The following is a 71,581-nucleotide window of genomic DNA, read 5'->3' as shown; positions in this document are numbered from 1 at the left end:
ACGTCCTGAACACGACAAGACCACAGAAGAGTTTTTATTAAAGAGGACAGAAATGTGAAACACACGTGGGTGAGGAGAGAAGAGAAGAGGAGAGAGACCTGTGCAAAATGGCGCTGGCTTTTTAAAGAGTGAGCCACGCATGCGTACAGGACCGAATGTGGCTACTCCACGCATGCGCGTAGATTACATGACCGCGCACTTTATGCAACCATGTAAAGCCACGGAGTCCTAGCCACGCGAGATGTTCTGACCTGGAAATGGCTATTTTGAACTGGAAATAATTAGGTGGTCTGCCAGGCAAGCCCAACCGTGTGGACATGTTGTGATTTCCTATCACTCAGACTCCCCCTCCTCTCTCTGTTCTGTTTTCTCTTCCCCCCACCATCTTTCTCTCTCTTCCCTCTGCACACGTGTCTCCCCCAGGCCTGGTTCTTCTGCCCACCCCTCCCCCTTCCTCCTAATAAAGCTCTGATACTGCGCTTTGTCATGTCCATGACCTTTCCACCAAGTAGACAGCACCGCTTATCAGTCTTACAGTGTCACTGTGGGGGCAGGCTTTGGGGTTCTTTTGCTCAAGCTTTCCTAGGTGTGATTATTAGTTGACTTCTTGTTGCCTTTAAGATGTAGCATTCTCAGCTCCAGCACCATGTCTGCCTGCACAAGGCCATGCTCCCCATCATGATCATAATGAACTGAACCTCTGAAACTGTAAGACTGCCACCCCAATTAAATGTTTTCTTTATATAAGAGTTGTCATGGTTACAGTGTCTCTTCACAGCAATAAAAAAAACCCAAACTAAAACAATGATCCTCCCTCCAACAAGGTCAGCCTCTCTTAATTGAACCAAACTCCCAATTTTGCCTTCTTGGGTGTGGATCACTTGCTCAGGCTGAATTTTGCCACTGGGCATATTTTGGCTCCAAATTCTAGAGTCCAGATCTTCAGCTGTTCTTCCTGCAACCTGCTCTAACCACTCTCCTAGCCGATTGAGTAAGTGTCCTTTGGGCTCCTGAAGCCCACCAAGCCTGTCTGGGCATCTCTCCATACTAAGACACTTTCCTCTCCCTCTACTGAAACCCTGCCTTTTCCCCAAAGCCTCTTCCAATCCAGTCGTTTTCTCTACCTGCTCTAAGTACTCCCTTCTCCTTGTCTGCTGGGTGTTACCCTACAGTCACAAGGACAAAGGACGCCTTTCCTCTGTGATTTTTGAACATTTCTCTTTAACAAATCTCAGTCTGTTTGGGGATGCCCTGGATTGAGATTCTTGTGACCACACTTACCCTTACTGTGTTTCCCTTGCCTAAGTCTCTATCCCTGCGCCCCCCCCCCACTCCGAACCCTCTCAGATACCCCTGCCTCTGGCTATTCTCTCCCTCATATCTACACAATAAAACTTCTCCTCTACCATACATGGAGCAGTCATGCTTCCTTTCTTTTTTTTTTTTTTCTTTTTTCCATTTACAGAAGAGGGCAATAAATGACTATTAAGAGATCTGCCGGGGCTGGAGAGATGGCTCAGAGGTTAAAAGCATTGACTGCTCTTCCAGAGGTCCTGAGTTCAATTCCCAGCACCCAGATGGTGGTTCACAACCATCTGTAATGAGATCTGGAGCCCTCTTTTGTATACATAATAAATAAATAAATCTTAAAAAAAAAAGAGAGAGAGATCTACTGATGGCCCAAGATAAATTGGATCTGGATTTGCAACATTATAGACACTCCACAATCATTGAATGATAGGCAAGCTGCATTCCCCACCCCTACATGATACCTCTTTAATGGGCAAAGAACAAATGAATGAAAATATCTGCCAACAAAATTGAAAACTATATTATGTGAAAAAGTTCCATTTTCTCCTATCTCAATGTTTGAATTATATTATTACTCATTTTGTTCACAGCATATAAATCATTGCTTTTTTTAAATTTGTTTTTTTTTTTAAAGATTTGTTTACTTATTTTATGTACAGTGTTCTACCTGCATATATCCCTTCAGGCCAGAAGAGGGCACCGGATCTCATTACAGATGGTTGTGAGCCACCATGTGGTTGCTGGGAATTGAACTCAGGACCTCTGGAAGAGCAGTCAATGCTTTTAACCTCTGAGCCATCTCTCCAGCCACTTGTTTTTGTTTTTTGGTGTTTTTTTTTTTTTTTTGAGCTGAGGATCGAACCCAGGGCCTTGTGCTTGCTAGGCAATCAATCGCTCTACCACTGAGCTAAATCCCCAACCCTTGTTTGTTTGTTTAAACATTTATTTCTTTATTTTGTACACAGGGTTCTGCCTGCCTGCAGGCCAGAAGAAGATAACAGATCTCATTACAGATGGTTGTGAGCCACCATGTGGTTGCTGGGAATTGAACTCAGGACCTCTGGAAGAGCAGCCAGGGCTCTTAACCTCTGAGCCATCTTTCCAACCCAAGTATTGCATTCCTTTGGGGCTGATATGCTAGAATTATTTCTGATAGGCTAAAATCATTTTCTCAAACCACTTTCCCCCTACCCCACAAGACAGGGTTTCTTTGTAAAACAGCCCTTCCTGTCCTACCTCTGCCTTTTGAGTGCTGGGATTAAAGGCTTGCGCCATCAAGCCTGGCTTTCCAAAACCACTTTTTGTTGTTGTTGTTGTTTTGAGACAGGGTTTCTCTGTAGCTTGGAGCCTGTCCTGGACTAGTTCCTTAGACCAGGCTGGCCTCGAACTCACAGAGCTCCACCTGCTTCTGCCTCCCGAGTGCTGGGATTACAGGCATGCGCCAACACCGTCTGGTTTTACGAAGACGAGGTTTCTCTGTGTATCTTTGGAGCCTGTCCAGAAACTCACTGTGTAGACCAACTGGCCTCGAACTCACAGAGATCCTCCTGCCCTGCCTCCTGAGTGCTGGGATTAAAGGCGTGCACCACCGCCGCTGGGCTATTAAGTATTTATTTAACGAGGCTTCTGGGCTTTGTCTTTTTACATGCCTCCCTACTCTGTCCTCGCACACGGTTATAAAGCCGATCACATGCTAAGAACCCAGGGAATTGGAATTTGCAGATCCTTTGCTGCCTGGAACCAACTAGGTTGGGAAGGTTGCAGGCCGGCCGCATATTCTGCGCACGCGCGGGCACCAATCCCGCTGCGTGGTCAGCCCTAGGGGGCGGGGCCTCGCCGCACTTCCGGGCCTCTGCGGCGAAGTGCTGCGTTTTGGCGTCCTTGGCCGCATCTGGAGGGTGTCAGCGGCCACACCAAAGTCGCCCCATGTTGCTGTTGGCTTTGGGCGGCCGGTGGGCCGCGGGACCCGGAGGGAGGAGGGCGACATGGTGTGCGGCCACCGCGCTCCGAGGATCTGGGCTCGCCTTCTGGCGTGCGGCCCCCCGCGTCGAGCCCTCGCGACTGCTGAGCGGCGTGCTCCTGCAGCGACCCGAGCCGGGCCGGCGACTCGGGGGAGCGCAGGTCGGCCATCCGTGGGCTGGGGTGGCGGGGAGCGGGCGGAGCGTGCCATCTGGGGGTGGTGGTGGAGGCTGGTCTCAGCCTTCTGTCCTGAGCTCCAGTGCGGAGGGAGCCTCCGTGTGCGGGCCCGGGAAGAGCAGGCCTCGGATCCCGCTGCGGCTGGCGGTCCAGGGATGAACAGCCTGCAAAGGGAGAAAGTGATTCTTCTCTCCTGCGCTGTTCAGGCACTTCACAGGTGGTTCCAGTTTGTGTGGTTTGTGATAACAACGCTGAGTTTAGTTTCTGCGCGCGTGCGTGCGTGTTTAAAGACAAGGTGTCTGCTGGCCTGAATTCGCTAAGTAGACCAAGTTGGCCACGAACTCACAAAGACCTGCCTACCTCTGATTCTCTAGTGCTAGGATTTAAAGCGTGCACCACCACACTGGAACTAGTTTCTTTCTTACCCCAAAGCTGAAGGTCAGAAAGGTAGATTTGCTAAGAAATTGGTGCAGTGCCTGAAGACAGATTCGAAAGAACTCATTGTGAGGCCTGTGTTTATTTCTATTTTTAGGAATTTCTTTGATTGCTGAGAGAAATGTAAGCATTAATAAACTTTGCGGAAGGTGGGTTGGGTTGGTGGTGCTTGCCTTCAATCCCAGGAGTCAGGAGCATCTCTGAATCTGAGGCCAATCTAGTCTACAGAGCTAGTTCCAGGACAATCAGGGCTGTTACACAAAGAAACTCTTGTCTCAAGACAAACACACAAAAAACAACCCCAAAACATAATAGTAAACTTTGAAGAAATGCCTAAAGTGGATATTGGATTATTTAGTTTTGTTTAGTATCTTTGCAGTAGCGTTTTGATATGTAGCCTTGGCTGTTCTGGAACACACAGACCAGCTGGCACTGGCTTCAAACTCAGAGATCCTCCTGCCTCTGTCTCCTGAGTGCTGTGATTAAAGACATGTGTCACCTTCCCGGGCAGATATTAGCTTCTTAGCTGAATTTGAACACAAACTAGGCTTACTTTTTACATTTTTAACTATGAGCAGTGTGAAGTTCATTTTTAGATAATCATTTTCACATATTTGGAAAACTTCTGATACTGTGAAATTTCATGTAGCATTCAAGCAATTTTTTCTTTTTTGTTTTTGAGATGGTTTCTCTGTATAGTTTTGGAGCCTGTTCTGGATCTTGCTCTGTAGACCAGGCTGGCCTCAAACTTACACCTGGCTTTGCCTCCCAAGTGCTGGGATTAAAGGTATGTGCCATTGCCGCCCGGCTCCAGCAATATTTTCTAAGAGATAAAAGGGCTGGGTATGGTGTCATACATTTATAATCCCAGTGGTAGCTCATGAGGCTGAGGCAAGGGATCAACATGGGCTCTATTGTCAGTTGGAGGCCAACCTGGACTACATTGTGGAGACCTTTATCCTCAAAACAAAAATGAGGTACAAGGTACTTACAAGGTTTTTAGGAAAACAGTCTTTTAAAAAAAAAAAAAATACTAGTTATAAGCCTGGCAGTGGTGGTCCATCCATGCCTTTAATCCCAGCACTTGGGAGGCAGAGGCAGGCATACAGACATTAAAGCTACAGGAGTGGCAGGATGGCCTAGCCTGTGTGGACTCTTGCCTTCATGACTATGGTTTGATCTCTGGACACTGATGTACTCACATGTGTACACACCTACCAGAACACAACCTCAATTCACAGTGTTTTGCTAAGATTATTGCATTAAAATTAATTTTAAAAACTATAAAAACTGTGCATATGTAGTGTATGTTTAAATACACATACCTGAAGGTCGACATTAGGTGTCTTTTTTTTTTTTTTTTTTTTTTTTTCTGAGACAGGGTTTCTCAGTATAGTCCCAGCCGCCCTGTAACTTAGTCTGTAGACCAAGCAGACCTGGAACTCTGAGATCTGTCTGCCTCTGCCTCCCGAGTGCTGGTATTAAGGAGGTGCACCACTGCTATCTGGCTGGGTGTCTTTTCTATCATTTTCAACCTAATTTATTTTAAGATTTTTATTTTATATGTATGGGTGTTTTGTCTTCATGCATCTCCGTGCACCACATGCATGCAGTACCCATGGAGGCCAGGAGAGGGTATTAGATCCCATGGACGTGGGTTACAGAAGGTTGTAAGCAGCCATGTGGGGGCAGGGACTCAATTCTGATCCTCTAGAAGAGCAGTAAGCCTTCTTAAGCACAGAGCCTCTCCATCCATCCCTCAGCCTGATTTTTTGTTTTGTTTTTGTTTGTTTGTTTTTTTGAGACAGGGTTTTTCTGTACAGTTTTGGAGCCTGTCCTGGACCTTGCTCTGTAGACCAGGCTGGCCATGAACTTACAGAGATCCACCAGGCTCTGCCTCCCAAGTGCTGGCCACCACCGCCCGGCTCCCCAACCTGATTTTTAAGAGATAAAGTCAGATGGGCAAAGGTGGTGCACAGGAGGCAGGACCAACCTGGTCTACAGAGCCAGATCCAAGACAGGCACTAAAACTACACAGAGAAAAAAAGGGAAAAAAAATATAATTATCAGCCGGGCAGTGGTGGCGCACGCCTTTAATCCCAGCACTGGGGAGGCAGACTCAGGCGGATCTCTGTGAGTTCGAGGCCAGCCTGGTCTACAAAGTGAGATCCAGGAAAGGCGCAAAGCTACACAGAGAAACCCTGTCTCAAAAAAAAAAAAAAAAAGAGAAAAAAAAGATAAGGTCTTTCTTAATTTGAAGTTCTTTATGTCACATTGTAACAAGTTGTCTTCTTTATAAATAAATAAAAATAAAGCTTTGACTTTATTTTTATTTATTTATAAATAAACTAAAACTAAAAATTTATTCAAAAAGCCGGTTAGTCAATGGTTTCTTGTTTCAATAGGTACCTGTTTGTTGGAAGCAATGTGTCCGCTGCTTACATACACAGTTTGATAAACCAGAAGATGGAAAACTGATTTATACTGGGAACCTGGCCCGCACAGTGTTTGGTGGGTAATCTGAAGTGATGTTATTTTCTTGTTTTGGTGTTTTTTTTCCCTCTTTTTATATTTTTGAGATTATAATTTAATTACATTTCTCTCTTCCCTTTTTCTGCCTTCAGATCCTCCCATATATTCCTCCTCACTCTCCTTCAAATTCATGGCCTCTTTTCTTCACTAATTGTTGTTGCATGCATATGTGTGTACACACACCTAACTATAACCTGCTACTTGTTTGTGTTTTCAGGGCTGACACTTTTGCTCTGGAAAACCAGTTGGTGTGCTCTTCTCTGGGGAGGACCACTTTCCCCAAGCCCAGCTTTACTCAGTTGCCTGTAGTTCTTTGTGTGGGGTTGAGGCTGCCTGGGCTTATCCCTACCCAGTAAACTTTTAGCATGTTACGTATGTTCTTAGCATCACTTAATTAATATAACACATGAGGAAAATTGGTTTTTTTTCCTTGAAGCCATTGATACAATGTAGAGGTTGAGACTTTCCCTTTCGGAAATTTTAAAGATGGTTGAAGGCTAAATTGTGGTTTTGTGATCTTACAGCTAGGCATTGAGGCTTTGAAGCTTTTCTTCTTAGGTCACTTGTCAACAGAAAAATGAAAAATTTTGAATAGTCTCAGAAAAGTGGGAGACTGCCGGGTGGTGGTGGCGGCGCACGCCTGTAATCCTGGCACTCGGGAGGCAGAGGCAGGTGGATCTCTGTGAGTTCGAGGCCAGCCTGGTCTACAGAGCTAGTCCAGGACAGGCTCCAAAGCTACAGAGAAACCTTGTCTTGAAAAAACAAAAAACAAAACCAAACCGGGAGACGGTTGTTATGGTTTGATTTAAGTATTCCTCATAAGCTCTTGTATTGAGTGCAGTCTAACTACCCCAGCTGGTGGCACTGTTTTGAGAGTTCTGGAAACTTTAGGCTTTCTTCCAGAAGTAGGTCACTGGGGAATGAGTTCTTGGAGGAAGGAGTATCTTGTTCCTGGCTCCTCCCTGCCTCTCTCTCTCTGCTTCCAGTTTGTCATGAAGTCTTCCACTATATAATACACTTGGTGGCAGGATGTTGCCCACCTACATAGGGCTAAGCAGCTGTGGGCTGAAATCTCAGAAACCATGTGTCAAAGTTACCATTTATCTATTTATTTATATTTTGTGTGCATTGGTATTTGCTTGCATGTATGTCTGTGTGAGGGTGTCAGAGCCCTGGAACAGGAGTTACAGACAGTTGTGAGCTGCCATGTGGGTGCTGGGAATTGAACCCTGGTCCTCTGGAAGAGCAGCCAGTGCTCTTAATCACTGAGCCATCTCTCCAGCCCCCACCTTTTCCCTTTTTGTTTTTCGAGACAGGGTTCCTCTGTAGCTTTGTGCCTGTCCTGGAACTCACTCTGTAGCCCAGGCTGGCCTCGAACTCACAGAGATCCGCCTGTTTCTGCCTCCCGAGTGCTGGGATTAAAGGCTACCTTTTCCTTCTTTTTAGTTGCTTTTCTCTAGTATTTGGTCACAATACAAAAGCTGTGACTAAAAGCCTTTTGTTGTTTCTCAGACAGGATCTCTCTTTGTAGTCCTGACTGTCCTGTGTGTCTGGCCCTAGTAATCAATACCTTAGAATGGTTGCTTGGAGCTGGGTGTGGTGGTAGACACCTTTAATCCTAGTACTTGGGAGGCAGTGGCAGGTGGATATCTGTGAGTTCTAGGGCAGCTTGGTCTAATAGGTGAGTTCCAGGAAAGTCAGTGTATTTTTAAGACATAGAAATCCTGTCTTGAAAAACAAAATAGGGGACTGGAGAGATGGCTAAGAGGTTAAGAGTACCGACTGCTCTTCCAGAGGTCCTGAGTTCAATTCTCAGCACCCACATGGTGGCTCACAACCATCTGTAATGAGATGTGGTGCCCTCTTCTGGCCCACAGGCATAAATAAAGTTTTTGCCTGAGCCTTTCAGTGCTATGGATAGTAGAAAGTCGCTGTGTCAGAGGTCAGTGCTACTCTCTATGTGGGAGCTCAGGGAGAAATACTGAGCTAGTGCTGTGATTCTGCCACATGGGTTGGCTCTAGAAGGCTTCTCCTCAGTTATTGTTAATTCAGCCCTGGATAATTACAGGTACCATGTTTGCCATGTCTTAGGGATACTACTTACAGGTAAGGTAAGGAGAGGAAGAACGAGTGGTTGCATCCAGACGGCTTCCATTAGGTCTTGTCCGACTGAAGAGATGTATGTGAAAGGAGCACAGAGGCAGGAAGGGTGTCATGGTTCCTACTGATTGTCAGCTTGGGGAGCTGGACGAGCCTCTGGGTGTGTCTGAGAGAGATTGCCTAGATTAGTTTATCGGAGATGGGAAGATCCATCCTAGTGTGGGTTTTGCCATTCCATGTGTAGGGTCCTGGGCTGAATAAGGAGGAGAAAGCTATCTCCTGACTGTGGTGCAGGGTGTCTGGTCACATCAAGTGCCTGCTGCTCCGCTCTCCTAGCTAGTAGTTTCTTTTTAGAAACTAGCAACAAAAGAAATGTATTTTCTTACAGTTCTGCAGGCTAAAAGTGTAAAGCTGGACCGTGCTCTCGAAGGCTCTAGGAAGTACTCTTACCCCATCCAGCTTCTGGTTCCTGGCAGCCCTCAGCATTTGTGGCTTGCCTCACTTTGACTGCTGCTGGCTCTTCCTGTGGCAGCCTTCCCTGCATCTCTTATTTTTTCTGCCCTTACAAGGGCACTCATTAGATTTAGAGCCCACCTTAACCCTGCAAGATCTCATCTTGTTCTTAGATCTGCAAAGTTCTTATTTCCAAATAAGGACACGTGAAATACTAGTTAGGCACCAGTTTTAACTGCTTAACTCACTACAGTGTAACGAAAGTAGTAGGCAAAGAAGATACTTTGGAAGGGGTGAGTTACATAGGAGGCACCATGGTCCTCATTTATCTCGTGCATAGTGATGTCATAGCACCACCTGTGGGAAGAGGAAAGGAACCATTTTAAACTACTGGCAGTATAATTAAACTTTCAGCCAATAGCAGTATATAAGAGTGTCTGCTTAGTTTCAGCTTCATAAACAGTTGTCAGACTTGTTTTTGTCAATTTGGGGGAAAGCAGTAACATCAATTTTAATTACATGTATCTTAACGAATGAGATTTTTGTACCAATTTATTTAAATTTATTTAAAAGGGTATTTATATATTTGCCCTTAAAAATGTCAAGCTTTTTGGTTTTCTCATTCCACAGCATTTTGTATGTTGGAGATACTAATCCTTCTGATATAAATTCAAAATATTTCTGTCAGAGACAGAATGTAGCCTCAAACTTGATATATAAAGTAGGCTGGCCTTGAACTGATCTTCTGTTCTTGTCTCACATGCTGAGATTACTTGTGTGTGCCAGGTATTTATAGTCATACTTAGAATTTTCCATTCCAGATTATAAAGGACTTCACGATACCTCTATGATGCTTTTTTATTTTTATTTATTTATTTATTTATTTTAGTTAATTTTGTGGTAGTTGTGAAATTTCTGCTTATTTAATTTCTAAACATATAGAATATGATGCTTTTTTTTCTTTTCACATTTAACTCTTGGAACTCTTTGAACTTTTGATGGCTTATGGTACAATGTATGGGTTGAATTTTATAATTTTCTTTTTAAAATTTTAAAACATTATTATTATTATTTTATTATTATTATTAGTGTGGCGAGATGCACCCACTGACTGCCCTGAGTGCTATAGCCAAGCTCTACCTCCCAAAGTTCTGAAATTTCTCAAAATTGTGCTATCTTCTAGGGACCAAGTGTTTAGCACATAAAACTAGGGGAATCTTTTTGCATTCATATTGTAACAGTGGTATAGGAAGAAAAGGTTGGAGGAATTAATAGGATAGATTGATTGTTTTATAAAACTTAGTTATTAATTTTTTTTTTTTTCTCTTTAGGTGTGAAATGTTTCTCTTATTCTACAAGTGTGCTCAGCTTTGCGTTTTTACCATATCTTTCACAAAGTAATTTGACATTTGGAAGTCTGCCTCTGCAAATCTTGTTTTATGGCATCATGGGAAGCTTCGCAGTGGTCACTCCCACGTTGCTCCACTTCCTTACCAAAGGCTACGTCATTCGGTTGTACCATGAAGCCACAACCGACACTTACAAAGCCGTCACTTACAATGCCGTGCTTTCGGAAACCAGCACGGTATTCCACCAAAATGATGTGAAGATTCCAGAGAGCTCGCATATATTTACCACCTTTTATGCTAAAACAAAGTCCCTGTTAGTTAATCCAATGCTCTTTCCAAACCCTGAAGACTATAACCATCTAATGGGATATGACAAACCATTCACTTTTGATGATATAGAAGAAGTCAGTGAAAAGAAACTGCATGGGGATGAAAAATGAACCTGTTGTTCGTTTTTGCTTATGCTATGTCTGTTTCAGTGTATAATAAGATTGCCTATATTTTGTTATTGTTAATGTGAATGATTGTTTAAAAAGACGTTTAAATGTTTTTAAAGGCTCAAACACAGTGCAGTTGGTAATAGTGTTTGCCTTACATGAGGCCCTGGGGTTGAGCCTCATCATATAAGTTGGAGTGCTTGTGAACAGCTATAATCCCCGCACCTGGAAAATGCAGGTAGGAAGATCAGTAATTTGGGGTTTCCTTGGTGATGAAGTAGGTTTGAGGTCAGCCTGGACTGTGTAAGACCCTGTCTTAAAAACAGAAAGTTGGGTTGGGGATTTAGCTCAGTGGTAGAGTGCTTGCCTAGCAAGCGCAAGGCCCTGGGTTCGATCCTCTGCTCAAAAAAAAAAACAAAACCCAGAAAGTAGATCTAGGTGGGGGTGGTACAAGCCTTTAATTGCAGCACTCAGGAGACAGAAGCAGGAGGATCTCCATGAGTTGGAGGCCAGCCTGGTCTACAAATTGAGTTCCAGGACAGCTAGAGCTGTTACACAGAGAAACCCTATCTCAAAAAACAAACAAACAAACAAAAAATTGAAACTATTAAGCAGAATTTCTGATTAATTTTCAGATGATGTTTCTATGTAATAAAATATGTTGTTTCTGTTAAAAATGTGGATAGTCATGTGTATTCTGCTATATGTATGGCTACATTTATTTTTATCTCTCTTTTTTTTTAGACATAGTTTCACTATGTAAGATTGGATGCCTAGAGCTTGTTGTGTAGACCAGTCTGGCTTTGAATTCATAGAGATCTATCTGCCTCTGTCTCTCCTGAGCCCTAAGATTAAAGACTTAATCTTGAGCCGCATATGGGTAATATAATACTGAATGCCTATAAGCTGAAGATTGCATGTAACAAGTAAATAACTTGAGTTTTTCTGTTGTGTTTTTCTAAGTATATGAATATACTTTTTCTACTTAAAAACATTTGTGTAAAGTTGATAAATTACAAGAAGCAGATGGGCTGGAGAGATAGCTCAGAGGTTAAAAGCACCGACTGCTCTTCAAGAGGTCCTGAGTTTAATTCCCAGCACCCACATGGTGGCTCACAGCCATTTGTAATAAGATCTGGCAACCTCTTCTGTGTACATAATAAATAAATAAATTTTTTTTTTTTTTTAAAGCAGTTACTGTGTCTTTTGGTTTAGAATACTGGTTTCTGCCTAAATCCTCTGGCATGGTAACCCATAGTAAGAATGGATATACAGCCAAGTTTGGTTAGTTGTTCTGTACCCCTTTGTCCCTCAACACTCTTCATGATAGTAGGCAAATCATTGGTACTAAATACATTCACACTACCTTCCATTAAATAGCCATCTATGTTAGCTTGATGGAAAGTTTGCATTTTCAGATTTTTATACACCTGCAACCTTAACATTTAAGGGGTAAATGTTGGAGGCTTGGGAATTTAAGGCTGCCCTTAGCTATGTAAGTCCATCTGGGTTACATCCAACCCCAAATCTTGTCTAAAACCAAGATTTTTATCTTTTTGGTTTTTCAAGACAGGGTTTCTCCTTGTAGCTTTGCTCCTTTCCTGGATCTTGTTCTGTAAACCAGGCTGTCCTCGAACTCACAAAGGTCCGCATGCCTCTGCCTCCCGAGTGCTGGGATTAAAGGCGTTTGCCACCACTACCTAGCCCAAGATTTTTATCTCTTTTTAAATTTATTTTTATGTGCATTTGGGTTTTTGCCATGGGTGTTGGGGTCCCCTGAAACTGGAGTTACAGACAGGTGTGAGCTGTCTTATGGGTGCTGGGAATTGAACTCAGGTTCTCTGGAAGAAGAGTCAGCACTCTTAACCCCTGAGCCATCTCTCCAGCCCAATTTTAATCTCTTTAAGTGTACAACGGAAGTATGGTTTTTTGTTATGTTTTGTTTTCTTAAGTCTTCAGACAGGATGTGTGCTCCTGTGTACCCCCAAGGCTTCTCTTAAACTCGGGATCTTCCAGCTTCAACCTCTTGGGAGACAGATTACTGGTCTACACCACCATGCCCAGAAAAAGTTGACTCTTAGAAAAATTTCAGCCAAGAGCACATCTTCAAACCATTGGATTTAGATTGGCAGATGCTTACCAAGTACCTGGGCTCTAGTATTTTGCTGGATACCAGAGTGAAAATTAAGAGCAAAACACAGGTTGTCTTACGGAGATATCTGAAATCTGGGGCAAGACGTGATAGTAAATTTAAGTGACTGTGTAAGTGGGCTTGAGCACTATAGAGGCCATTCAGGAGAAAGATCATTCAAATCTAGGGTTGCTAGAAGCTTATGTTAGTGGATCGCTTGAGGCAGGAAACCATTTTCCTAGGACACAGAACGTGTGTTCTGAACAGCCAGTTCAGCGGATGGAACTTGGACATCCAGCTGTGCCGTCTTGATCTCAGTTCGGGCCTCTGCCTCTGCTGCTTTCTTGCACAGATACATGCTTATTGTTACTGTAGTGGTGAGTGAGATGCTTCTCTAGAAAAAGTTTCCCTGTCATCAACCTGTACTTTATGGAGATGTTAAGTCCTGGCAGGAGTGAGGGTCCCTAGAGAGACACTTGAGTCGTTCCCTTCTGCTAGCTGCTACACTACTGACAATGGACTCCAAAGAAGTGGACTCTGTCCAGGAGTCTCATGCTGGGCCCTGGTGTGAGCCAGAGGGGTGCTTGTCTCCCAGGAACAGATTTCACACAATTCTGAAAGCTTGCACTCCTGAATGGTCAGTGATGGTAAGCACTGCCTAGTTACACGTGCTGTTTGCTATCTCATGACATGCTATTTCAACCTAACCTGCATGTCATGACCCCAAAAATAGACGTGGGGGCCACTGGACCTCAGGCTCCTCTTTGCAATGTGATGGCAGTGGAGGCAGAGCCATAGCTTCATGCTGCCATCAACAGCAGCCTGAGAATTCTTTTCAGAGACCCACTCGGGTAAAGGCAGATTGTTGATTTCGCTACAGAAAAGAATCTCAGATTACGCCAGTTTGAGGTAGGCTCAGGGTTTGTTAAAAGACATCACGAACAGATTAAGCACAATGGTTAGAATAGATGCCTAGGAAAAATGAGGCATGGCAGAGTGTGGGTATGGGCTTTTCAGAAGGGTGTCACACACTTCAGAGTTACAGTAGTCACACATACACAATGATTTTGGTAAACCTAAGGTTTGCACGGCAGTATTACAATTAGTAAGTTTATGTAAGAACAATTTCATCACAAGGATGCCAGAAGATAGGTTATTTTTACTCCAAACAAAGGTTAATAGTCTTGAGATCCCCAAAATACCCTGGAGAAGGATGCCTTAAGCTTGGTATGTTGTTATTTTAACATTTAAAAATACTTCTCTCTAGAAGAAATACTGTCTCTGGTGGCAACCATCACAGGAAATGTCAATGTGCTGGAATTCTCAGCCGGCATCAACGGAACTCCAGAAAGAGCGGCTCTTGTGTCTTCTCTTTCCCAAACCCTCTTCTCACCCTGTCTCCCTCCCAGCACTTCACCAGTGTCTCCTTAATTGGTGGTGTTGAGGACAAGTGGCCAATCGTAGCTTTTTAAGGTCGTGTAGGCTGAGGCTGTGACCCTAAAAGCCCCAGGAACGTTAGTTAACTTTAAGTTCTTTTCCTAATTTAAATTTCATTTTGTGTGTATGAGCATTTTGCCTGCAGGAGCCAGAAAGAGGAGTCAGATGACCTTGACCTGTGAGCTTTGATCTGGGGCTCAGAACCAAACCCTGGCCCCATGCAAGAGCAGTGAGTACTTTTAACCACTGATCCACTTCCTTGGTCCCGACATATTAAAGTAGTCAGGAGAGAGATCTTTATAACTTGTTTTAGTCCTCCTAATGACTTCTGCTGCTGCTTCTGATGTATTAAGAGACATATCTACAAAGTTTTTTTGTTGTTTTGAGACAGGCAGGGCTGCTCACTATAGCCCAGGCTGGCCTTGAACTCAGTATATAACTCAGGCTGGCCTCAAACTTGAGCTAATCCTTCTGCTCCAGCCTGTACTCTGCAAGGATCACAAGCAAGTTCCAGCATGTTCACTTAATGTTTCTTTTACTAAGGAAAAGCGGAGAAAGAACTCCCAAGAGCAGAAGGGTTTCAGGGGAGGAATACCCAGTTTTTACAATTTATATGAATGGTTAACCTTTAACAAAATACAAAAACTTTCAGAAGATGCAAACCTAGGAAACAAATTCATTAGAGATGCCAGAGCGTGTCACTGCCCTGCTTTAAATGTCCCGCATACACGTGATCATTTTGTCACTTGTGAGAAAGTTTTTATTAGTTTGTAACTGATATTGAAATGACATTTTGTTTGGGGGTAGGGAAGCCCAGAGAGGATGAGACCTCTGAAGGGCATCGTACGGAGTGAGACCAGGACATGGAAGGGATCAGCATTTATTTTAGCAGAATTTGACCACATCACTTTGTTGGTTGCAATTTGCCAAGTAGTCTCAATGTCCCTGGGTAGCTGGCCATGGGCAGGCACAGTTTTTTCTAAATCAATTTTAATGACTAATATTAACTCTCAGATCACATATTTACATATGTAGTAATTACACTTGCCCATTTATATATATGTAGGTTATAGGATGTCTACAAAGGAGTTAAAAAGGCTGGCAGAATTCCAAGAGCTGTTACAGCTGTAAGACAGTCAGAAGATATTAAATTCCACTGGAGAGCTCCTGGAGGTAGCAGAGCTCCAGCATAGTAAAGTCCAGCCAAGATGCAGAGCTGCAGGGTAGGGTCACGTAGGTATAAGGCAGACAGACAGACAGATGGAAATTTGAACTATGTCAAGTAGGACTGAGTAAAGCACGGGGGGGGGGGGGGGGGCAGTTGAGTGTTCTCTTACTGTAGGTCTCCACCTCCCGCCCCAGCACACACCAGGTGGTCAGATATGAGGGGGTGGGGGGGCACTGGGGGGCGGTGGTGGTGCCATTGATGTGCTAGGACCTCATTATGGTGTCCAGGTGAGGGCACTTCAGCTTTTCTTAGTCTTCTATGTTCTCTGGCTTTGTTTTTCTGATTTATTTATTAGCTTATTTATTTGAACCCTGGTCTCATGTAGCCCTGGTTAGCCTTGAATTCACTATGCAATTGAGACTAACCTTTGAACTCCTGATCCTCCAGCCTCGGCCAGCCTCTGCTTCCCAAGTAGAAAGTTCAGTAGTGCATTGCTATGCCTGGCCTGTGTTTGTTTTCTTTTGGTTTTACAAGGCAGGGTTTCTCTGTGTAGCCTTGGCTGTCCTGGAACTCACTCTGTAGACCAGGCTGTCCTCGAACTCGCAGAGATCTGCCTGGCTCTGCCTCCTGAGTGCTGGACATAGGACTTTTTACATGGGAAAATAAGATGTTTTCATTTCACCAAAACAAAACAAAAAACCCTACCAAAGACAGCGTATTCAAATATCAAACAAACCTAAAAAAGTGAAGTCATTCTTGGACTTCTTGAACATGACTATATCTACTTCCCAGTCTCACAGTTTGTGGGTCACAGTCTTCATGATCTGCAAATTAAGAAAAATACAATGCATTATTCATATGGATAATCATACCACCGCTGATTTTAACCAATGACCTGTCAGTTAAAAAAAACAATCATTAATCTGGCTGGGGCTGTGGTGGTACACACCTTTGATTCCAGCACTGGGAGGTGGAAGCAGGTGGATCTCCATGAGTTCAAGGCTAGCCTGGTCTACAGAATGAGTACAAGGCTACACAGAGAAACCCTGTCTTGGAAAAAACAAAACTATTAATAATTGGTACACTGATAATCGGTGCTTTCCAACCCATTTAATATCCTAACAAAATGTATTTTCCTTTGATACAAAAAAAGTAAATGATCTGTTAAATGTGCTATTAAAATTCTTTAGCACAATCCTTTTCCTCTTTCATATGCTATAAGTTCTGGCCAAGAATATTAGAGAATTGATGCTGCATTCTCCTGATATTACAATCAGAAGGCAGGTCATATCACCTTGAGTTGATCCTCATGATGCTCACTTTGTGTGTGTGTGTGTGTGTGTGTGTGTGTGTGTGAGAGAGAGAGAGAGAGAGAGAGAGAGAGAGAGAGAGAGAGAGAGAGAGAGAGGAGAGAGAGAGAGAGAGACACTCTATCACCAAGAGATCATAGAAAAAATATAGTGCTTATGACCTTATTTCTCTCACTGATTATGGTTTTCGTTGGTATAGAACATTGATACCATATGATTGTATACCTATATGGTCTTCAGTGTAGGATGAGAAGGAACTTAAGGCTAAAATGATCAAAGAACACCATTTGGTACTCCTCAGCTGCCTGATGTTTAACTATTTTCTGGTACCTCATCTAGGAGGACTTTCCTGGCCTAAAAGGGAGAAATTTAAGAGGAGAGTCAACAAAATAAGTAGGGCTTTCTTAAGAATTGATCTTTCATTATGTTTATTTGAATTTTTAGTGTTAAACAAGTTTGGTGATTTATAAACGCCATGAATTTGATTCAATGCTAAGTCCATTCAGCTGATGTAGTGTTATAAATAAATAGTCTCATTTTTAATATACACCATCGCAGATCCCAAGAAATATCAAATGAATGGTATATATAGGAACCACGTCTAACTCAGTCTGTAATGCTGGTAGTATGTAGTGTTCTTTGTGGCTGTGGGAACATATCAGAAACTATGAGATGCTTTTTCTTTGGGGAGTGCTGAACTATAAATCTGGCATAAAACAAAGGAGAGTGTGTACTAAAAAGCACACCAGTGAAGAGGTTCTGACATGGCTGCTTAGAAGGCAAACTGTATCTATTTACTTCATAAGGAGTCTACTACAATGACTGTCTATTCTCATAATATGGCCGTAGATAAGCATTTGTGTTAGGACACAGGGTTATTAGAAAAATACAAAAATCTAAACCTTGTATAACTAGCATTGTAACTGCTAGTTAATGTTTTTATAAATTTTTATTAGAGGCGAGAGAGATGGCTTAGCAGGAAAAGGCACTTGACACCAGCTTGAAAACCTGAGTCTGATTCTCATTATTCTCACTGTGGAAACTGAGAACTAACCATACAGGCTGTCCTCCAACTGCCACACACACAATGTAGCATGAGTCCCCACCCCCAGTCCCCAAAGTAAAAATGTAAAAATTTTTTTAAAAATTATTAGCTATTGAAGTTATACACTGGGCACGTTTGGTTCGTAGCTAAGTTGTTCTTGTCACCGGAAAGATAGTTCCTTGTTTTGGCATTCTCTGAAACTAGTCAACGTTCATAGCTACCACTATATTCTATTATACAGAAGGTCACTAATTTCTAGGAAAGTAGCTGAATACTATGTCTACCTGGAAAGCAATAGATTTGAGAAAGGTCAAGTGGCATATGTATACTGGGCCAAACACATTCAAAATACTATTTTGATAAAAATTACTTCACCCCCAATCTATTACACATGAGGAAATGTGATTCTTTAGAATGTGCTCCCAAGATTAAATGACTGCATTGTTCGCATTTGATTTATGAATATCAGTTCCACTACACTCAGCTCTTTATTTCTATGACAACCACACTAACTCCAGTCCTGGAAAATAAGAGGACAATTCATTTCAGTAAGCAGGTTTTGGAACCTAAGATAGTGCATTTATTTCACTAATTTACCCTAAAAATATTTATTTTCATTACATGTGTGTGAGTGTTTGCCTACATTTGTGTCTGTGCAGTGCCTACCGAGGCAGGAAGTAGGCACGGAATCCCCTAAAACTGGAGTTACAGATGGTGGTGAGCTGAAGTTGAGTTCTTGAAAGAGTATCCAGTACTCTTAACCACTGTACCATCTCTCCAGTCCCTAGTTTCGTTTATTTATTTATTTGAAATAAGGTTTCACTGTTTCATCCTGGCTGGCCTGGAACTCACTGTGTAAACCAGCTGGCCTTGACCCACAGAAAACCATCTACCTCTGTTTCCTGAGTGGTTGGGCGCCACCATGCCTGGCCTAAGATAGTATACTTAAGGATTGATATTAAAAAGTTCAGTGGTCTGTCATGCCGTCTACTATCATTTAAATTTCCATGTAATTCAATCTTCTAAATTAACTTTAAAAATTTACTACTAAAAAAATTACTTTTGAAAACTATCATGTGACAGCCTGAAACAGCAGTATCACCTTGATTCTGATACTGATCATTTCCTCATCAATGAAACAAAGGAAGTAGGAATGATATTCTTTTGTTCCAAATGAGTCTTCTCAGTTTTCTGTCATTCCATTAATTTCTTTCTTTTTTTTTGGTTTTTCGAGACAGGGTTTCTCTGTAGCTTTTTGAGCCTGTCCTGGACTAGCTCTGTAGACCAGGCTGGCCTCGAACTCACAGAGATCCACCTGCCTCTGCCTCCCGAGTGCTGGGATTATAGGCGTGCGCCACCACCGCCCGGCCCATTTCAAGGTTTTATATAGATCTGGAGAATTCTAAGTCAGAGTATTTAAAAAATAAATTAATATTATAGTGAAATTAAGCTAAATTCCAATTATCCATGGAATTACAAAATCCGTTTTTCTTATAAGATTAGCATGAAATTTTACTTTCTGTAATTGTAAGTAAAAGGTTTAATTTTTTAAAAGTGCTCTAAGCGTGTCTTAGCTTCACATTTACTACCACACACATCAAATTAACTACATACATTCAGTATAGTGTGATTTAAAATTTGCCAGGTTTGAGTTTTAATGTTTTAAATTAAGAGATTTTACCTCATCACAGAATCATGTAACACCCTGATGAAATCATCCACTATTTAAGAAATTCTAATTATTTTTAATCTTTTATGAACAAACAAAACATTTTATCTCCAAAGTCCCTACCTAACTCAGCTTTAATAGCCTATGATCTATTTGAAATTAATATTCCTTTACTGTGCATCTGACAACACTATCCCAAAATGACCTATTACTTTTGCTTCCTCCCAAAGAGACTCAGATGGCTTATAGAAAGTTATTGTAGAGACGTTAAGAAAGGCAGACTTACATGAACCATCAATTCTTGAAATCACTTAAAAGATAATGCCAGAATAATCTAAAATTATCCTGTATTTAAGCAACTCTAGCACTGAAGGAGCAGGAAAGTCACAAAACCAAATCAAACAGCATCCCCTTACCTGGGAGCAACTATAATCTAGTAGTTTGATATGAGCACTGAGAGCCAGGCCCAGGATATCTACAGGTACATCACCACTGCGGGCTAGATTCCACAGAAGGGTCAACACTGTATGGGCCATCACACCACCTGTATCTTCTTCCACTTAGCTCACGGAGCCATTCACGTTGTTCTTTACTTGCATTTGTCCAAGTGGCCTAGACAGACCATGACATGAAAATTTGTCATTGGTTTTCTCCTCTTCTTGTTTAGGGTTTGTGTGGACAGAGTAGTAGCACAGTCTACACAACTCAAAACAAAGAAAAAGTGCTTGTTATTTAGCAAGCTCTTGATAAGCATTATTAATCCAAAGAGGGAAATCAATCAATCATTAAGGAACTAATCATTAAGGAATTATCTGAAGATTATCCTGGGAGGAAGAGGTCCCAGTGGGTGTAATAACAATTGTTCTATTTCTTTCTTTCGTACAAGTATGTCACTGGTTGTATATTACCACCACTTCAAGAGTCTCTCAGCATTAAGGATAGATGACTAGTAACTTAAGGGCATTCTCAATAACTGATTACATTATTTCCTCAGCTGTCTTCAACATACTTCAGAAGACGGGGAAAATGTACACAGCAAGTGTTATCTTTGTATGTGTGAAATGTGTAAGATAATATTTAAAAACACAAAAACGTTCATTTTATACTTTGTTCCCTTCAAAGCAGTGAAATTCTCAAGACACCCATTTCCAACTGAGAAGTTTACTGAAAATATGGACTTCTAGAGCCAAGTGGCGGTGGCACACACCTTTAATCCCAGCACTCAAGAGGGGAAGATGGATCTGTGTTCGAGGTGAGTCTCGTTTACAGAGTGAGCAACTTTCAGGACAGGACAGCTAGGGCTACACAGAGAAACCCTGTCTTGAAAAACCAAAAAGGCCTTCTAGGCTACCTAGTGACATAATATGCCCAGGAAAGAGGGTAATTTTTCCCCCACTGTGGAATATACATTCACGATGTAAATGTGTTTCATCAATATAACCACAACCTACATAAAAAATCACACATGGTAAACAGAACCTAAGGAGCCATCTGGAACTATTTCTGAAGTTTATGCTAATTTAATCAAGGTATGGAGACTATTATGTAGTTTTTGTCCTTTTTCAGTGTTCTGCCAATGAGATTCATAAATGTTATTAAATCATTCCAGTTTGCTTATTTCCACTGCCATGGAGTATTCCATTATATGGACATCCCTTATATATCCTCTATACATAGCCATTTGTAGCTATTATAAACCATTTCAGTTCAAATGTTTTGGAACATGTACTCTGATGCACATATGCAAGAATCTTGAGGTGTTTGGGGTTAAATGACAGCCTTGTAATACTTGGTAAGCATTCTACTGCTGAGTAATGCTAATATTTCCAGAATATTGTGCTTCATCAGAAATACCACTTAACCTTCCAAAGTGTTACAGTAACTGATATTCCCAGTCAGAATCATTATTTTTAGTAGCAATACTTGGTGATCAAATGCCAGTTGTTAATAGGCCCTCCCTTTGTGAACACTGTCATAATGTCTTTTTTTTTTTTTTTTTTTCCTGGAGCTGAGGATCAAACCCAGGGCCTTGCGCTTGCTAGGCAAGTGCTCTACCACTGAGCAAGGTCTCCAACCCCATAATGTCTTATATTATTAATCCACAAGTTCACTAACCAATCAAGCATTCACTGAGTCTCAGCAACTGATAAAAGGGACTGTTGACACTATATAACTTGGAAGTAGATGACGAGACCAACTGGAATATAAGTGTAGTGATCTTGGCGCTACCTTCTAAACTACATTTCTATTAAGTTATAGTTACCTGAGAATCTCTCCCTAGAACACCATGGTAGTTGTTAGTCCTTTCCTGTCACCTCTTACATTTCTCATAATTACCCTTCCTACTGTACTACAGTGTACGCCAACCTATTTCCAAAACAGAATGGGAAAAGAAATCCAAAATGATAGCAAGAGTTTTGAAAAAGAATGAGAGTCCTTATTAGGGCAGTTAGCACTACTACAAAAATGAAAATCAAGTTCTCATGGGTAAAGAAAACATTGTCAAAATCCTTCACACCAGATAAAGTCCTTCATATCAGAGACTGTCTTAGGAGATTTTAATTCTTTGTTGACTAAGAAAAACTTGTAGTTCTAGTGAATCAATTTTATCTAAAATTAAAATGGTAATAACCTTGCTTGTTGATAATTACCTTAAAGCAATAAAAAAAGATGATCAAGTTGTTCAGGAGAAAAACCCCATGCAAATTTGTCCAGTAGATCATGTATGTACATTCTTCACAATGGCTTCATGTTTCCCTGCCTATTGAAAAACAAAAACAAAGAAGATCATTGCACACTGGACTATGAATAACAGAAACATATACACTGATTGCTGAATCAGGAGGAAGTTGTCACAATCTCCATTATTACATAAAATCCTTAACATTATTAATTCTTTAGACTTAAAATCTGACAATTCTATTTCTGCATATACATAGTTAGTATGTACTTTAGAAATTCTACTCAACTTGGTTGTTTTTCAGATAGGGTATCCTAGCTGTCCTGAAACTTGCTCTGTAGACCAGGCTGGCCTTGAACTCACAGAGATCCATCCATCTGCCTCTGCCTCTTGAGTGCTGAGATTAAAGGTGTGTGCCACCACCGCCCAGCTTAACTTTTTAATTATAGTTTATTGAATATACTAAGATATTAATGCCATAAACAAGACATATTATTTTTCTCAAACTGGAATTTTAAATACTTAAAAAATTTAAATGGCAAGGCTATTTTCTGTATTTCTATAAATTAAAAAAACTAAAGTGTTGTAAATTAGAACTCAAGGATGGTTATATAGATTCTGGCTCTTAAAAATTTTTCCAAAAAAGTAATTCTTCTGAAAAGTTTTTTTTTTTTGGGGGGGGGGCGAGGTTTGAGACAGGGTTTCTCTGTAGCTTTGGAGCCTGTCCTGGACTAGCTCTGTAGACCAGGCTGGCCTCGAACTCACAGAGATCCACCTGCCTCTGCCTCCTGAGTGCTGGGATTACAGGCGTGCACCACCAACGCTTGGCGGCATCAATATTTTAAACCAAATTATATGTAATTACTTAAAAACATAAATGATCTAACAAGTCCACTAGGCTAGTGTTATTGTGATGGCCACCCCTCTCTTTCTTTTGTTTGAAACAGTCTCACATGTAGTTCAGGAAAACTCAAACTGACTGTCCTCTTGCCTCAGACTCCCCAGAACTGAGATTTTAACTTGAAAAGTTTTAAGTTGTTGGGAATAAATAATTGAACGATTTAACTATACTGAAGGGTTTCTAAGTCTATTAAGAAGTCAATGACGCATATTTTTCCAGCAGTTATGCTTTACTTGTGGTACTAAGGCAAGTGCAATGCCACTGGGCTCTATGTTTCCCTCCCCCTTGTTTTCTGGGTCAGAATCTTCTTGTCCAGGAGCCTGGGAAGCTAAATTCTTCAAAGATGTAATAATCATTGATAGAGCATCATTTTTGGCTTCATTCTTTGTTTCTTTCTTCAGTTCTTCATCAGTTAAGTTTTCTAAAAACTGTGGAACCATTTGTACTACTGGAAGAAAGTATTTTTTCACTGTGTGAAGAGTGAGAAACTCATAGCACTGTCCGGATGGTCTGAGATAAGATAGGAAACTCCTGTAAATACTCAGTTTCTTAAAACCAATATAGTAAATTCTCACAGTACATGTATTATTTTTAAAAACATCCAAATAACAACTTTGAACTACCACTTGCTTTTAGATTTTCTGCGTGTGTGTGTGTGTGTGTGTGTGTGTGTGTGTGTGTGCGTGCGTGCGCGCGGTGGTGGCGAACGCCTTTAATCCCAGCACTTGCAAGGCAGAAGCAGGTGGATTTCTGTGAGTTCGAGGCCAGCCTGGTCTACAGAGTGAGTTCCAGGACAGGCACCAAAACTACATAGAGAAACCCTGTCTTGAAAAACTAAAATAATAATAATATAATAATAATAATAAATTAAAAATAAATAAAAGCATCTTGTGTATGTGGGTCAACACTGGGTGTCTTGTTAAATAGCTCCAACTTATTTATTTACTGAAAGGCAAGATAGCAAAGGTTATTGGGAAATAGAGCAGCAGCTTTCTGCAGCAGGGAAGGGTCTAGAAAATGTGTAGACCAGTGGTTCTCAACCTTTCTTCTGCTGTGACCCTTTAAGGTCCTCATGTTGTGGTGACCCACAACCACAAAATTATTTTCATTGCTATGTCATAACTGTAACACTACTGTTATGAATTGTAATGTAGATATTTGATATCAGGATATCTGATTTGGGACCCCTATGAATGGGTCTTTTGGCCCCCAGGTTGAGGACCACTTTGTTAGAGATAATATCTCACTAGGTTGTCTTAGCTGGCCTGGGAATCACAGATCCATCTGCCTCTGCCTCCCTAGTCCTGGAACTGAGGGCATGCACACCAGCCACCATCCATCTTACTTTAAAGCAGGAGTCTCTCACAGAACCTGGAGCTAGAATGGCTGCCCCCAGGGATCCTTCATCTTTGCCCTCCCTGTGGCTGTAATTCCAACTGCACGCTACCTCCAGCTTTTTCACTTTAGTACTAGGAATTGAACTCTGTTCCTCACGCTAGAGGGGCAAGCACATTACGACTGGGCAACCCTTTTATTTAATGAAGGTTTCATTGTTTTGAAAAGACTCAATTTGCAGAATCAAAAGTAACAGAATGGAGGCTGATGAGATGGCTTAAGAGTTAAAAGCAGCTGGGCATTGGTGGCACACGCTTTTAATTCCAGCACTTGAGAGGCAGAGGCAGGTGGATCTCTGTGAGTTCCAGGCCAGCCTGGGCTACCAAGTGAGTTCCAGGAAAGGCGCAAAACTACACAGAGAAACCCTGTCTCGAAAAACAAAACAAAACAAAACAAAACAAAAAAAGAGTTAAGAGTATTCGTTGTTCATCCAGAGAACCCAAGTTTGCTTTCCAGCATCCAAAGACCAGCCATAATTATTTCTAACTCTAGTTCTAGGGGATCTAGCACCCTCTTCTGGCCTCCATGGACACCAGACACTAACATGTGCAAGGAACACCACTGTACACAGCAAAACACTCAATTGTATAAAATAATAAGTAAAAGGTAACAAAATGGCACTTAAGTATACTGATAGTCTTATCTTGAATAAATTGGCTAAAAATGTATTCATAATTAGTTGTTTTGTCCCCCCCCCCCCCCCCCCCCAGACAGGGTTTCTCCATGTAGTTTTGGTGCCTGTCCTGGATCTTTCTCTGTAGACCATGCTGGCCTCAAAGTCAGAGATCCACCTGCCTTTGCTTCCCGAGTGCTGGGATTAAGAGTGTGTGCCTCCACTACCCAGCACGGCTTTTCTTTTTATTGAGGGTTCACACCCATAAAAGTAGAAGAGTACAGTGAACCTGCAGGCTCTGCCATCCAGATTTGTAATAATACATTTTTAACCCACTATGTAGACCAGGTGGTCTTGAGTTTACAGAGATCCATTTGCTTCTGTACCAGGGGCTGGAATTTGCCTCTGCCCCATATCTGGCTCAAATGATAACATTTTTAGATATAATCTCACCATGTAGCTCTGACTAGTCTGGACTCACGTTGATCGGTCTGCCTCTGCCTCATTAGTGCTTGGATTGTGGCATTTGTGGCATGTGACACTCCCAGCTCTCCAGTGACAAATTTGTAGCTGATATTATTTCTTCTAGACCCAGGCCACTTACTCTACTACTATCTTTGTTTGTTTGTTTTTTCGAGACAGGGTTTCTCTGTGTCGCTTTGTGCCTTTCCTGGAACTCACTTGGTAGCCCAGGCTGGCCTCGAACTCACAGAGATCCACCTGGCTCTGCCTCCCAAGTGCTGGGATTAAAGGTGCCACCATCGCCTGGCTCTACTATGTTATTTTAAAGCAAATCCCAGTCAGAGTATTTCCTTCTTAAAATTTAAATTTTTTTTATTTAAATTTTTTTCCATGTGGTGGTGGCACATGCCTTTAATCTCAGTATGGAGGCCAGCCTGATCTACAGAGCAAGCTCCAGGACAGGCACCAAAACTACACAGAGAAACCCTGTCTCAAAAAAAAAAATTTTTTTAAAATTCATTTTACATACCAACCACAGATCCCCTCTCATCCCTCCTCCTGCTCCCCCCAGCCTCTCCCCCCACCCCATTCCACTCCTCATCCCCTCTTCCAAAAGGGTAAGGCCTCCCATGGGGAGTCAGCAAAACCTGGTGCATTCAGTTTTGAGACAGGACCAAGCCTTTCCCCCCTGCATCAATGGTGAGCAACCGTTGATAATGGGCTATGGAAAGCCTGCTCATGTACCAGGGATAGATCCTGATCCCATTGCCAGGGGCCCCTGCAGCAGACCAAGCTACACAACTGTATGCAGAGGGCCTAGTTCGATCCCATGCAGGTTCCACAGCTGTCGGTCCGAAGTTCAAGAGTTCCTACCAGCTTGGTTCAGTTGTCTCTGTAGATTTCCCCATCATGATCTTGACCCCCCCCCCCCCCCCCCGCCGCTGGCCCCCTTGCACCTGTAAGGACAGTTGTGAGCTGCCATGTGGGTGCTGGGAATTGAACCTGCATGCTCTTAACCGCTGAGCCATCTCTCTAGGCCTATTCTGATCTGCTAGAGCCTATTGCTCTGCTTCAAAGAAAGTTTCCTTGCTACTTTTACAGATCTGTGTGGGCTGTTCAGGGTTACCACCAGAACAAGATTGTAGGCCACAATTCCAAGCTACTCTGGCTGGTAATCCTAAACTGATATTCTCTGAAGGATCTGAAGGAGCAACGCAGCTGAAGGACAAGGCGTTTTTCTAAAACTGAATTTTGACGATATGCATGCCAGAACAAAAGCAATCCCATTTTATTATTGGGATTCAAACTTTTACCTCAAAGTGTTATTCAGTGGAAGAGCACTTATTGGCATGCAAGCACCAATCCGAATCCAACCCACCCCAGCTCAACACCACTGCCTCAAGCTCAACTTCCTTTTGAGTGTATTCTCAAGACTGATGAGGTCCCAGCTGGGAACTGCAGCTGACAACCCCCTGTGGGGGTAACATCTAGCCTGTCTATTTTGTGATTGAACCTGTTTGTTGTTGGGTAGAAATAGTTTTCAAGAGATCAATCAGTTCAGATAGCTAGATGCACTTTCTAGGCCTGGAGAAATCACTGTATGCACCCGCAGGAGAGAATAGCGTGTACCACAGAAAAGTAGTGAGAACCATGGACCTTCTTTCTCGAGATTGGCTCTCACCATGTAGTTCTGGCTGTCCTGGAACTCGCTCTGTAGACCAGGCTGGCCTCGAACTCACAGAGATCCACTTGCCTCTGCCTCCCAAGTGCTGGGTTTAAAGGCATGCAGCCCCCCCCCCCCAAAAAAAAAAAAGCCAGGCGGTGGTGGCACACGCCTGTAATCCCAGCACTCGGGAGGCAGAGGCAGGTGGATCTCTGTGAGTTCGAGGCCAGCCTGGTCTACAGAGCTAGTCCAGGACAGGCTCAAAAAGCTACAGAGAAACCCTGTCTCAAAAAAACAAAACAAACGAACAAACAAAAAAGGCATGCACCAATCCATCCAGCAGACTTTCTTTTTAAGACAGGGTCTCCTGTAGGACAGTTGGTCTCACTGAAAACTTGCTGTGTTTTAAAATGCTAATTACTCTAATTTACACTAAGTGTTCAGAAACAGTATGTTCTAGGTCATTTTTTCTCTCTTGCCTTGCAGCAGGAAGTGCTCAGATATTGAAAACAAACACACACACCGTCACACGTGCGAATAAAATGAGGAAACAGTTTGACGGGAACTTGGAAATCACATGACTGGTGACTAAGTTTAATTTTTCCTCCTTACTGTCTAGTCCGATGATCTTCCTCGAGTGAAGTGTTGGCAATATTAAACCATGCTGCCATTGATCCTCTTTTCTACGCTGCTTTCTCCCATAGTTACTGAATCTGAGCAACAGTGGATCTGCAACTCCTCCGACGTAACTCTTTCCTACAGTTACTGTGGTAAGGGACGCCGCAGCAACACCCTGGCTGCCAACTACTTTCAGAGAAAGTTTACACCAGACCCGAAGCTGGAGGGCAGCGCAGAATGCCCCTGCGGTTCGCTGTGGGGGGCTGCTGAGGTCTGGGGTGGGGGTGGGGATGCGGCGGTGGGGGTGGAGCCATGCCGATCACTTCCGGACGTGGAGCTAACCCCCCTCCGCCCTTACAGATCTCAGCTGTTCGTTTTTGCCTCCGTGTGCCCCTGTTGCTCCTGTGGTCAGCCCCCTCGACTCCCGAGTCGCATTTCAAGCTCTCAGTTCCAGCAGAACTGGTTCCTTCTGAGCCGGTGGCTGCTTCTTGATCGGGTTTTCCGCTCCAGCGGGTGGTCCTAGAGGGCTCCTGGGAGCATCCTCTGTTCTTGGGGTGTCAGTCTGCTCTCTCTCACCAATTGCATGACCTTGAGCAAAGTACTTAGACATTCTCGGCCTCTTTTTTTTTTTTTAGTTGCAAAATGAAAGTGAATTTAGAGTTCACTTCATGAGGCTTGCTAGAGTAAAGAATTTTACCGCAGAGACAATTAGAAAAAGTAATGTTGATTTTGGATTTAGGTAGCAATTATTATTCTATGATTTGTTTTGAGACAGGATCTCACTGTGTAGCCATGGTTGGCCTGGAACCAGGCTGGCCGAGAAATCACAGAGATCTGCCTGCCTGTACTTACTGGGATTAAATGCATGCATCACCACACCCTGCATATTTTATTATTTTTTAGACAGGGTATCAGTATATAGCCCTGGGGTGGCCTGGAACTTGCTATATAGACCAGACTGGCCTGGAACTTGAAGAGATTCCCCCTTCCTCTGCCTCTTGAGTTATTTGCTTATTTTTTACCTGGAACTCACTATATACACTGTGCTGGTCTCACACTCAAGCTCCCTGTAGCCTCAACCTCTCCAGAGGTGGAACTGCAAATACTTTTCAGTTGAGCTAAACTCCGCTGCTAATGGTTCCCAACCAATGCTATTGTCGCTGCTCAGCTGCACTCTAGCCGATGCCTGGAGGGCTTGAGAGTTGTTCCAGTTTGTTTTCTCTTTCCTTGATCACTCGTTTGGTTGTCCTTTTTTTTTTTTTTTTAAGCTGAGGATCGAACCCAGGGCCTTATGCTTGCCCTCTACCACTGAACTAAATCCCCAACGCTGGTTGTCCATTTTTTGCCCTGTCTCAAAATATCTGGATGGTTGCAGTGATGCCTTCCAAAATGCCAGTTCCTTGAAAAGCAGGATCTGCCTCCTACTTGTCCCGAAGTGGAGCGGGGACTCTACAGATGCACTCTGAGAACCTCTGCAGTGCTGAGGGCTTCCGTGGTAAAGAAGCCTGCCTAGTGACAGCATTTCCAGCTTGATTATTTTGGGGGACTGACTTGTGAAGCCCTGTGACCAGGGCTGGTGTCTAGTCTCTTCTGGGGCATTAGGAAGGTCCCCAGTCTGCCAATCTCTGTTTTCCCCTACTTTGACAATATACTTGTGTGTGTGTGTGTGTGTGTGTGTGTGTGTGTGTGTGTGTGTGTGTATGTGTGTCCGTCCGTCCGTCCTGGGTATATATGTATTCCATGTGCATGCTGGTGCGCCCAGAAGATGGAAGAAGACATCAGATTTCCTGGAACTAGAGTTACAGGCTACTTTGAGCTGACTGATGTGGGTGTTGGGAATTGAACTTGGGTCCTCTGCCACTGCTCTTAACCACTGAGGCACCTGTGCAGTCCCTAATCTCCCTCTTTTGGTAATACACCTATTAGTAATGTATAATAAATATTATTCAACTTTACTCTTTTAGTTACAATTTAGCTCCCCTTTTCTTTGGTTGCTAGGTGGTTTTTTTGATATAGAGTCTCTCTATGTAGCACTATCTATTCTGGAACTTGGTATGTAGACTAGGCTGGTCTCAAACTCAGAGACCTGCCTGATTCTGCCTCCTAGGATTAAAGGCATGGGCTACCACACCTGGCACACACCAGGCTTCCTTTGCTTTTGATGAGACTTTCTGAGGTCCAACCTACCCTTTGCTCTGTAACACCAACAGATCCAGTGGGCTTTCCCTGGAGCACTCTGATACAGGGCTGGGAGAGAGCAACGAGGGTCTCTACCCTATGACCCTGCAGGCTGCCATACCAGAACATTACCACTCCTCTGTCTGGGAGAGTCCACTAAGACAAAACACCTCCCTCTGGAAAGCATTAATTCCTCTAGAATCGGTAGGCAAGTATTAGTGACAGGGACATCTGATTCAGTCTTGACTGTGAGGACAATTTCCAAGAAAGAGGAGAGACATTTTTATCTGGGCAGGCTTAATTGTTTTGGCTTGCCTGAACAAATCACTATAGAGCCAGGTGTGGTGGAACATGCCTTTACTCCCAGCACACTGAGGCAGAGGTAGAGGCAGGCAGATCTCTTGGAGTTTGAGTCCAGCCTGGTGTACATAATGAGCTCCAGGGCAGCCAGGGCTACACAGAGAAACCCTGTCTGGAAAAACCAAAAACAAACCCAACAACACAAAACAAAAAACAACCAACCAACTAATAAAACAAACAAACACCCAAGTCATTATAGTTTGGGGGACTTAAACAAGAAACATGTATTTTGGACTGATCTGGAATTCAATATGAAGATTTGGCACATTTGGATTCTCCTTGGCTTGCTGAAGCGGTGCTATGGTTTTTGAATGTGTAAGTTCTGCCAAACTCATGTCAAATCTATTTGTCCCTGTAATAGCAGTAAGAAGTGGAACGTAGCCTGGTGGCTGTGGTGCATGCCTTTAATCCCAGCACTCGGGAGGCAGAGCCAGGTAGATCTCTGTGAGTTCGAGGCCAGCTTGGTTTACAGAGTGAGATCCAGGACAGGCACCAAAGCTACATCCCCAACCCAATAAGTGGAACCTTACATTTTTTGTTTTTTTGAAGCAGGGTTTTATGGTAACCCAAGATGACCTAGAACTCACTCTGTAGTGCAGGATAGCTCAGACGAGCCTTAAAATTCATGGAGATTCTCCCAGCTCAGACTGTGGAGTGCTAAGATTAAAGTATATGAAATCACATCTGGCTTATACAGTAACCTTTTAAGTTAATTGGATTGGGCATGGTATCTCATGCTTCTAATTCTAGCATTCATGAGGTCAAGGCAGGAAGATTGTTGCAATTTTGAGGCCAGCCTGGTGTGGTGATATATTGTGTACCCTAATAAATTTGCTTGGGGATTGGAGGACAGGGCTAGCCACTAGATTAGACATAGAGGTCAGAGGTCAGGCAATGGTGGCACACACCCTTAATCATATCACTTGGGAGGCAGAGATCCGTCTGGATCTCTGTGAGTTTAAGGCCACACTGGGAACAGAGCCAGGCATGGTGGCACACACCTTTAATCCAAGCACTTGAGATCTCACCTCTTTGCTTGGGAAGGACACACGCCTTTAATCCCAGGAAGTAATATGGCAGGACACAGGTATATAAGGTGAGGGAACAGGAACTCAGACTCTTGAGACTGAGGATTTTGTAGAGGTAAGAACGTGGTTGGCTGTCTCTCTGATCTTTTAGCTTTCACCCCAATACCTGGCTCCAGTTTTTTTTTTTTTTTTTTTTTTTTTTTTTTTTTTTTAATAAGACCTTTTAAGATTCATATTACAGCCTGGTCTACATAGTGAGTCCTAGGCTAGCCTGGGCTAGAGAGTAAGATCCTGTCTCACAGAACAAAAATGAATACATAGAATAGTTTGTCCTAAACAGTCTGACACACTTGAATTAATTTATTTACTTTCCATAGATTTATTTGTTTAGTGGTGCTGAGCCTGAACTGTGCGTGGCTAGGCGTGCATTTTAATTTTGAACCTACATCCTTCACCCAACCTGAATTTATTTTGGACAACATCCACCAATGCTAGCAACATCTTCTCCCCCAGGTAGCTAGATTGTGCTGTCACACCCAGTCCATTGTGTGCCACGAGGAAGAAGAGCCGCGCAGTTATGGGATCCAAGATCTTAGTAAATCACTACATAAGCAGGTCGCTGACGGATGGGGCTGCAGGACAAGGACTCGGGAGTGTTGTTTCTCCTGGCAGCCCTGAGCAGGGGCAGAAGTGGGGTTCATAAGCATAAAATCCACAAACATTTGTTGCCAAGTTACAATTTCCACCAATCGGAAGTCAAAGTAGGGACTCTCCTTGTGTGTTCCATCATTGTCAACCGACACAAAATGGGAGCTTTCCGGTCCAACCAATCAGATTCATGTGTTCTTTCTGTTATTAGGAACAGCCATAATGTTTTAGAGAACTAAGGGGCATAGAAGACTAGTTCTACGGTTTAAGGAGGACGTTGGTCAACCAATGGAAAGTTCCCAGCTCCCCTAGGGCTTGGGAACCTGAACTTTGTTTCACCTACAGGTAAAATGGAGTCCGAAGTCAAAATGGCAGTACTCAGGCCAAGGTGCCTGTGCCTGCTCCCTTCAGCGTCACCCACACTCATCAGAATTCCAGGACTAGTGAGATGGATCCCCGGAGAACTGGAGTTGCTAGGAGACTATCAAGTCTTTCCCTTACCATGGAAACGCTAAGAGCTGGGAGTTGTAGTGTCTGCCAGCTCAGACGCTGTGTAGCTAGACTGCACCAGATTATCAGATCTCCAAGATGCGCAGCCTGGAAGTCAGTCCTTTGGGGAGCTGGATTGGAAGAGCTAGGGTACTGAGCATGCAGGTGAAACCAGGGGAGCTGGAAGCTGCTTCCTAATTGTAATGGTGGTACTGGGGTCAGGCTCTCTGAAGAGAGGATGTCCGAATCTTTGTAGGAACACTGGGGAATACAGTTTGTGTGTTTGCAGATACTGGAGACTTCTTCATTCATTTCTGGCTTTTTACACATGGAGTTTGTACTTGAGGGGACACCCAGGTCCTCTTATTCAACTACAAGTGTCTGTCTTCTAGAGAGAGGGATCTCTTCTAATGATCTTCAGTTGTTCTCATTATATAATTTTAACACAAAAAGCATCTTTTGGGGGCTGATATTCAGAATGCTATGTTTATTGGAAGTGTGCTAACATTTTCCTTATTCCTTTTAGATAACATGAAAGTCCCTATTTTGATTACTGTTGAACCCTGTATAACATTGAAGGGAACCAGTGGATTTATATATATCAAGTTCATTCCAAGTAAGTACAAATAGAAACTTTATTTTTGTAATCAGCTGAAGGGCTTTAGAAATCCAACCAGAATAATTCTGTTCCAAATATATTTGTGTTTGTTATCTACTGCTATATTATAAGTTACCACATTCTTAGTTTAGTGGCTTAACACAGCACATATCTGTAGGTGGAATTTTCTTGTCCCAGCAGCCATTTCCAAATCACCACACAGAAGCTTATGTTAATTGTAAATGCTTAGCCCATAGCTCAGGCTTGTTATTTATTAGCTAACTCTTTCACTTAAATTAACCCATATTTCTTTTTTTAAAAGTATATTTTATTTTAATGTGCATTTGTGTTTTTTGCCATGGGTGTCAGGGTCCCCTGAAACTGGAGTTACAGACAGGTGTGAGCTACCATGTGGGTGCTGGGAATTGAATTCGGGTCCTCTGGAAGAAGAGTCAGCACTCTTAACCCCTGAGCCATCTCTCCAGCCCTAACCCATATTTCTTATTTATACTCTGCTACGCGGCTCATGGCTTGTTACCTCATTTTTTACACATCCTGTTTCCTTGGTGGCTAGCTGGCATCTCCTCTGACTCCAAGCAAGCTTTATTTGTCAGAACATGATAAAAATATCATAAAACACATATCTACTGTCTTTATGGCATGGTAGTCTGGGCATGACTTACCCCATGTTGTTCAGGGTCCCCCATAAACCTATAATCAAGATGTTGACCAGGTTTAGGGTCAGTTATGGAAGGAACTACTGCAAAGCTCATGTGGTTGTTGGCAGGATTCAGTTTCTGAATTCTGGCTATTAGCTTCCATGAACCTTATTGCCATAGCTGCTTGCTTCATCAAAGCTGGCAAATGATAACAAGATGGAAGAGTATTATATGGCTTGATCAAGGAAGTGATACTCTGTCATTTTTGCTGTTCTAGACCAATTCACAGTCATATGGAGGGTTTTACAAGGACGTAGGGTAGAAATGGAAATAAAGTCAGCCTTTCAATAATGGTAGCCTTTGTCAACCATTAGCTATTCAGAGTTTCCATTAGAAAATCTGTGTGTGAGGGTTGGGGATTTAGCTTAGTGGTAGAGCACTTGCAGAGCGCCCTGGGTTCGATCCTCAGCCCCAAAATAAATAAATAAATAAATAAATAAATAAATAAATAAATAAATAAATAAAAGAAAATCTGTCTGTGTGTGAGCAAACCAGGATTTTTTTTTCTGAGACAGAGTTTATCTGTATAACAACTCTGGCTATCCTGGAACTCAATCTGTAGACCTGGCTGGCCTTGAACTCACAGAGATCTGCCCAACTCTGCCTCCCAAGTGCTGGGATTAAAGTATGCACCACCACAACTGGCTCCCAGAAAATGAATTCTAATCTTTAGTGGAAATGAATTCTAATCTTCAGCAGAAATGAATTCTAATCTTTAGCACTATGGTATCTGTTCTCAACACAGACTTGGAGCATATTTTATACTTTACAGAATGCTCTCATGTGAATAACAAGCTTTTATAAAAGACATATTTTTTGTTATTTTACTTATGTGTATGTGTGTATATATCTATCTGTGTGCTTGCCATATGTGTGAGTGCCTGTGGAGTCTAGAGAGAACATTAGATTCCATGGAACTGGAGTTATAGATGGTTGGGTGTGAGTTGCCCAGTATGGATGCTGGGAACTGAATTTGGGTCTTTTTGAAGAGCATTCTTAACTACCAAGCCTTCTCTCTAGTGGATTAGCCATGTCCCTAATAACAATACTTTGTTGTTGTTTTCTCTTTCCTTCTGCTTTATGAGTCAAGGTGTCACTATATAGCCCAGCACAAATTGTGGCCACCTTCCCGACTCTGCCTCCCCAGTGCTGAGTTTACATTGTCTGTCCACCATGTCCAATATCATGTAGATAAGCTTAAAGAAACATTCCCTCTTCCTTGGATAGTAGCTTAGAAGATTAAAGGCAGTTGAGAAAGAAACTGGATGTGGTGGTAGAGGCCTTTAATCCCAGCACTTGGGCAGACCAACCTCATCTATATAATGAGTTGTTCCAGGACAGCCAAAGTTACATAGTAAGACCCTGTTTCAGTCAGAGAAGGAGAGAGAGAGAGAGAGAGAGAGAGAGAGAGAGAGAGAGAGAGAGAGAACTTGAGAATGATAAATGAAATTGGCTGTTAGTTTTCCTGAATCCGATTGTTGAATTTTGACTTTGATGCATTGACTCTGCATTCATTTACTCATTAGGAGGATTCAGACAGGATGTAGGGCAAGTGGAAAAGGGTGGTAGCAGCAGCCCTGAAGTTGGGCAAAAAGAAGGATCTAGAGGTTCGATTAAGTGGAACGAAGTTCAAGTCGTGGGGCTAGTGTTGCATGAATGTTAATAGGTCTTTTAGTAAAAAACCCGGTACCAGATATTGGGTAAACGCTGAAAGATCAGAGAGAAAGGAACAAGCCACCTCTTACCTCTAGGACTTCTCAGCCTGAAAAGCCTCAGCCATAGGCCTCTAGCCGAATGAGCTTCCTCAGCTGAAAAGGCTTTAGTTCCTGGCTCCTCATGCCTTATATACCTTTCTCCGTCCAGCCATCACTTCCTGGGATTAAAAGTGTGTGTGCTTCCCAAGCAAAGGCATGGGGTCTCAAGTGCTGGGATTAAAGGTGTGTGCCACCACTGACTGGCTCTGTTTCTCTCCTAGACTGAGTCAAATCTCATGTAGTCCAGGGTGGCTTTGAACTCACAGAGATCCAGATGGATATCTGCCTCCCAAGTGTTAGGACTAAAGGCATGTGCCATCACTGCCTGGCCTCTATATTTAATCTAGTGGCTTGCTCTGTTCTCTGATCTTCAGGCAAATTTTATTAGGGTACACAATATATTACCACAGGTTAGGGATATAGCTCAGTGGTTGATGTATGAACTCCCCTGCAAGAAGCTGTCAGTACAACAGAAGAGGCATATCTCACCAAAACTTGTTGGGTAGGTAAAATGACAACCAGAAGCCTTCATGGCAGCATAGAAATGCTTCAACCCTATTTGACCAAAGGTAATAGAAATAGTAGAAATTTTGACCTAGTTAGGGCTCTGCAATTTCTTTTTTATTGTCCCCAGACTCTGGTGGTGACACTGGTTCTGGGGACGAAGGGTTTACCGCCGCTTGTTCAGAGAACAATTGCCAGGACCATTGTGTTACAAGAAAGCATCAGCAAAGGTCAGTTTGGAGAAGTTTGGCGAAGCAAGTGGTGGGGAGAAGAAGTTGCTGTGAAGATATTCTCTTCTAGGGAAGAACGTTCGTGGTTCTGAGAGGCAGACATTTATCAGACTGTGATGTTATGCCATGAAAACATCCTTGGGTTTATAGCAGCAGACCACAAAGACAATGGCACATGGACTCAGCTGTGGCTGGTGTCAGATTACCATGAGCATGGATCCCTTTTTGATTACTTGGATACACTGTTACAGTGGAATGGATGATCACACTCACCTTGCCCATCTTCACATGGAGATTGTTGATACCCAAGGAAAGCCAGCTATTGCTCATAGACATTTGAAATAAAAAATACCTTGGTGAAGAATGGAACCTTTTGTATTGCAGACTTGGGACTGACTGGCTGTGAGACACGATTCTGCCACAGATATAATTGATATTGCTCCAAACCATAGAGTAGGCACATAGGCACGCAGACAGACAGACACAACACACACACACACACACACACACACACACACACAAATTCTGCAGGGAATCATGACCACACCTAACAGCGACTTTGAAATCTCCAAAAAGAAGATGGGACCCCACTGTGGTAGTATTGTGTTCCCCAAAATATTGTGCACCCTAATAAATTTACCTGGGGTCAAAGAACAGAAAAGCCACTAGATACAGAGGCTAGAAAATGATGGTGCTCACACCTTTAATCCTAGCATTCCAGAGGCAGAAATCCTTCTGGATGTCTGTGAGTTCAAGGCCACATTGGAAACAGCCAGGCATGGTGACACAGGCCTTTAATCCCAAGAAGTGAGCCTTTAATCCCAGGGAGTGATGGCAGAAATCAGAAAGATATATAAGGCATGAAGACCAGAAACTAGAAGCATTTGGCTGGTTAAGCTTTTAGGCTTTGAGCAGCGCAGTTCAGCTGAGATTCATTCTGGATGAGGACTCAGAGGCTTCCAGTCTGAGGAAACAGGATCAGCTGAGGAACTGGTGAGGTGAGGAAGCTGTGGCTTGTTCTGCTTCTCTGATCTTCCGGAATTCACCCCAATAACTGGCCTCAGGTTTGATTTTATTAATAAGAACCTTTAAGATTCCTGCTACAAAAAAAAAAAAAAATACTAAAGGGACTGTATTAACTTAACAGGCTTCTACCAAAAATGCAATGAAGTGAAAAAATGACCTATATAATGTAAAGCCACATTAATAAACATCTCATTAAAACCATATGCATAAATTTATTTAAAACATAGAAGCCACAACAGTAATTTTAAAAAGTAAGTATGTAGGTTTATGAAGAAAGAATCAAAATAATAAACATCAGGAAAATGCAAATCCATAGTGAGATACTCTTGCTTCAAGTAGAATTGCTACTACCAAAAAGTGAACAGGAACTGAAAAACATCTTTAGAAAGAGGACATTTGCAACCTCTTTGTAGGAAGATAAATTAATACAATAAAATACTATGTGGCCCTTCAAAAATTTTAAAACTGATCAGCTATCCAGCAACATCACCAGTAAGAGTGTATACAAGTAAAATGAAATCATTATGCAAGAGCACCTGCATTTCTGCATTTGATGAAGATCATTTGCAGCAGCCTAGAAATGAAAGCAATAACAACTGTGCAACAAATATTAAATGGATAAGGAAAATGTAGTACTTACTCACAATTGAATACATTGAAAACAGATCAGCTGAGGAATTGGCGAGGTGAGGTAGCTGTGGCTTGTTCTGCTTCTCTGATCATCCAGCATTCACCCCAATACCTGGCTCCGGATTTGTTTTTATTAATAAGAACTTTTAAGATTCACAATACATCCCACAACAATGATTTCATTAGGACAGTGATAATGCCATTAAGCTGACAAACACCACCCAAAGATTGGTTTTGGAGTATAAACTTCTCAGGACAATTTTGAGATGGTTAGCTGAGATGATCCAGATTCACAGACTACTAGAGCAAGGACTTGAGACAAGCCCTGCACGTTCCCATTATGCAGAGACTGGACAACTGACACAGCTAACTCTCCCAGGACTTGACAATTAACCCCAAAATTTTCTTTTCAGGATCCCCTAAAGATGCCTTCACCCCCAGAAAGCAGGAAGTAATTTGGTCATTAATGGGTTATGGATATTGTCATTGTTTAGGATGGTTGGTTACAAGTTGTTAATTGATAATGGTCAGGACAAAAGCTGAACAAGCAGGTTAGATTCACAGTTTTTGTTTTTTTAAAAAAAAAAGAAAAAAAGGAGGATTTAGATAAGAGGTAGATTATGAATCTACACTGAAAAAAAGATATAGAAATAATAGGATAAAAGGGTAGATTATTGAATCTACTCTGAAAAGAAAAAAGGGAAGATATAGAAATGATAAAAAGGTAGATTATTGAGTCTACTGTGAAAAAAGAGAATATGGATATGATAAGATAAAAAGGTAGATTAGTGAATCTACTTTTATAAAGGAACTACTTATTTTAAATATTTTACATTGGATTGGATTTTTCTATATTGTATACAGATTTGGTATTGGCCTCACCAAAATAGGATTAATGAAATTTTTTGTCTGGATTTGTCAAATGTTAATGGACTGGACATTGTTAATGTATATAATGGAATTTTTTGCCTGAATTTGTTAAATGTTAATGGACTAGACATTTTAAATGTAATTATTGACTATATATTGTATACACTTATTGTACTTATTTGACATAGTTTTTTATATTAGTTATAACCTTTTATTGTTTTAGACAAAAAGGGGAAATGTGGTGATACATTGTGTCTTCCAATATTTTGTGTATCCTAATAAAAGTTATCTGGGGTCAGAGAACAGAATAGCCACTAGATTTGACATAGAGACCAGACAGTGGTGGCACACACCTTTAATTCTAGCACTTGGGAGGCAGAGATCCATCTGAATCTCTGTGACTTCAAGGCCACACTAGAAATAGAGCCAGGCATGGTGGCACACACCTTTAATCCCAGCACTTGAGAGGCAGAGATCCATCTGAATCTTTGTGACTTCAAGGCCACACTAGAAATAGAGCCAGACAGTGGTGGCACACACCTTTAATCCCAGCACTTGAGATCTCACGTCTTGCTTGAGAAAGAAACACACCTTTCATTCCAAAAGGTGATGGTAGGAAGCAGAAAAAGGCGTGAGGACCAGGAACCAGAGGCTTTTAAGCTTTTAGGCTTTTTAGCAGCAGTTCAGCTGAGATCCATTTGGATGAATACTCGGAGGCTTTCAGTCTGAGGAAACAAAATCAGCTAAGAAGTTGGCAAGGTGAGGTTGGCTGTGGTTTGTTGTGTTTCTCTGATCTTTCAGCTTTCACCCCAACACATGGTTCTGGGCTTTTTTAAATTAATAAGACCTTTTAAGATTCATGTTACAGTGCACACCTTTAATTCCAGCACTTGGGAAGCAGAGGGAGGAGGATGTCTGTGAGTTTGAGGCCAGCCTGGTCTACACAGAGTTCTAGGACAGCCAGGGCTACATAGTGAGACCCTGTCTCAAAATCCACCAATCAACCAGCCATTTCAGGACTTATAAGAACAGCTTGCGTCAAGGGAGCTTGAGGAATTTGACCATTTCAGGGTAAGCTGGTCCAAGTCTAAGGCCTGTAACTGAGTGCTAAATAGAGGGGGAATGGGAATAGTATCTTTTTGTTCTTTTCAGGCTTACTAGCCAGTCTTTGAATAATAGAAACAAGTCAATAAACCATGTAATAAGTCCCTTCAGTGTTATTTCTGGCAGTTCCTGGAGTTGTCCTAGGCAAACTCAAAAATATTTCCCTTTGTTCCCTCAAGACGGCCACTGCACTTCTCATCTCCCACTCCAACACTCAACTCACATCGTGTCCTTGACCAGCTAAGCCTCAGAAGTGATATGTCGCTATAACCATTGTTTGTAACTATGACCGGAGTCATGTCCAAGACCAAAGGCTTCTCAAGATGTGACTAACATGTCACAGCAGGACTTCCTTTCCCGGAGTCCTGGAGATTGCAATCTTGCTGGGCCTCTGGGGGTCTAGAAAGAGGCCTCTTGCTTTGCGTTGTCATACTGTCTGCCATGTGTGCCACACAGAGACACTAGCTCTGTGTCTCAGCAATTCCTTGTGGAACCATCTCTTCCACCCATACACATACACACTCCTGCTTTTAGAGAGTCCATGGGACCAACTTTTTTTTTTTTTTTTTAAGATTTTTAACTGGCCCCATAATAATCCTTTCTACACCTGACCCAGGAAGTAAGGATGTGGAGAAAATGTAGTCCGTTTGGTGGTCTTCAGGCTTGGCGTATTCTGTACCTCTGCTGACACTGTGGCAGGGATAGAAAGGGCGCTAGTAAGATTTAGTAGGACAGTAGAGTGCTACTGTTGGTGAAGTAAAATAAAATAGAAAAGATCAGTTACTAGATGCCGATTTCTTGATTTATTTAGTGACTTGCCTAAAGCACTGCTTTAGTGCCTGTTTGCCAAGCATGACTCCACTGCTACCTGAAACAGGATGACCTGGGGAATCGCTGGAGCACTGGGTTTCTGCCCTTAGTCTTCTGACTGCCACACATGCTTCTTGCTTGACCAGCCCACTTTGTGGTTTTAAGGTATAAAATGATGATGCAAACCGGAACCAGGATCAAAGCCTTTCCGGAGCTGTCCTGGCTTCAGTCCACTGGTGACATCTCTTTTCCACTCCCAGTACTATCAGAGTGCTTTTTCCAGAAACATTCCTGGTAACACCAGTTTGATGTTCATAATGGGACATTGCTTTTGAGTTTATGAGGAAACTGAGAAACATTTGACTAAAGATGTAGACTAAGCATATGGTCATGTGGTATTGAAAGCCAGGGAGAACATTCAGGGTGAACTGAACTGAACTGAAGATGAACCTTGTAACACAAATTGCTAAATGGTCTTATTAATAAAAAACCCAGAGCCAGATATTGGGGTAAAAACCTGAGAGATCAGAGGAATAGGAAAAGCCACAGCCAACCTTACCTTACAGAAGCGTCAGTCTCCAAAGAAAGCTACTTCCTGTATATACTCACACCTATATACCTTTCTTTTTGTCTTTTTTTTTTTTTTTTTTTGAGCTGAGGACCGAACCCAGGGCCTTGTGCTTGCTAGGCAAGTGCTCTACCATTGAGCTAAATCCCCAACCCCTCCTATATAACCTTCTGTTCTGCAATCTCACTTCCTCTCTCCACCCAGTTACATCACTTCCTGTCTATTTGTACAGACCTCCAGACCTTTATGGTTGGTGCTGGGATTAAAGGCATGTGTCACCATGCCTGGCTCTGTTCCCAGTGTGGTCTTGAACTCACAGAGATCCAGGTGACTCTGCCTCTTGAATGCCAGGATAAAAGGCATATGCTACCATTGCCTGACTTCTACGTTTAATATAGTGGCTGGCTTTCCCCTCTGATCTTCAGATATGCTTTATTGGGGTGCACAAATAAGATATCACCACAGAACCTTATGAAAGAAGACCCAGTGACATAGAGTGAAGAGGAGTCAGAGATGTTGGGGGACAATGGGAGAAGGTGGTAGAACCAGCCTCAGAGAGGGGCCAGGAAAGGGGTCTGACAGTTCTGTCAAGCACAGCCGAGTTCAATTTGAAGATGGAAAAGCTGCTTGTGATTGACCTACAGTGATTTATGATGAATTTGTCATGCCTTTAAACCCAGCATTCAGAGGCAGCTGGATCTCTGTGAATTCAAGGCTAACCTGATCTACCTAGTGGTTTCTAGGCTAGCCAAGGGTATACAATGAGACCCTGTCTTTAAAAAAGTTTTCATTTTATATAATACTATACACCTTTTCCTTTTGGGACAAATGAATAATTCTGGAGAGTCAGAAAAATGTGTGTTTTAAATCAGGGCTTCCTACTTGCTATGGTAAGTGCTGTACCTCTGACCTATGTAGTGAAGCCTGTCCTTTTGACTTTTATTTTGTGACAAGGTCTAAGTTGTCAAGGGTTTGCCTTGAACTTACCCTGTAGTCCAGACAGGTTTTGAACTTGTGAGCCTCCTGCTTCAATCTTCTTCTTTTTATTATTTTATTTTATTTAAGCCAGGGTCTTTATATGTAGACCAGGCTGCCCTTGAACTCAGAGAGATGGATCTGCCTCTGCCTCATGAGTGCTGGAATTAAAGGTGTGCACCACCACACTTGGTCTTCAATTCTATTCTTAGGCAATGTTCATCCAAACTCCAAAAGCTGGTGAGCTGATTATTCCCAGTTCCTGCCTTTCCTTTGAATTTTCTGGTGAGCTTATCAAAACTAAAAATCTTATATCTTTGGTAGTTGTCACGATCTGAGTACTTCAGGTGTGTGTGTGTGTGTGTGTGTGTGTGTGTGTGTGTGTGTGTGTGTTTGGCATATTTTACATAGCTGTCACTGTGGAACATTCAATTTTCCTACAAAATTGCCTTGTTAGAACTTCAGTTTTATTATTGGAATAAGTATACTAGTACCTCATAGTCAGTCGTGATGAAGCAATGTAGGAAAAAAAGCACAAGGCCCACACTAAGGACAAAACAAATGCTCTGTACAGAAGAATGTCTTCCTGGAGGGATTAATGGGATTTGTTTTCTTTCTAAGGGAGAGACTTAAAAAAATTATATATCAACCTCTCCATCAATGTCAACTCCGTAGAGGTGCCAAAGCGCAGAGAAGTTATTTGCCATGGAGAAGATGATGATTATTCTTTTTGCAGAGCTCTGAAAGGAGGTAAGCATTTGACTTGTGCTACTTACAGATAGACCATAATTCTTTGCGAGGCTGTTGGGACAAGGAAACACTGGGGGCATGAAGCTCCTTTACTGATAATAATGCTTGGGTTCCCGCTAAAGTTTTACTCTTTGAAGCATAAATATTTTATAGTAGTGTTCCTATGTCATTACTAAAATGGCACAGCATGAATGTGTTGGAAGGGATATTAAGTATTCACCTTTTAAATGAAGATCTCACATTTACTTTTGGCTACTGATGTCTTTTTCTAAACATTGCATGTATGGTTTTCCATAGGCACTTGCCTGGTTTTGCTCTGCACTTGTATTGGTTTCTTTAATGATCTCCTCTTTATTTGAATTCTGGAATTGTTATTTTTATTACCATCGTCATTGATTTTTGAAGGCAGAGTGTCATTTGAGCCCTGGATGGTATCAAACTTTTTGTATAGTCAAGGCTGGCTTTGAACTTCCTAATCTTCATGCCTTCATTTTCCTTTTGTTGTTGTTGCTGATGTTTTTCAGACAGGGTCTTTTTTTTTTTTTTTTGTGAACCAGTAAGCTTTATTGGGGTTACTTATAGGAGCAGAAATGACTCAAAGACAGCTGCATCACTGCTGTGGATATCGCTCTGTGTAAATAAAGTTCTGATTGGCCAGTGGCCAGGCAGGAAGTATAGGCGGGACAAGAGAGTAGAGAATTCTGGGAAGTAGAAGGCTGGGGAGAGACCGCCAGCCGCCGCCATGGAAAGCAACATGTAAAGACACTGGTAAGCCACGAGCCACATGGCAAAGTATAGACTAACAGAAATGGGTTAATTTAAGATAGAAGTAGATAACAAGCAGCCTGCCACGGCCATACAGTTTGTAAGCAATATAAGTTTTTGTGTGCTTTCTTGGTTGGGTCTGAGCGACTGTGGGATTGGCGGGTAAGAGAGATTTGTCCTGACTGGGCCAGGCAGGAAAACTCTAGCTACACATCACCAAGGCCTACCCCAGCATGGGAAAGCTGGGAACTTGGAGCACACTGCACATAAGCAACTTAACAGGTTGTGTTCTTTCCAGGTGTCCACACCTCTTCCAGGCAGCTCAGCTGGTTTCTGCTTCTTCCAGGCAGCTGGTCTGCTCTGCTCTGAGAACCCTCTTTTGCAGCTTGGGCTTGTTCCCTCTGAGGGTGACTCTCAGTTTTTATTATTTACTCTGTAAAGGAGGAGACTGGTGAATCTGGTCTGTTTCAGGGATGCTGTCTGGAATTTATTTACTCCATGACCAGAGAGCAAGTTGAGGAGGAAAGGGTTTATTCTGCTTATGCTTCCACATCACAGTTTCATTGAAGAAAGTCAGGACAGGACTCAAGCAGGGCAGGAACCTGGAGGCAGGAGCTGATGCAGAGGTCACAGAGGTCACCGCTCACTGGCTAGCTCCCCATGGTCTGATCACCCTGCTTTCTTACAGAATCCAGGATTACCTGCCTAGGGGTAGCACTGCCCACAATGGATTGGGCTCTCCCCATCAATCACTAATTTCGATTACAGGCCTGCCTACAACCCGATCTTATGGAGGCATTTCTTCCTTCCTTCCTTCCTTCCTTCCTTCCTTCCTTCCTTCCTTCCTCCCTCCCTCCCTCCCCCCCCCCTCTCTCTTTCTTTTTTTTTTTAAATGCGGAATGCCATTTATTGAAGGAGGGAGGAGGTCTTAAATCCAGGCTTACAGCACAATGGGAAAACCCGGAGGGCAGAAGCAGACAGGGTCTTTCTATGTGGCCCCGGCTATCCTGGAACTCGCTCTGTAGCCCAGGCTGGCCTCTTACTCACAGAGATCTGCCTGGCTCTGCCTCCCAAGTGCTGGGATTAAAGGCATGTGCTACCACCACCCAGGAAGTTTTTATTTTCTTTCCAAGAAATTAAGTTTACTCCTTGAATAGATACTTTGTTTAAAGAATCAGGACATCAATATTAGAGAGAAATGTCTCACTTAGTGGGTGTTCTGGTTTGTTTTTGTTAACTTAACACAAACTAGAGTCACCATGAAAGTGTGGGCCTCAATTGAATAACAGCCTTCATTAGATTGGTCTGTGGGCTTGTCTGTGGGACATTGTCTTGATTAATGATTAATGTGGCTGGTGTCACCTCTGGGCAGGCAGTTTTGGGTTGTAAAGAAAAGTTGGGATGAGGTCAGTGAGTACCATTCACCAGTGGTCTCGGCTTCAGTTCCTGCTTCCTTGAGTTCCTGTCTTGGCTTCTGTAATTTGTAAGCCAAATAAAGCCTTCCCTCTCTAAGATGGTTTTGGTCATATGTCAGGGTCCAGCCTCTTCTCAGGCTGAGGTCCTGAGATGGGGAAGGGATGTTGGTACAAGGAAAGATTCTGACCACCAGGTGGATTGCACTCAGGCGGCACCTAATAGCTCGAGGTGTCTTTATTTACACTTTAACAGAGTGTTTTTTGTTTGTTTGGTTTTTGGTTTTTTTCCTACCAGGCTTACAACTTTATTATTGTCTTCTTTTTTTTTTTTTTTTTTTTTTTTTACTTTTAAGAAATACACCTTATTTTAAGAACTGCATCATAATCATTATAAAAGCTGCCATTGTTCCCCTTTATGTTTCCCCAAATATACTTTTCCATCCCCTACATCACCTTATTCTAGACACAGTTCAGCATTTTTGCAGGCTTGACTAAATATCCAGCCGGACACATCCTGCTCTTACAGCACTGTGTCAGCTGGCAGCTACTTGCAGTTACAAAGTCAAAAAGTAATAGACACGGCTACAGTGCTTTAAGGACAACAATATCCAAAGCCAAACAATTTGTTGATGTCCGCAAGATGTGCTTTTATATAGTTCCCTTTTCTATAAGAGGGTCCCACTTGTCAATCTCTCTGTAGAAGGCAGACTTTGATAAGGCACTCTTTTCCCGTCTCACTGTACCATACTTCTTCCACCAGTATAAGCTCCCGTGTATGGCAAAGACGGCTCTACCCATCCACATTTCGCATTGTATTTTTTTCCTCTTGGAGCTTATCAGACCCTACTGCTGATTCTATGTACTTGGTGTCCAGGGAGCTTACGCAACAGTTGGCACTGTGTGTATTCCTGAGGCTTTCCCCCTATTCTGTGTGTGCATGTCTTGCTCTCCTTTCCAGAACTGTGAGACGTGGTGAATGTTCCAAGTGTTGTTTTCTCATGTCTACCTAACTGTCTCTATTGAGTGAGAAAAGGTCCCAGGATTAGGAATTGTAGTTAAGAGTTCCAGATAAGAGATTTGAGAAACATTAGCTTGCTGCTGGTTCTTAGGGGATAAGATTTGAGAATGAATAGAATTTCCATAGAAAATTACAGCTTTTGCTTGTGTGACTAACAAAATAAAATTAAAAACTGCCCGGAGAATCACCAATACAAGGAAAGAGAAAAGAGCTGCAGGAATTCAGCGAAGTCCTGTGCTGCTCTACAGTTCACTGGTCTTTGTCAAGTGAGACTGTCTTCCACGGGCATTGCCTCGCGGAAACCCGAAGGACAGGCATTCCTGTACTCATCCAAGACTAGGCTGCAGGGCTCCCCACAGCCGTGGTGTTTACCACGGTATCAGAAACCAAACTAAGACAGTGGATATGCTCTCTTTTTACTTAATATTTGATTAATATATTCATTTCCTTCTACTGCTTTCCATATTATCAAGAGTTGAATTAGCTACTTTCCTCATGTTGAGACTGAATCCTGACAAAAAGCAATATAAGAGAAGAAATATCGGGGCTGGAGAGACTCAGTGGTTAAGAGCACCTTCTGCTCTTCTAGGGGACCCAGGTTTGAGTCTCAGAACCCACAACTGTCTGCAATTCCAATTCCAGGGGATTCAACACCCTCTTCTGACCTCCTTGGACACCATTCAAGCATGTGGTACACGTATAGACATGCAGGCAAAACATTTATACCTGTAAAGTAAATTATTTAAAAAAAAAAGAAAGAGAGAAAGCAGGCAGTGGTGGCATACACCTTTAATCTCAGCAATGGAGGTGCGGGGGACAGAGGCAGGTGGATCTCTGTGAGTTTGAGGCCAGCCTGGTCTACAGAGCAAGTTCCATGACAGCCAGGGCAGTTACACAGAGAAGCCCTATTTCAAAAACCCAAAGGAGGGGAGGGGTTTATTTTGTCTCATGATCTGAGGGCACATTCTTCATGCTGAATGAATGCATTCATGGAGGAATGCAGCAGGAGGCCATCAAGTGCTTGTTCATATGTAGGCAGATGAGGAAGCAGAGATCAGACAGGAAGTGGGGTATGGATGTAAAACTTGAGGCCTTCATCCAAGAGATCCTCCAGCTAGGTCCCGGTGCTCACCACCTCCCCAAACACCATCGGCAACTGGGAACCAAGTCTTGAAACACACAAACCTGTGTGGGGACATTTGACATTCAAACCCTAACAATAATGTAATGAATATATTTCCGTGTATAGTTTTTCTTACATTTTAGACTTGAATATTTTTTTTTAAAGATTTATTTATTTATTATGTATACGGAAGAGGGCGCCAGATCTCATTACAGATGGCTGTGAGCCACCATGTGGTTGCTGGGAATTGAACTCAGGACCTCTGGAAGAGCAGTTGGTGCTCTTAACCTCTGAGCCATCTCTCCAGCCTCCGACTTGAATATTCTTAAACTTGGGAGATGAAGTTACGGATAACTGCCAGAGATTTCTGGGTTGAATCATTTGAACATAATTTACAGTTTTTGTTTGTAATAATCCAAGCTGCTTTTCAAACCAATTTGTGTCTTGTGCTGTCTTAAATCAGTACTACACCAGTCAGTTTAATCTGTCTGTGTTAGCATCCAGCATTATAACTTTAACAATGAAGTTGAAGACTTTTTGTTTTGTTTTGAGACAGGGTCTCTCTATGTATCCTTGTCTGTCCTGGAACTCCCTAAGTTGAGGAAGCTGGCTGTGAACTCTTAAGAGATCTGCATGTCTTGCCTCTTGAGTGCTGGGATTAAAGGAGTCTGTACCACTGTGTGTGGGGAACCAGCCCCTACTTTTATGACCAGGGTACTCTTGAGCAGGGAGAAGTGGGAAATATTTAGAAAGAGATACCTAGATTACGAGAGGAAAGACAGAAAACAGGATAGCCTCGGGAGGGCCTGGGTCAAAACCCATCAGCCCAGAACTTTTTTCAAAAGGGCTTTTTAGCTGGGCAGTGATGGCACATGCTTTTAATCCCAGCATTGAGGCCAGCCTGGTCTACAGAGCAAGATCCAGGACAGGCACCAGAGCTACACAGAGAAACCCTGTCTTGAAAAATCAAAAAACCAAACCCCGAAAACCAAAACAAAACAGGGCTTTTTATAACAATACTAAAGGACGAGGCAAAAAGACCTCCCCTTGCTAGATACAACCAAGTATAGACCCTTCCAAACACCTGGTACTCAGGCCCATGGCCCCATCATCTTTTTATGCAGTCCTGCTGAGTAAAGCCACTAGGAGACCTTGCTGGGCTCCAACAACCATGCCCAGCATGAGGACTTTTAAAAATTAGATTAAAAAGTATACTTAATTTTTATTGACTTTAGGGGCTGGCGAGATGGCTCAGTGGTTAAGAGCACTGGCTGCTCTTCCAGAGGACCCAGGTTCAATTCCCAGCATCTGCATGGCAGCTCACAACTGTCTGTAACTCCTGCCCTGGGGGACCTGACACCCTCACACAGACATACATGCAGGCAAAGCACCAATGTACGTAATAAAATACAAATAAATAAATTATTAAAAATATTTATTGACTTTAAAAATTTACTCTTGAAATTTGTTTTTCTCCCATAATTATTTACCACTGAGACCTTATTTAAAAGAGGATGCAAGGTAGTTTACAAGCATGCAATAAAGTCAGCGGCATGACATGAATTAGGACTAGACGGGATGAAAGTAGAGGACAAGGATATAGAATTCATGAAATTAGAGAAGTATTAAAGTTCCTGACAGAAAGGCCTATACTTTGCTCTATGACAAGGATTCTCATCCTTCCCAAGGCTGTGGCCCTTCAACACAGCTCCTCATGCTGTGGTGACCTCCACCATACAATTATTTTCATTGCTACTTCATAACTGTAATTTTGCTACTGTTATGAATCGTAAGGTAAATATTTGATAGGCAGGCTATCTGCTATGTCAACCAAAGGGGTAACGGTCCACAGATTGAGAATCACTGCTCTGCTGAGGACAACTGAAAAAAACAAAAAAACCAAGAAAACCCAAAACTAGTTTCTTTCTTTCTTTTTCTTTTTCTTTTTTTTTTTTTTTCCGAGACAGGGTTTCTCTGTGTAGCTTTGAGCCTTTCCTGGAACTCACTCTGTAGCCCAGGCTGGCCTCGAACTCACAGAGATCCGCCTGGCTCTGCCTCCCGAGTGCTGGGATTAAAGGTGTGCGCCACCACCGCCTGGTTTTATTCTTTTTTTTTTTTTTTTTTCCAAACCTAGTTTCTAAGAAGACCAGGGGGCTTGCTACGTGAGTGAAGCTCGCAGCTTGCTAGCCTGTCTTTTCACCCCATTCTAAGTTGCCTGCTATATATAGAGTTAGAGTAGGGCATTACGAGTGTGCCTCAGCTTTTCGGCCTGTCAGCAGCACGATCTCGGAGAGGTGATTGCTATCTCAGCCTCACTCCCTTCAGTGGTAAAATGGGGACAGCAGGACTCGGGTGTCCACGAAAGCCCACCATCACGCTGAGACTAGAAGTCCCCTCTGTTCCTGATTTTACAGTCCGGCCATTTTGCAGTTAAGGGAGAGGATGTCTGCGGTTCAGTGATGAGTCCACAGCAGCTTGGGGAAGTAGCAGCAGGGCGGCTCCCTGCCTCTCCCTGTGGAATCCTCCACTCTGCCCTGACTTTCCCTTAAAGGAAACGTCTTCCTTTCCATTACTGCTTTTGTTTTCTTTTTTAAGCTGTCCACCTTTTCTTAAAGCCACCACTTCGCCCCTTGTGCATTTCTCTAGACAACTATTTTACAGTGATTTTACACAATCTGTGGACTGTGGTGACAGTCCATCAGAATCTTCACTTTGATTTTCTTGATATCCGAGATGTGCCAGAATCAAATCGCCTGCCTGCTTACTTTCTCTCTCCCCTTTCCAAAAAGTACACACTGAACATCATCTGAGCAGGCCATGATTTTGGTCCTGGAGCCATGAAGTTGGATGGTCTGGGATCTTTCTTTAAAAAGCCACTGTGGGGGTTGGGGATTTAGCTCCGTGGTAGAGCGCTTGCCTAGCAAGGCCCTGGGGTCAGTCCTCAGCTCAAAAAAAAAAAAAAAAGACACTGTGGGGCTGGAGAGATGGCTCAGAGGTTAAGAGCTGTGCTGCTCTTCCAGAGGACCTGAGTTCAATTCCCAGCAACCACATGGTGGCTCACAACCATCTGTAATGAGATCTGGTGCCCTCTTCTGGCCTGCAGGCTGAACACTCATTGTATACGTAATAAATAAATAAATCTTTAAAAAAAAAAAAAGCCACTGTGTCCTAGAAAAGACAAAATGTGCAGAGGAAGGCCACAAATATGAATAGAATCATGCACTGTTATTTCTGACTATGCAGTTGTCTAACGCTTGTGACAGGAAAACACACATAAATCCTCAGAGTATTTACGAGTGTGTTCAGTCTGAGAACATCAGAGGCTGAGGTGAGGAGGAAACACGTTCTGGGAGAGGGAACAGTGTCTGCAAGTCTCTCCAGCCACATTTGGAGAGTGGTTTCTGTTCCTTTTTTTCCTCTCTGCTTTTTTGGAGCGAAATATGCTCATGAGGGATTGCTCCAGATGAGCTGAGCAAAGTGGGTGGGGATGAGATGTGATGTGCAGAATGTTGGCCTGCATCCCATGGTAAGTAGGAAGTGATGGCCCATGGAGATTGCTATTTTTGTAAATAAGTAGTGCCCTTATGGAAGGAGGTGGCTAAGGCAGGCAACTTGCAACTTGCCCCGAGGGAAGAACAGCCAGACCATTAGGGATGAAAAGATGGCATTACTGGGTTCAGAAAAGAGGCTGTGGAAGGGCGTACCGGATACTGAAATGGCCGGGCATACGAAGGCCTTTCCTGCAGCAGTCAAAGATTAGGTAAAACCTAGAACCACTTGAAGGCTGGTGGTTGGACATCTCAAAGTGTATTATCTGAGATGATGTGTATCAAAGAAGGGACAAGCTGGGCGTGGTGGTGCTCACCTTTGACCCCAGTGCCCAGGAGACACAGGCGGGAGAATCTCTGAGTTTGAGGTCAGCTGGTCTGCAGAATGAGTTCCAGGACAGCCAGGGCTACACAGAGAAACTGTGTAGTCTCAAAAAAGCAAACAAATGCCAGGCGGCGCGCGGTGGTGGCGGCAGCAACAGCACTGTCAGCGTTGCACGACTGTAATCCCAGCACTTGGGAGCATAGGTAGGTGGATCTCTGTGAGTTCGAGGCTAGCTTGGGCTACAGAGTGAATTCCAGGAAAAGCTTCAAAGCTACACAGAGAAACCAAAACAAACAAACAAACAAACAAAGTCAAAGAAGGGGCAGATTTGAAAAGAGAAAGATAACAAGCTCTGGTTCAGGCATGTTGAGCACAAGGTAGTTTTGGAACACTCAGATAAACATGTCCATCTGGCATCTGAGCATGTGGGCCCAGAGCTTAGGACATTTTGGTTTAGGAAGCACTGATGTATCAGGAGACCCCAGAAGTCAGAGAATCAAATTTCCGAATACCATGTCTCTGTTTTTTTTAAAATTATTATTATTGCATGACATCTTTAGGCTATGATATTTAGAGAATATGGCAAGTAAAAATAAAATAAAAATTACAATCATCGCTTTTTATATCCCCCCCTTTTTTCGCAAAACACATTAACACATAAATAAATGTTTCTTTCAGTGCATCTTAAACTCAATAAATCTTTTAGCCTTGCTACTGTAATCTTGTACAAGGATGGTATAGCTAAGTGGCTTAGAATGATAGAGATTTAGAGGACAGAAGTCCAGAAGTCTGCTGTCAGGTGCCAGCAGGTCATGTTCCCTCTGAAGGTTCCAGGGCGAGGATCTTTTCTGGCTCACACTCCACATTTCTAGTGTCCTTAGGCACTTCCTGTTTCATGGCTAGCCATTTTCTTCTTGTCTCTTCAAATGGTCTTTTGTTTGTCTTTTTCAGCATCTACACCCCTGCTCTGACCCCTTTTAACATAAGGACTCTAGCCTATGAGCTTTTGGTCCCATCTTAACTTGATTTGCAGACACCCTGCTCTGAATAAGGTTAAGATCATGGTCTCTTGGAACTAAAATTACCACACATCTTTTGGGAAGATGTTATTCACTTTAAAACATGAGCTTGGGTCCTATAACCTGCAGTGTAGACACCTTTTGGAAGAGTAGAGAAGGAACAGAGAAGGGCATCTGTCTTTCTTTTCTCTGGTCCAGCTTGGCACTTTCTGGCTTCTTCAGTGTACTCAGAGGCTTCCAGCTAATGCTCCATCAAATCAGAGTATTGGTGAAATTATTAAGGCCACTCCACGTAGTTAAAAGGGAGGTTTATTTTGTGGCGTAACTTACAAATGAAGGGATAGGTAGGTTGTAGGGTCTGGCAAAGGTATGGCGCAGTCCGGCGGTGTTTTCTGAAGAACTCTGCTCTGTCTACCTCCAGCATCCAGGGTCCGGGCACCAAGAGATCCTTCTCATTTGGATCCTGGGTCTTCAACGTCCTCTCTCAGCCTGGCCTTGTAGGCATGACTGTAACAACAGAAGCTTCAATGGGGGTTGGAACTTCCAGGCCAAGGCTGGGATGACTATCCACTACATCAGAGAGGGACAGCTGACCACAACAGGTGCTTTCCAAGACAGACAGACCCTTGACAAAGAGGTCTGCCCAGCAGGAGAGGCTGGGGTTCTTGTTTGACTGACTAAGTGCTTGTGCAGTCTCCTGGACAGAAACCTAGCTGCTCCTTCCGATTTCCTTCTCAAGTCCCAAAGTCTTAGCTATTCCCTTCTCCTTTCCTCTACACGTGTGCTGCCATTGGCTTCCCAATGAGACCTGTGCTCAGAGTGCCTTATGGCTGGGCCTTAGTGGCTTGTGATCGTAGTCTTGAAATTTTTAATAATTTTACCAGGGTATGCTTTGTAAGTGAAACCTGATGAGACAACGGTGTGCCTCTTTCCCTGCTTGATGAGTTTTTTGTGTCCCACTGTCCACTCCTCTGCTGGCACCTGGACCTACACGACACTTCTCTTCTCATTCCCGTATATTGCCACCTGTCACCTCTGTTGCTGGTGGTTTCTGGGTGCAGGGAGAATCAGAATCAGGGATGGATGCAGTGTCAGGAGTTGGGTACTGCTCAGTGAGCAACCATGTGGGAGTGAACCACCTCCTGAAAAAAGATAGTGCATGGAGGGTACAACCCTGTGGCAGGAATATGTGGGAGAGAGAGATGCTGAGTGCCACCACTCTGACCATAACCTGGCACACCTTTATCACTGTATCTTTCTCACGGCCTTTTTTTTTTTTTTTTTTTTGGAGACAGGGTCTTACTATGTAGCCTTGGCTAGCCTAGGGCTCAATAAGTAGACCAAGCTGGCATCAAACTTGTAGAGGTCCACCTACCTCTGCTCCCGGGTACTGAGTGCAAAGGTCTGAACCACCACACCCAACTTCCATTGCACATTGTATGTTTCTTGACTTATTTATGTTCTGAATAAATTAACTTGTTTTCAGGAAGAAATAATTACATGCTAACCACCATTGTCTCATTATTCCTTGGTACAAAGTGGGCTTTCAGCTAATATTCTTTGAATTGTTGAAATTTTAAATTAAGGGACTAGCAAGATGGCCAAGACCCAGGTTCTGTTCCCAGCACCCACCCATCTGATCCAGGGAATCAGGTGTTGTCTTGTGGACTCTCTTGGTACCAAGGGATAAGTACACACTTACATAGGTAAATACTTAATTGGATGAGATGGTTCATTAGGTAAAGATGCTTGCCACCATGCAGACCCTGATGGCTTGAGTTCTACTTCTGGAACCCACATGGTAGAGGGGGAGAGGTAACTGATACAAGTTGTCTTATGACCCCCATTTTCATGCCATGCTATGCACATGCAGTGTACACACACACACACACACACACACACACACACACACACACACACACACTTTTGCTTTTTAAAGACCACTCTTTCTTTAGTTTGACATTCAAAACATTTCTACCTTTCTGATCTCACCTCTACCTCAAATTCACTATTTTGTTGTCTGGCTTTTCCTGTTTGTCTGCCTCTATGCTCTGTGGCTTGTGCAGGGCTAGTATTAGGGCTGCTTATTTAAACAGAGGCTGAATCCGTAGGCTTCTTGGTGGTGTGACTGGAAAGATCGTAAGTATTCTGGCTGTGTTTGGACCATCTCATGGGGGATATATCTCAGATGACGTTGTGCCAGGCATGCATGAGGTCATAGGGTCAAACCTCAGTGTTGCAAAAAGTAACATTTCTTCTGCCTTTAGGGAGATTCTTAGCTGTTATAGCCAGCTAAAGGTGCAGTAATACCACTGAAAGTTAAGTATGCACATACATAATCTAGTTTGATGCATATGTTCATCAATTCACTGAGACTGATAGGTCTTAAAAATTTGGACGCCCTAGGAGATGAGATATGGGTTGGTACAGGGAGGCTCTGGTGCACCTAAGTATCAGAGTGGAACACTGAGGATGCTGTAGGAGGTTAGTAGGTAGGGTATAGGAGTCATTTTCTATTAGAAAGGCTTCTGATGTTAGTAAGAGCACTCCATAAACTACACTCCATATTTTTAAAAAAATCACCTAAGATGACTAATAATGTTTGTGCTTTGTTTTCAGAGACTGTGAATACAGCAGTACCATTTTCCTTCAGGGGAATATTATTTTCTAAGGTATTGTACAAGAAATAATTTGCGCTCTCTTAACCTTCTGCAGTAATGTATTGTAAGCAAGGCAGCATTCAGGCACTTTCTCCAAAGGCCACACCTCCTAATAGTGCCACTCCCTGGCAACTAAGGGTTCAAATCTACAGGGCCATTCTTATTCAAACCACATGTGTTAAGAACTGAAACAAGCAATTGACCACCTTTAAGACTAGTTATTCAATGGAGACTGGGCATGTTCAGGGTGGTGTGGCCACAGTCTAGAGTCGTTATCTACATTAAGATGGTCAGGAGCTTTGGTTTTAGGTATTTTGTTATTTTTTATGTCAATCTGGGGATTTGAACTCAGGAGCTCATGCTTGTACAGCAAGTGCCCTTCCCTTCTGAGCCATCTCCTCTGGACTCTTGTAGGCTATTTTAAAGAAATTATAAAATTTCTTATTTTCTAAATGAGAAACAAATAGACTCTCTGCTCACTGAATTAAAAGGCATGCAGAGACCAGTAAGATGGCTGTGGATAAAGGTGCTTCCGTCCAAGATGAATGGAATTCTCTTGGTGAGATTCACAGGGCAGGAGGAAAGACTTGACTCCCATAAATTGTCCCCTGAGCACCACCTAAATGATGTGGCATGTTCAACTCCCTTCTCCCTACCACACATGTGCACACTCACACACAGGCATGCACGTGCATGCACATACACACACATACACAATTTTAAAAGGCATGCAGATTTTTATCTTACTGGAAAACTAAGAAAATGAAATTGGGCTTGGGAATTTAGTTCTGTGCTAGACTATTGACAGGCAGGAATCAAGCTCTGGGTTCGATCCCTTTCACCACAAAATATTAACCAATTTAATTTCAATGTTATGTACTGATAAGAAAAAAGTTCTTGCCAGGCTCATGCCTTCAATCTCCACACTTAGGAGACAGAGGCAGATTGAGCTCTGTGAGTTTGAGGCCAGCCTGGGCTACATAGTGATAGCCTGTCTCAAAACAAAACAAAACAAAACAAAAGGAAAGAAATGAAAAAAAAAAGTTCTTATAGAGGCCTTTGAAATAGCTACACTTAACATTTTATATTCCTTGTCTTTATTATTCCTCATTTTAGGGCCAGTACAGATGTGTTGCAGAAGCCATTGCAGGGGATAATGAAGAAAAGCTATTTTGTTTGAATTTTACCATCATTCACCACCATAATGCCAATTAGAATAAATTGTGAATATATATGTATTTATTTTTGAAAAAATGGTGTTCTGTCTTTCTTTAAAAAAAAATTCACATTTTTTATTTGTGTGTGTGTGTGTGTGTGTGTGTGTGTGTGTGTGTGTGTGTGTCCCTGGTTGGCCTGGAACTCTCTGTGTAGACCAGGCTGGCCTGGGACTCAGATCTGACTGCTTCGGTTTCCCAAGTGATGGAATTAAAGGTGTATACCCTGATGCCTAGCTGCTGCTGCTTGTCCTGCTCCTCCTGCTGCCTCTACTCCTCCTCCTCCTGCTCCTCCGGCTCCTTCTCCTGCTCCTCCTCCTCCTCCTGTTCCTTCTCCTCCTCCTGTTTCTCCTCCTCCTGTTTCTCCTCCTCCTGCTTCTCCTCCTCCTCTTCCTGCTCCTCCTCCTCTTCCTCCTTTTTCTTCTTTGAGTCAGGTTCTCACTATGTAGCCCATGATGGCCTTGACTTGCTTACCTTTCTGCCTTAGCCTCTTGGGTGCTGAGATTATAAATCAGAAGTATTGCTTGTATTTTAACAATCTTAGTGTCTATTTTAAGCAGGTATTGGGAAATATAAGGACACAGATATAACATCGGGGAAGATTTTTATAATTATGGACCCCTAGAAACTCAGAATCACACCCTGGAGATTCGAGGAGAAGAGAAAAATTTGGAGAAGAACATTTATTTTGTCTTCTGTGAAAGGGAATGGAAGGCTTGGTAAGCAGGCTTCCCGCTTCCTAGTTTGGATAATTTCAGGAGGCTCTGAGGCTTTCCCTAGGTGTCTAGTCCTTAGTCTGGAGTGATTAGGGGTAAGCAGTGGTGCAGAGTATGAGATCCTTGTAGAGGAGGTAGTGGCTCTCGATTGGCTGGTTTGCCTAAGAAAGCTGAGTTCACAAATGAGCCATTCACTGTCGATAAGGTGTGGAGAATCCTCAAGGGGTGTTTCTTTCCAGGTCAGCGAGACTCCCCTCCCCCATGTGGTTCCTGACAGCTGGCTTTGCATGGGAATTTCTGGAGGGACCGCTCCCTGGTCCCCATAGCTCAAGAATTTACTGGCTTGGTTTTTTAAATCTGGAGGCTTTGAGAACTAGAGGTTGTTGGCACACACAGACAAACATCCGTACACATAACATTATATAAACAGAGAACAACTAGAGCTTTCAGGGCCAGATACGCACAGCCTGAGATAGTGGAGTCAGATGCTTATTGCATTGGGATGCTGGGGGTCCAGCTGCCCGCAGCCAGCATCACAGCTCCAGCCTTTGGGGTCAGGGCTATTTAAGGCTGGTGTCTCCCCTAGACTTGCTGCATCTCCTCAGTGCCTGTGCAAATGAATTCCTTAGTGCCTCCCACTTTCTGCTCCTGGAGGCTTTATAGGGATCTTGACTACCTTTGGGCTGAAGCTGAACAGGTATGTGTAGACGAATTTCTAAACAGTCTTATTAACAGAAAAAACGGAGCCAGATATAGGGGTGAAAACCTGAGCGAGATCTGAGGAGTAGGAACAGCCACATGCTAATCTCACCTCACCAACTCTGCAGCTTCCAAAAGTGAGAGTCTTCCTGTCTATCCATGCCTATATGCCTTGCTGTTCTGCCGTCTGATTTGTTCTCTCTGTCCAGCTACATCACTTCCTCTTTCTGCCCAGCTCTGTCACTTCCTACCTGTCTGTACAAACCTCCATGGTTAACTAGTGTTAGAATTTAAGGTATGTGCCACCACGCCTGACTCTGTTCCCAGCATGGCCTTGAACTCACAGAGATCCAGAGAGATCCCTGCTTCCCAACTGATAGGATTAAAGGTGTATCCTAGCATTGCATTACTTTTGTGTTTACTTATAATGGCTGGCCTTTTCCTCTGATCTCCAAGCAAGCTTTATTAGAGCACAAATAAAATATGTATGCGGCTAAAAGTCTTAGGAGCTTTTGTGCTTTTGGCACAAACCAGCTTAGCCCACTGTCTTAGGGTTTCTACTGCTGTGAAGAGACACCATGGCCACAGCAATTCTTATAAAGGAAAACATTTAATTGAGGGGGATCACTTACAGTTTCAGAGGTTTAGGCCATTTTCATCATGGTGGGGAGCATGGTGGCAAGCAGGCAGACATGGTGCTGTAGTAGCTGAGAGTCCTACATCTTGCAGGCAACAGGAAGTCAATTGACAGTTACACTGAGCAAAGCTTGAGCAAAAGAGACCTCAAAGCCCACCCACAGTGACACACTTCCTCCAGCAAGACTATGCCTGCTCCAACAAAGCCACAGCTCCTAAAAAATGCCACTCCTGCAGGGCATTGGTGGTGCATGCCTTTAATCCCAGCACTCAGGAGGCAGAGGCAGGTGGATCTCTGTGAGTTCGAGGCCAGCCTGCCCTACAAAGCGAGTTCCAGGAAAGGCACAAAGCTACACAGAGAAATCCTGTCTTGAAAAACACACACACAAAAAAACGAAACAAAACAAAAATGTCACTCCCTATGAGATTATGGGGGCCAATTGCATTCAAACTATTACACCGCATATTTGTTATGTTGGTTCTATTCCTCTGTAGAATCCTGACTGATATACCTAGTAGGCCTGACAATTCAAGTTTGATCCCTGGGATGCACATAAAAGTTGGATGTGAAGGTCTCAATATGAAGCAGAGAGATCCTGCCACAAAAGATGGAAGGTGAGAGCTGACTCCTAAAAGTTGTCTTCTGACCTCTGTCCCTCCCTCCAAATAAATGATAAAAGAAAGAGGGGGAAAAGAGCATTTAGGAGAAGCTTTTTATTGCATGGATAAATACCCAGGGGGTGGTACACAGGAAGGAAGTCTCCCCCAGACCAGCCAGAAGGAACGTATATAGACCACTTATAGAGTGAGGAGAGTATGGCATGATTGTACACAGCATCACAACCTAGCTTTCAGGTCTAACAGTTGCAAGGCTTGCATGTGCACAGAATCATAAGCCTCCCATATACACATGAGTGGGCAGCCTTTTTCCTGTCAACTGGATTTTCACTGTCTCTAGAGGAAGTGCTTCTCCCTAACGATGTGGGCCAGTTGCTACGTGGTCATCTATGATCATCTGTCTGGAGGTCATCAGTACTTGTCTTGGGTGAAGTGAAGTTTTCTATAGCAGATCCAAGCTGTGTACAATGGGTGTGACTGGAGCCAAGCCTCTAGAAGCAGAAGTGGCTTTAGAAGAAGCAGCTGTGGTTGCAATGGTGTTCACAGCTGGATTGGAATTTCCTTGGGACATCTGTAAATTATTCAGAGCAGCTAGACTCCCATGATGACAATGTAGGTGGTTTCCACAGAAGGGGCTGGCTGCTTCCCATGCAAGGCAGTCAGGCACAGGGAAGGAAGGATTCGGCAGGTGTCTGTCAAATGCTGCACAGCCATGAGAGCTCCGACGGCGCTCATCATTTAAAAAGGAAAACTTGGAAAGGAGATTATAACAAAAGGCTGTCTTGGTATGAACACTGCCTATAGTTCTTAGCGATGCTCAGCCCCTAATTGCTCTTAACAACCCATGGGAGCCAGTTGAATATCTCACTGTCAAAGCATCAGAAGTACATAGTTAAAAAAGGACATGATTTCTGGCTGGTAGTGGCACACACCTTTAATCCCAGCACTCAAGAGGCAGAGGTAGGTAAATCTCTGCGAGTTCAAAGCCAGTCTGGTCTACAGAGCGAGTTTCAGGACAGCCAGGCTACACAGAAAAACCCTGTTCTGAAACAAACAACAAACAAAACCAAAGCAGGACATAATACTCTTTCTCATGTTTTTTGCACAGGTAGAGAAACTTTTTGAATTCATCAACATCTTTTATTTTCAGCCACTACTTTGGGACAGATCTATATCGCTGCCCTTCTGTACTTCTCCGGAGGTCTCAGGGCTGAACTTCTTGCAACTGCACAGATACTTCTTAAGCTTTTCTCCGCAAGGTTCTGGTCCTGCTGCTACAATGCAAACCCCAAAAAAGGACACAGCAAAAAGGAAAAGGCCCTCACTGTGGCTTCCCGTTCTTTTTGTGGTAAAGACATCTTCTGCAGAAGGCCTGTCAGTCCTGCCTGCCTGCCTTTTCCATTCTCCAGCTCTCACTCTCTGCTCTAGATGTCTCTCCCTCTCTTCAGGACCATTGCATATTGTGATGGCTAGTTTTCTGTCAACAAGACACAAGCTAAAGTCATCTCAGAGGAAGTAACCTCAATTAAAAAAATGCCTTCATAAGATCTGGCTCTCATCAAGCATGTAGGGCATTTTCTTAATTAGTGATTGATGAAGGAAGGCCCAGTCCATTGTGAGTGGGGTCACCCCTGGGCTAGTGGCCCTGGGTTCTTTAAGAAATCAAGTTGAGCAAGCCTTGAAGAGCAAGCTAGTAAGCAGCACTCCTCCATGGCTCTGTATCAGCTCCTGCTTCCAGGTTCTTTCTCTGACAGAGTTCCTGGCCTGAGTTCCTTTGATAATGAACTGTGATCTGGAAGCATAAGCCAAATAAACCCTTTCCCCTCCAACTTGATTTTGGTCATGGTGTTTCATCACGGCAATAGTAGCCCTAGCTAAGACAATTTGGTACCAGGAGTGGGGTATCACTGTGACAGACCTGATCATGTTTAGAGGAGGATTGTGGAAGGGCTTTGGACCTTTGAGCTTGAAGAGCCATTGAGTGTTGAGAGCTCATTGGACTGTTCTGTCAGAGCTTTGAAGATAAGAATGTTGAGTGGGATGGAGGCCTGATTCATGAAATTTCAGAGGGAAGCAAAGACTCTACTGGGCTATTTGTGCAAAGAATCTGTGGTGTCTGGTTAGGTGAAGCTGAAGAGTCTGCTGTGATTAATAAGAGACTGGCTCCATCGGAATGGAACCTTTGAATATAGGGACAATTGATGCTGGTCAGTCAACTGGGGCTGAGAAATTAGTAGTGATTAAGAGAAGACCAGTATCATTGAGATAAAATTTTCTGAGAACTGTTTCCTGAGGGCACACAGAAGCTACGTTTCAGAGGTGGCCAAGGTTGTACCTCATGTGGGCAGCAGAATTTAGTAGTGTAAGAGTCACCCACGTGTATTGGTTTTGAAGACATGAAGGGGTCATGGAAAGCAGCTGAGACTTGGCACTGTGAGAGGTCAGGAGAAGCCATTGGTGAAAGTACAGGCTCAGTGGTAGTTGAAGGCCTAGGGCTGAAGGGGTCATGCAGAGAATTTGAGGCTTGACATAATGAAGAGAGCCTATAAGAGGCTATTGATGAAAGTACAGCCCAGTTGCAGCAGAAGATCCCAGCATTTTAAAGATGCCAGTACCATGGGACAACCACCCAGAACAGAAGCAGCAGTGGAGTGGAGTCAGCTGGAGCCTAGAAGATGAGCTTGAAGAGGGTGGAGCCAGAGAAGCTACCCAAGCCTCCTCAGAAGATCATGAGTGATTCCCAGATAAGGGAACATGGAGTTGTTTACAGCATAGGAGTCTGGTTTTGATTTTGCATATTGTAAAGAGACTGAATTTTTAATTTGTTTGAATTTGTAAAGACTGTGGGACTTTTATAGTTATTTGTTTTTGCTTTTGTTTTTGTTTTTTTTGATTTTCGAGACAGGGTTTCTCTGTGTAGCTTTGCACCTTTCCTGGAACTTGCTTTGTATCCCAGGCTGGCCTCGAACTCACAGAGATCTGTCTGGCTCTGCCTCCCAAGTGCTGGGATTAAAGGTGTGCGCCACCACTGCCCGGCGTTATTTGTGTTTTTAATGTGAGATCTTGGTAATGAAAGAGAAAGGAGAGGTTGTGACTCAATGATGATATGTTAGTTTGTCAAGTTGAAAAGGGGTCAATTGTGCTGGATAGTTTTATGTCAACTTGACACCAGCTAAAGTCTCACCATAACTAAGGCACATCCGTAACCCCCTCTAGCTCAGCCCCGCTTTACTCCACCCTCCCTCTCTGTAACAGATGTTGATCTTTCTCAGCCCCATGCTACTGATGGCAGGTCAGCTAGAACACACTTTGATACTGGGCCGAGGCAATCCCAGCTGAAACTGTGACCCTGCCACCACTCTGCTGTGGTTTCTCCACCTCCAGACCACCTGCTGTTTCACTCAGATAGAGCCCAGCTTCTGCATTCCCGTGTCACCATCCTCTATCACTCAAATGCCTGTCATCATTTGATCATCCATTATGGGACTAAATTCCCTGAGCCTGGCAGGATGGTCAGTCTGTTTGCTCACCTCTATTGACAAGCCGTCAGGAGGAGCTCAGGCCTGCATTTGCTCTGAATCTACCTTTATTGGACAAATTACCTTGTTTTCTTGTAAAAACTCAAGTAATGTGAGCATCATTATTGGATTAATGCTTAGTGGTTTCCTGCTGTATGTTACCATCTCGGTTTTAAGCATCTCAGTTACACCATTTAACAACAGAAAACCATAAAAAAATAGAACCTATATGTTTGTGGAGAAAGCCTGAGTGACAGTGTTTCACAAGCAAATGTGCCATATAAGTGCCACACTTTCAGGGATGGGATCCAGGCAGCAAGGAAGGAGGTGACATTTGTAGTTTTACATAGGGTCCCCCGGAAGGTGGAGTGTGCACAGTGTTCTTGAGGAAGGAGAAGGGGGTACTCAAGTGACAGGTGTAAGGCGAGATGAGGTCAGAGGTGTGGAGGGAGGGGGTCAGCACAGTCGGAGTTGACAAGCCACCGGTAGGACTTGAGCTGCTGCTTTAAAGAAACGAAAAACCGCTAGAGGGTGTTTGTAGGGAATGACGTCACTTACACTTGAAAAAGTCGTGGTCTGGCATCCATCTGCTGACATGGAAAGAAGTTGCATGAGTTTTGGCAGCATTTCGGGTCAGGAAGGAAGGAGGCAGTTGAGAGACTTGAAGTGCTCCAGGTATAAGACGGGGGAGACGTAAGAGTGATCTATGCCGGGTTTATTCTGAAGATGGAACTAACTGTAGAATTATTTTTGCTGTTGACTGCACACAAGATATGAAAAAGAGAAGCAGGGATGATTTCATCGCCTTTGTTTGAGCAAATGAAAAGATGGAGCTGTTATTGCTTGAGATGGGGAAGTCTGGGAGGAACCGGGTTTAGGAGGAAAGAATTCAGAAATTTGGAAATATATATGAGCCGTCTAATTGGAGACCAAAAAGGCCAAAACTGTTTGAGTCTGAAGTTCCGGAATGAGTTCTGGACTGGAGACAAACATTTGGAAGTTGTCCACAAACAGAGGTAATGAGTATACACAGTGGAAGTAAGAGGCCCTGGGACTGAGGTGGAGAGTGGGCACTCTGCTGGCAGGCAAAGGGTGTGGGGCTTAGAAGGAGCTTCAAAAAGACTGAGCTGGAAGTGGGACCAGGTGACTCCAGGCTGAGAGAGGTGGGAGGATCACAAGTTCAAGGCCTGCCTGGGCAACTTGTTAGGACCATTTCAAAATAATAGGCAAAGGGCTCGAGAAAGGTTCAGTAGTTAAGAAGAGAATGTCCTGCTCTTCCAGAGGTCCAGAGTTTGGTTCCTAGCACCCATGTCAGGTGGCTTTCAAACACCTGGAACTCTGGCTCCAGCTCCACAGGATCTAGCTCCACACACATACACACATTATTAAAAACGAAAGAAAATCTTCAAAATAACAATGAAAAGAGAGGGCTAGGGATATAATACCACACACAGTAAAGCACTCGTGTAGTAGGAAGACCTGCATTCAGTACCAGGCAGAGGGAGGAGAGAGACAGACAGAGAAAAAGATGGAGAGGGGAGAGGGGAGAGGGGAGGAGGCCGGTAAGCAGGTCTCTTGGAAGCCAGATGCTTTTGAGTTGCTTTGGTATGCTGTTGTGTTAACTAAGATGGAAACTGAGTGCTGACCTTCATACTTAGCATGTGAAGGTCATCTCGGGATTGGATGATGTCAAAGGGAGCTACTATATTTGTTTAGGCACCAATTCTGGTTCTGTGCCTCTCAAGTATGGGTCACATAGAAAGCTTTGTGAATAGCCTGTGGTAGTCCACTAAGGTTTGAGGTAGGGCATATCCTTACCCATCCCCATATTATTACTAAAGACTGGGGAGTGGAGAGGGAGCTTGTAACACAGCTTTCCCTCAGAATATCCCCTACAAATCTTCTCATTTAAGAGTCTCCCTTGTATTAAAAGTGCCCGGAGGGCTGGATGTGGTGGCTCATGCCTTTTTTCCAGCACTTGGGAGGCAGAGGCAGGTGGATCTTTGAGTTTGAGACCAGCCTGGTCTACATAGAGAGTTCCAGAATATTAAGACCCTGTAAAAAAAAAAAAAAAAAGAAAAAAAAAAAAAAAAAAAAAAAAAAAAAAGGGGGGGGGGGGGGGGGGGAGGAGTGTCCCTGATCTATACTTAATGTGGTGAGGAGTTCTCAGGACTGTGGAATGGGCTGCCACATTTCTGTTTCCTGATTTTGCTGTGGTTATATGGCATCTGTGTCCTGGGTTTGACCTGGATTCACCAGGACAGCCAGTATGAGGAATTCCCCACGTTGGGCATGCAGCAGGCACTGGCTTGTTCGAGGGAAGGGCAAAAATTCCTTGTCTGTGTAACCAGAGGTGAACCAGGAGGCTTAATGCCCCCTTTCTGCTCACACATGTCAGATGACCACAACGGAACTGGCCTTTGGATGACTCTGATGCTGCATATAAGAGGATAGTCAATCCGAAAGAACATGAACACTGCTAAAACCTGGGAATGAGCCCAGCCTGCACCCAGCAGGCTCCGGACTTAACACTTACTGGCTTAGGGTGCTGAGGCGCTCTAGTGTTTGTACTGATAGCACTCTAGTTGTTTCGAAGCTACATTGCCACTCCATCCCCCAAGTCAGGCTAATTTCAGCATCTAGTCCTTTCTGCTCTGTTCCCGCCTAGTGCTTTAAACTCTTCTCTCTTGTTCTCTGTCTTTCTCTGTCTCTTTATCTGCTGGGTATCAAACTCAGGGCTGGTAGCATGCTAAAGAAGTTCTTTGTCACTGAATTATACCCTCATCCCCACTTTAAATGTTTCTATTGCTCATGTTAGCAGGGCCAATGTATACACCAGGCACCTTAGGTATATGCTTTATTTTACTACATTAGTTATTTGTTTATTTTGGAAATAAGGTCTTGCTCTGGCTCTGACTGGCTTGGCCCTCATTTTATATAGTCCAGACTGCCCTTAATCTCATAGCAATCCCCCTGCTTCAGCCTCCTGAGGGCTGAGATTACAGGTATATGTTGTCATATCCAGTTTTACAGATGTTTAATTTTAATTTCTTTTAAAATCAGAATTAAAAAATAATAATATAACATAGCCTCCTTGGAAGGCTGAGGTGAGAGGATCTCTTTAGCTCAGGAGTTACCTGGGCAACAGTGAGAGCCTATCTAAAAAGAGTAAAATAAAAAATAAAATAAAGCGGGATATTCACACACAAAGTAAAAGCAATAAATATATAATAACAAAATCATTTATCACTGTACCAAGGTATGTATGTATGTGTGTATATTTATATTTAGTGAAAGAAAGGAGTTCACAAAGGTCAAGGGGGTTGAGTCCTCTGAAGTCACAATGTGGCCATAGGATTAATGATCACGCTGTCCGCGATGAGGAAGTTTCCAGTGTCAAAGGCTGCTAGGCAAACAGTCTTCAACACATACACAGTGCACACTATTTTTTTAGGAGCTACATTAAGACTTGAGGCTACAGGGTGCCAAGACAAGAACAGTCTCTCCCTTCACAGGACTCGAATCTAGCTGAAAAAAGAAAGCCACAAGACTAGCTGTTGCACAATGTGGTGGAGGTCATCGTTAGAGAGGAAGTGTAGGGTGACTGACAAGCAGTAAAGGAGACACGCGTGGGGACACGGGACACATGTGCCCTTTAGTCCACAGAGGATGTTAGACACCCAGTTTCTCTCCTTCCTTCTAAACAATGTATGGACTGGATCATCCTTGTCCCTGTATCCCGTTGTCACAAGAGAAGAACTTACCAGGAACTCATCTGCGGGATGTCACTAGGGACAAACTGTCCATTGCACAACTCCTTACGTGGGAAAACCCCCTTAAATCACAAGGAAGAGATTTTTAAAAGAGGAGCCAATTTTCGTAACACCTTCAGACCCTTCCGCAAACCCTGTACAATGTCTGCTCTTGTCCCATCAGTGGACAGCCTGAGTTTACCTGAAACCAGTGCTGCCTGTCTTCAATCCCCTTCGTTTCCCTGCTATCCTTCCCTGATAATTTATGTTCGCTCTGAATTTGTATTTCTGTAATTTCTGGGACATGTGCCCTTGTGTCTGGCATCAGTGTCAGGGTAGACAAGAGGAGACAGGATCCAGAGCAGGCACTGAGAAGGTTATGCTGGGCAGGGATAAAGTGAAGGGCCATACTGGATACTTCCCTTGTTCTGACAGAAGCAGCTTACAGCCTGAGAGGAGACAGTGCATTACAGAAAGGAAGCCATGGGCCTCTTGCTGTCAGGAACATGTAGCTGGGACTCCTTAACCCCTTCCATTTAGAAGAAGGCTGAACAGAGTGGACAGAAAGTGCTGTTGGGCTATAAAACCTCAAGATCTGTCCCCAGTGACGTATTCCCGCCAGCAATGCTCCCCCTTCCCAAATAGCTCAGTGTCAAGTGAAGTGTCCCTATGGGGAACATTTCACATTCAAACCACAGCAGTGGGAAAGTGCTTGCCTAGCATCCCTCTTATCAAGAGTGAGAGAGGGTTGGGGATTTAGCTCAGTGGTAGAGTGCTTGCCTAGCAAGTGCAAGGCCCTGGGTTCGATCCTCAGCTCAAAAAACAAAACAAAACAAAACAAAAGCTGGGTGGTAGTGGCGCACACTTTTAATCCCAGCACTCGGGGGGCAGAAACAGGTGGATCTCTGTGAGTTCGAGGCCAGCCTGGTCTACCAAGTGAGTTCCAGGAAAGAAGCAAAGCTACACAGAAAAACCCTGTCTCAAAAAACCTAACTAACTAACTAACTAACTAACTAAATAAATAAATAAATAAAAAACAACGACATTGACAACCGATGACTGTGCTCGGAGCTGTTATGAGCCTGTCAGATGGTAGGCTCTTTTCTAGGCATTTTGCATTTAATTCTCACAACAACAATGAAGAGACAGATATTAACATTCCAGTATTATAGATGAGTTGATCAGGCATAGATAATTAAAGCAGCCAGTTATACTTTCTAGTTGTATCCCTGAATGAGGTTAGGACCCTGCAGTTTGGCTCCAGGTTGATGTCTCATCTTGCTTTCTAAAAACAGCCAGGCCATGTCAGAGACATCACAATCAAATTGTTGTTGGAAATATTCTAATAGATATACCCAGCTTTACTAACCTCAACAGATCTCAATCCATGTCAATCATGAACCGTCATGTCCCCTATCCCCAATGGTTTTTTTTTTTTTTTTTTTTTGAGGAGCACTTACCCTGCGAGGAGAAGTCACAAACATGGCAAGCCCACTAACAAGAGTTTTATTAAGAAGACGGGCTCAGGCCTGTGGAGAACACGTTAAAAATAGAGAGAGGGCAGGGTAGCAGGGCCGCCTTTTAAGGGCTAGCCTGCGCATGTGCACTAGGGTCCACGGGGCTACTCCATGCATGCGCATAGATTACATGGTCATGCTATGCGATTACACGACCATGTAGCACACAGGTTTACGTAAGGCGCATGACCCAGAAAGCATATGCCATCACTGGGGCATGACTATCACCCAAGTCTACCTTTTCAATTCCGTTACCTGTTTCTCTTGCCACCTTTAATTTGGTTCCGGGGTATGCAATCTTTGTTAAGATTCCTGCTACACTTCCTCTAGTATCTTCAGTGTATTCTTAGTTCAGACATTTGCAGTCACCCTTCCCTGGGCATGGGACACTTTTTCCATCTATTCACATCACATACTCCCCTTTTCCCAAGATGGTATGTTAATGCGTCCATCTCTGCCTAGTGTTGTGAGATCATACACAAGGGAGGTGCTAGGAAGAAGTTTATTTTTTCTCTCATCCAGGAGGGTTGTGATGCTTGGGAACTCAGAAAACGTCTCTCTGGATCTGGCCTACACAGTCTGAAGTGGTTCCTTATCAAATCTGTGACCCAGATGGCACCTTCCATTTATAATACCACTCCAAAGACAATTATAAAGTAGCCAATATCGTTTTACATTTTACTTATTATGGTAGTCTTGTTACTGATAGTTGATGACTTGTAAAAATAGATGTTGGTTATGGTCTTTCTCTTGTCCTTTTATGCTCTTCAGAACAATTATTCTGACTTTCCTCACTGTTCTTCACAGTATTCTGTCTGGGTTGGTTGATTTCACATTTCAATTCACCCCATAAGTCCAAATAAGGAAAGAAGTTTCTGGAACTCAGCTTTGTTATGCATCTAAACAATTTCATGATCTCATATTTCTCTTGCCCACCTTACTTCCTCCTCGCTTCAAATAAATGGTTTCATCTTTCAGTGAGGTCAGTTCGTAAGAATTTCTGGGGATTTTCATGTTGTCCAAGGAAGCAGGATTTTCTTCTGTGAGCTGTATTCGTGCCCGGCTCTTGTGTGCTGGCTTTCCAAACTATTTAAAATCACCTATGTCACCTTTTCAGCTCTCACCTCTCATGCATAAATAGATTTATTCAGAATAGAAATATGTCTGCAGACATAATTAATCTAAATCCCATAAGTAATTTTTTAAAGCTAATTTGTGGCATCATCTGAAGCACGTTATGAAAAATCCCATGGTTGGTGGCAATTGCCTTCCCCACCATGGTTGATTTCCTGAAGGAATTAGAAAAAGACCATGATCATAAAGCTTTCCTTGTGTGGCGCTGATAGCCCAGGCTGACAACTCGACATGGATTGTTACTCTGCACAGAGAAAGCTCATGTGATTAATCTTCTCTTTCTTCTTCTCTTGTATAACATTAGAGGGACCAGCTTTAATATTATACATCCCAGGGGCTCAGGAGAGAGAACTACCAATGGTGAGGACTATTTTTGGGAAATAGAATCTCAGCACCCATAGCTCTTAGTTTAGTCATTTATTCTTCCAAATCTTCTTCTCTATCCACCCGTCCACTGGGAGTCCCGGTATGTATATACTTACAAGCAGTAATCCCTTGGCAGTGCAAAGCCAGGCTTCCAGGGTCAAATGGAGGGGTGATAAGAATCACATAGAGGGGCAGTAATTGTTAATTATCATTTGCAACCCCAAAGGGAAGTGACTAATGAGGAAATGAATTAACTAAAGGCTAAATTAGGATAATATCTAAGAAGAGGGGTCTTATGTACTCAACTGTAGTCTTAAACGTGATTGGTAGAAAATGTTAAGAATCTATAAGTTGCCGGGTGGTGGTGGCCCATGCCTTTAATCTCAGCACTCGGGAGGCAGAGGCAGGTGGATCTCTGTGAGTTCCAGGCCAGCCTGGGCTACAGAGTGAGTTCCAGAACAGGCTCCAAACTACACAGAGAAACCCTGTCTCGAAAAACAAAACAAAACAAAACAAAACAAAAAAAGAATCTATAAGTTGCTACGTCAGTGGGAGAAAATAAAACTGCCTTCTTTTTTTCCTGTGGCTCCTATCTGTCCAAGCTATCTGCCATTTTTCTGCAGGGTGGGGGAAAGTGTGCTCAGTTGCTAGGCAACTTGTGTACAGCTAGATGCCTCTGGTGATAGTTAAAAGGAGATCTGGAACTAGAGGTGAGATTTGGGAAAGGAGGAAGTTAAGCTTAATTGGCACATCTGCCAGGCCTTCCCAAACAGGTAGTCTGGATGCTTAAGTCTGTTCTTAGAGAGCACAGAGGTATCTCTGAGAAGATACTTTCCTCCGTCTGGGGATGGACCTGGCTGGATGCTGCCAATGATGATAATTACAGGGAGACTTGCACTGGGGTTCTGGCTGTGCACAGCTGTCATCGCACAAGGTTATCTAAATATTCCTTTAGTTTCTAAATATTCATTTAGAAATGGTGACCAATAAATGATGGAAAAGCTACAATAGCACACAAGAAACTCATAGCATGAGACGGCTGATAATCAAAAGCCAAATATCACCAAGACCCCTTGAGCCTCCGCTTGAGCTCTGGGAGGCCCCTGGCGTCTTCCAGGTGTTAGCTGGTCACAATCAGCTGAAATGCTACTTTGTACCTTTTTGTGGCTTGCAGCACTCTTTTTATTGTTGTTTGGGTGTGTGTGTTCATGTGGGTGTGCATGCACATGCGCCTGAATGTGTGCATGCATATGTGTGGAGGTCAGAGGTTGACGCCCTCGATGGGTTTCTTCCTCTATCACTCTCTGTGCTGCATAGCTTTGTGTTGACTTGGCACAAGCTCAAGTCATCTGGGAGGAGGGGACCTCAATTAAGAAAATGCTTCTATTGGGGTGTAACGGGGGACGCATGGGTCTGCCTGGGAAGGGGAGCTGGAATAGATTTTGTGGGTGAACTGGGGGTGCGTGGGTACGGGAACAGGAGGGATCAGGTGAAGGGATGGGATAGAGGGAGGGATTATGGGGAGAGAAGACTGGAACTGGGGGGCTTTTGGCGGCAGTGGGGTAGGGAGGGGGAGGCAATGAAGAAACCAAGAGCAGTAGGAACTCCCAGGATTCAATGAGGGTAATGGAGGATATGGAGCCTGAATTGGCCATCTTCTGTAACCAGGCAACTCCCAGCGGTAGGACTGGCTCACCAGCCGAGCCACAAAACCTTCAACCTACATTTACCTGCCGGCCAGACGTGCTGGGACAATGGAGGTGCAGAGCCTGTGGGAGTTGGCCAACCAACGACTGGTCTAATTTGAGGCTCACACCACTAGAGGGAGCCCATGCCTGCCACTGCCTGGATGACCAGGCACCGGAGGCTGGGTAGTCCAAAGACCTGGGATAGAAAAAAATGATTCCTGATGATATTCTGCTGTATTCACAGATCGGTACCTAGACCAGTCGTCATCAGAGAGGCTTTATCCAGCAGCTGATGGCAGCAGATGCAGAGACTCACAGCCAAACACTAGGTAAAGAGAGAGCCCAAATTTGAGATCTCCATCCAGTCACTCTCCTCCAAGCTCCAGGAACCCCTCCGAAGAGGGAAAGGAAGGATGGTAGGAGCCAGAAGAGTTGAGGACACCAGGAGAACACAACCCACAGCATCAACTAAGCAGGATTCACAGGGCTTATAGAGACCGAAGCGGCAACCACGGAGCCTGTATGGGTCTGTGCTCCGCGCTGCATACTTTGTGGTTGCGTAGCTTGGTGTTTTTGTGAGATCCTAACTGCGGGAGTGGGGCTGTCTCTGACTCTTTCGCCTGCTCTTGGGACTTGGGACACTTTCCCTCCTACTACCCTGATATGAGGGTATGTGCCTAGTCTTAATCGTATCTTGTTATGGTGTATTTGGTTGATATCCCTGGGACGCTTGCCCTCTAAAAGGAAATGGAGGAGGAGTGGAT

The 71,581-nt window shown here is 43.3% G+C and overlaps 2 protein-coding genes across 2 annotated transcripts; both read left to right on the top strand.

Annotated features, from left to right (window-relative positions):
- Nucleotides 1-3,134: 3,134 nt before the first annotated feature.
- Tmem70 (transmembrane protein 70) lies at nucleotides 3,135-11,076 on the top strand. The gene is made up of 3 exons (XM_036178803.1): nucleotides 3,135-3,432; nucleotides 6,288-6,393; nucleotides 10,299-11,076. The coding sequence occupies exons 1-3, from the start codon at nucleotides 3,238-3,240 to the stop codon at nucleotides 10,754-10,756; spliced, it is 759 nt and encodes a 252-aa protein (XP_036034696.1). The 5' UTR covers nucleotides 3,135-3,237; the 3' UTR covers nucleotides 10,757-11,076.
- A 16,770-nt stretch (nucleotides 11,077-27,846) lies between these two features.
- Nucleotides 27,847-56,174, top strand: Ly96 (lymphocyte antigen 96). Its single transcript, XM_036180134.1, has 5 exons — nucleotides 27,847-27,997; nucleotides 33,075-33,164; nucleotides 42,958-43,086; nucleotides 54,919-54,971; nucleotides 56,076-56,174. The coding sequence occupies exons 1-5, from the start codon at nucleotides 27,889-27,891 to the stop codon at nucleotides 56,172-56,174; spliced, it is 480 nt and encodes a 159-aa protein (XP_036036027.1). The 5' UTR covers nucleotides 27,847-27,888.
- The last annotated feature ends 15,407 nt before the right edge of the window (nucleotides 56,175-71,581 follow it).

This window comes from Onychomys torridus, chromosome 2 (genome assembly GCF_903995425.1).
Source record: "Onychomys torridus chromosome 2, mOncTor1.1, whole genome shotgun sequence".
Classification (NCBI taxonomy): Eukaryota; Metazoa; Chordata; class Mammalia; order Rodentia; family Cricetidae; genus Onychomys; species Onychomys torridus.
Note: the sequence above shows the minus strand (reverse complement) of the source record. Positions and strands in the feature narration are given on the sequence as shown.

Bases quoted from the DNA above. Each gene is read 5' to 3' on its own strand.
- Tmem70 (XM_036178803.1), top strand. From the start codon at position 3,238: ATGTTGCTGTTGGCTTTGGGCGGCCGGTGGGCCGCGGGACCCGGAGGG. The intron at 3,433-6,287 runs GTCGGCCATCCG...TTGTTTCAATAG, and splicing joins GGCGACTCGGGGGAGCGCAG to GTACCTGTTTGTTGGAAGCA. The intron at 6,394-10,298 runs GTGGGTAATCTG...TTTTCTCTTTAG, and splicing joins CCTGGCCCGCACAGTGTTTG to GTGTGAAATGTTTCTCTTAT.
- Ly96 (XM_036180134.1), top strand. From the start codon at position 27,889: ATGCTGCCATTGATCCTCTTTTCTACGCTGCTTTCTCCCATAGTTACT. The intron at 27,998-33,074 runs GTAAGGGACGCC...TATTCCTTTTAG, and splicing joins TCTTTCCTACAGTTACTGTG to ATAACATGAAAGTCCCTATT. The intron at 33,165-42,957 runs GTAAGTACAAAT...TTTCTTTCTAAG, and splicing joins ATATATCAAGTTCATTCCAA to GGAGAGACTTAAAAAAATTA.